Source organism: Dipodomys merriami, unplaced genomic scaffold (assembly GCF_024711535.1).
Source record: "Dipodomys merriami isolate MVZ:Mamm:240054 unplaced genomic scaffold, mDipMer1.0.p SCAF_211, whole genome shotgun sequence".
NCBI classification, from domain to species: Eukaryota; Metazoa; Chordata; class Mammalia; order Rodentia; family Heteromyidae; genus Dipodomys; species Dipodomys merriami.
In genome coordinates, this window is record NW_027203505.1 from 1,757,985 (window position 1) to 1,830,073 (window position 72,089).

Consider the following 72,089-nt stretch of genomic DNA (forward strand, 5'->3'; position numbering starts at 1 on the left):
TCTTAAGGGTAGAGTGCTTTGCATGTATGAAACCCTGTGTTTAAATCCTCAGTACCACATCCTTAGAAAAAAGCATGAAGTTACTCTGTGGCTCAAGTGGTTGTGTGCTGTCCTTGTACAGGAGAAACTCTGGTACATTGCTCAGGTCCTGAGTTCAAGCTCCAGGACTGGTGTATGCACAAGCACACACATACTTACACACACACACACACACACACACACACACACACACACACACACACACACACACACACATACAAAGATATCAGAAATGAAACTGTGACACCAAATGGTAAAACAAAGAGCTTCTCCTCTGAGCTCATGGTCAGGACCCTGGCCCTGTGTTCAACCTGAAATCTACCCACTCAGGGCCCAACGCAGAGAGAGCAAAGGTTTCAATACCTGATGAGCTTCACTAGCCTTAGATGACAGGAAGCATTGTGATTTTGCACAAGTGCTTAGATTTAACAAGCTCCCAGAAACTAGGGAGGCACCTTTGTCAATTAAGAATCATTTCATTAGGTTCAACTCCCTAGTTGTCTGCCAGAAGTACCCTTGAATTAATTGTAGCAGTTTGTTTCAACACTTGAACATAGCCTAACGAAGACAGGATGAGTGCAGGGAACTTGGCCTGCAACGGGAGATGGCACAAATGAAGGCTTCCTGTCAAAACAGAGCACTGGGAGAGAGAGAGCTTGGGGTTCAGAGTCCTTTTTCTCCTGGCCTTCAGAGTCTGCCCACACTCATCTTCACTAATTGCGCCCATGCATTGTTTGTTACACAGCGGTACAGGAGTGAGACTTCTTTTTCTGCCTGTTCCAACAATGAGGCAGACTTCCTCCAGCAGCCTGGGGTGCTCAGAAAGCCTCTGGCTACATTGGAAAGAATGAAGGGAGCCCCGGAACATGCTTGAAAGCACTCTCTGTGCTATGAAATCATTCTATTCAAAGCAAATTTCCTACCTGGGTTCTTTCTTCATAGCGACTCTGGATGTTCACTGATAGAAATACGTGCATATACACAGACACATGGACTTAATGGCTGTTTTTCTTTGTGGCAGGTCCTGAAGCTTCTACTGTGAGCCTAGACATTGTCCCTAAGCTCCTTTTGCTGAAAGAATCACTTTATTGTATCTTAAACCATAATTAATCTAGGCTGGGGTACAGAATTTAGACCAACAGATGATCTAGGGATCCTAGAACCCGAGTTCAACTTCCACCACTGTCAAAAAATCATCAAACCAACAAAAATGGAGGAGGAAAAAACCAGGAAGTTTTACACAAGCATTTTACCTTTGTTTCCTTTGCACTGTGACCATCCTGTGTCTCAATGACTCAGCTTGAAAATTGTACATGACTTTGCTTGCCTGAAGGTTGGGGGCTGTCAGTGAAACCTGAGCCCAACCCAGACATCTAGGCCATGAGTTCCATCCTGGGACTGCCACCGACACATGATTGAAGATCCTAGGAAATTCATTCCTATCTATAGGAAAATATTAGAATGTTTGGCATTTACGAATAGAATTACTAATTAGCTAGTCAATCTAGTATAATATTGTACACAATAAACATAGGTCATTGATTAATTGAATTAATACTTTATTAAGTCTTCTAACATGATTAATTAATGGAGGCATAATTTTAGACCAAATAATTGGTAGTCAGAGAATATATAAAAATAAGATATAGATATCACTATATATGTAGTTATGCACTAGAATCTACATAAATGTCTATCTGTCTCTCTCGTTATACATTTATTTAGAGATACATATGAATATGTAAATACACACACACACACTGCAATCTACAAATGTATCTGTTTATATATTGGTCACTCCTAGGGCTTGACCTCAAGTCCTCAAATTTGCCCGACAACTTCTCTTACATCAGACTGGTGTTTTAACATTGACCCGTTCATGAAGTGGGTCTTGTAGGCCCAAAGTTCAAATCACAGAACTGCCAAAAAACTTAATCCTGGTGGAAGAAACTAATTGTCCCACTTGTTTTCCTTATCAGTGAAAGTCCTGGGTCTCAGGAATGCTAGATAATACATAGGCAAATCTATGTCCTATGTAATAGAATGTAAAAAATATTATTATAAGTGTAATCATACTCACTAAAATACATAACAAATAAGTAAAACGAAATAAAATCAGTAACTACATGAAGTGAAATATGCAGTAAACCTGTGTATGTAAATATAAATCATGTATTTAAAATGTATACGAATATTATTTTTTTCAAGTGCTAGGATTTGAATTCAGACCCTGGGAACAGGCCTGACTTTCTTGTCTTCCAGCACAGTGCGCTTTCCCTTCCCCCACAATGCTGCAGGTTTACCCAGACTCTGAGTTCAAACCTCAGACCCGGCAGGAAAAATGGTGTGAATTCCAAGCCAGGCAGCCTCATATTTTTTAAAATATTTTTAATATATGTATGTATGTATATATGTATATATGTATTTTTATTTCATGAAGCACAGGGCTTGAACTCAGATCATGGCAACTCTGCCTCAGCTTCAATCACTCCAGGCTGGGTTGAAGCCACTGGACCCACAGCCGAATCTGGATTCCTGGGCCCCAAAGACTGACAGGAATAAAAATAAATAAAATGACACAGATAAGGTTTCCTTATTTGCAATAACTAGTATATGTCTGAGTCAAGCAGAAAAGGTCAGATAAGTTGATGTTAGGGAAATGAACCCCAAGATAAGTATTCAAATAATTTTTATTTCATTCAATTGTTTCTAACATATTTATAAGATGCTTTCTATGTTGCTTTGTATGTCCCTCCACCACGGAATAAACCGTGCTTTCACTGTATTTGATGGTGGTATAATTTGTGGAGGGGAAGGGAAAAAATCGTTTAAATTGGGAAACAGGTGGACCCATTGCAACAATGAGATGTACAAGTCATTATGTTGAAAAACGAACTTTACAACTTTGGTGGGGGGGAGGATTGGGCAGGGAGGGTATGGGAAGGGAAACAAAGAAGGAGGCAACAATGCTTGATAAGAAATATACTCGTTATCTTGCCCATGGAATTGTAACCCCCTGTATGTTATTTTTACAAAAACAAAATAAAACAAAACCAAATCGGGCAACTTGCAGATGGCTGTCTGTTTTACATTTGTTTTCTTTGCAAGGTGATCATACTGGGTCTGAATGACATGGCTGAAAAATGATTGTAACCTGGCGTTGCTGAAGGCTGGCAGGCTACCACGGAAGCCATAGGTCAACACAGCCACATAGGCCCTGACCTCTACCAAAGGAAGGAGATCCTAAGAGTCTGGTTCCTATTCATAGGAATACCCATGGAAGGTTATGAATGTCAAGGTTGAATTAGTTGTTCCTGAATGATACTACTATAAAATTAAACAGAGTAGGGCTGGGAAGGGGGCTACATGGTAGAGTGCTTGCCTTGCATGCATGAGGCCCTGGGTTTGATTCCTCAGCACCACATAAGCAAAAAGAGAAAAGCCGGAAGTGGCACTGTGGCTCAAGTGGTAGAGTGCTAGCCTTGAGCTAAAGAGCTGAGGAACAGTGCTCAGGCCTAGAGTTCAGGCCCCATGACCGAACCCCCCCCCCAAAAAAAATTAAACAGAGTGAATTTAGGAGGCCGATGGATTTTAATGAATTTTTTTGACACATTAAAAGAATACTATTAATTACAAGGTCGCAATCGTTTCAGGCAGAACTGTGGTTGATTTAATCAATATTTCATTAAGGATGAAAACAATAATATTAATTACATGGAGGCATAATAAATACCCAAGAATTGCTAGGAGTATAATTTATATAAATGAAGAATATATAGACATCTCTGGCACTCTTTAAAGATCTATATTTATTTGTGTACTACCATCTGCATGTCAATCTGTTCTAATTTTGTCAACCCCTAGGGCTCAATCTCAGGTGCTAGGAACTGCTTGTCAGCTCTACATGCCTGAGGCTGGCGTGTTGACACTCACCCATTCATGAATTAGGCCTTGTAGGTTGTGAGTTCAAATGCCAGAACTCACAAAAATTGAATCGTGGAGTAAGGAGCCCATGGTGTCACATGCTTTCATTTTCTATGAAAGGCATGTGTGTCAGGTCTGAAGTTTCATACATAGGAAAATCTATATCCTATGTAATAAATGAAGTAAATATTGTATGTATAATAACAGTCAATAAAATAAATGGTAAATAAATGTATAAACCAAAAAATTAAATGAATAACTACACTAAGCGCAATATGAAGTCAACATACAGGGCTCGATCTCAGGGCCTCAAAACTGCCTGGCAGCTGCACTGGCTAGCGGCTGCTGTGCTGGCTGTTACCCATTCATGAACTGAGCCTTCTAGGCCCTGAGTTTAGATCCCAGCACTGCCAAAAATGTAATCTTGGAGTGAGAAGCCGAGCGTGACACATTTTCCTTTTTTTGAAAGTTCTTGGTGACAGGTAGAATGTATAAATTGTGTGAAAATCTATATGCTATGTAATAGGATGTCATGAAGGTAATAAATGTCATAGGTGAAATAATTGTCAACACAATAAATGAAAAACAGATTGCATTAGTTGTGAATCATTCTGGGATAAAATTAGACGCAATAATTATAGGACTTGGATTAAGTTGATTAATATTTTATTGAGCATTAACAGAATAAAAATTACATGGAGACATAATTAAATACCTAATAACTGGTAGTAACGCACGATGCATAATTTAATTTGTCTCATTCTATAAAATATATAATTATACGTATGTATGTACATATATGAAAAAAATAACAGGATATTGAGTAATTATTAATTAATGCTTTATTAATTGTTCAGCTGGGACACGTCATTAAATGGAGACATTATTGAATACCTAATAATTGGTAGTAATATTATCTATAATTCAATAATATACAGACATCTCTCATTTTGGTATATAATATTTGTATAAGGAAGCTCTATCTATTTATACTTCGTTTATTCCTGGGGCTCGGTGGTTGAGTGCTTGCCTAGTTAGCACAAAGCATTGGGTTGGATTCCTCAGTGCCACATAAACAGAAAATCGAGAAGTTCTGCTGTTTTTCAATCGAGTGCTAGCCTGGAGCACCAATGCTTAGGGACATTTCTAACTCCTTACTCAAGGCCCAGGACTGCTGCCAAAAACAAGGTAGAATGTTCTAACTGCAATAAGGACAGGATTTCAAGTACATCATCACAGAGCAAACTAGGAGTCTGGTGCTGACAGCTGCCACCTAACCGGACTTAGCCAGATGTAAAGCACTGCAACCCAGCTGCACGGAACCAGACCCTGCTGGCTGGCTTAACCCCATCTTCCTAGCTGTTTGGTGGCTTTAAAACCCAGCCTTGGTAGGAAGTCTGTGAGACTCTTCGATATGTGGCTCCTAGTGGTAGAGCTCTAGCCCTGAGCAAATGTTATTAGAACAGTATGCACATGCTTTGAGTTCAAGCCCCATGGGTAACACCCCTCAAAAAAACACCCTTCTAAACCATTAGATGTGATCTTGTGTGGTTTGTGAATGGTGATACTGATGAAACCATCCTAATTCTATCAACAATTTGTGGAATAGAGCTATGTGCTGAGCCCTTCACAGGGTGTTCTGTTCTGAGTCTTGCACAAGGTGCTATGTGCTGAGTCCTTTACAGGGTGCAGTGCGCTGAGTCCTGCATTTGGTGCTGTGTGCTGAGTCATGCAAAGAGTGTCATGTGCTGTGTCCTTCACAGCACTGGTCTATGTAAGAACTCCAAAACTGAGATGATTTTGCAGACAAAAAATGTGAAAAATGAGTTTGAATCACTGTGCGACGACGGAGTAGGTGTCCGAGGCCTCGCCATGCCTCCGAATACCCTTTTCGCTGCCTTGCTTGCGTGAGCTTCAGCAGAATTCGAGATGGCTGGTGGTAAGGCTGGGAAGGACTCCAGAAAGACCAAGACAAAGGTGGTTTTCTGCTCGCAGAGAGCCGGCTTGCAGTTCCCAGTTGGCCGAATTCATCGACATCTGAATTCTAGGACAACCAGCCACGTAAGTGTGGGAGCGACCGTCGCTATGTACAGCACAGCCATCCTGGAGTACCTCACTGCGGAGGAACTTGAGTTGGTAGGAAATGCATCAAAAGATTTAAAGGTAAAGCTTATTACCTCTTGTCACTTGCAACTTGTTATTCGTGGAGATGAAGAATTGGACTCTCTCATCAAGGCTACCATTGCTGGTAGTGGTGTCATCCCCCACATCCACAAGTCTCTTATTGGGAAGAAAGGACAACAGAAGACTCTCTAAAGGATGCCTGGTTTCCTTGTTATCTCAGGACTCTAAATACTCTTAACAGCTGTCCAGTGTTGGTGAATCCAGTGGACTGTATCTCTGTGAAAAAACACAATTCTGCCTCTTTGTAATTCTATTTGAGCAGGTTGAAAGTTTAATTATCTTTCCAACCAACCAAATTTCTGCATTCGAGTCTTAACCATATTTAAGTGTTACTGTGGCTTCAAAGAAGCTATTGACTCTGAAGTAGTGGGTTTTGATTAACTTTTTAAAAAACTGTTTGGATTTTAATTGTGATGCAGAAGTTATAGTAACAACATTTGGTTTTGAACAGACATTATTTCCACTGCAGTGGATAAGCTCAATAAAGGTCATATCCCAAAAAAATGTGAAAAATGTGAAAAATGTGAAAAATGTGATATATATATATATATATATATATATATATATATATATATATATATATATATAATGGAATTCTATGACATTGCCCATTTGTTAGGATATGGAAAGATTTCGAAAAAATTATATTAAGTGAAGTAAGACAAGCCCAGAGAAACATAGGTCCCATGGTTTCCCTTATTTGCAATAACTAGTATATGCCTGAGACAAGCAGAAAATGTCAGATACGTTGGTGTTAGGTAAAATGAACCCCAACATAAGGATTCACATGTTTTTTTTTAATGGAATTGTTTCTAACATATTTATAAGATGATTTATTTGTTGCTTTGTAGTTTTCTCCTCCACAGTATAACCCCTGTTTTCACTGTTTTTGATGTTGGTATAATTTGTGGAAGGGAAGGGATAAAGCAAATCTTTTAAATAAGGATACAGGTGGACCCATTGCCACAATGAGATGTACAATTCATTATGTCTAAAAACGAACTTTACAACTTTGGTGGGGGGGAGGAAGGAGAAAGGATGGGAAGAGGAAACAAAGGAGGAGGCAACAATGATTGACAAGAAATGTACTCAATACTTTGCCGATGTAAATGTAACGCCTCTGTATGGTATTTTCACAATAAAGAAAAGAAGTTTGATTTAATAAAAAAGAATATTGAGGCTCATATGTGTCCCCATGGCAGGGACAAAAATGTGTATTACTGAAGACTAGTGAGTTCTCTCATGCAGAAAATTTTGTTCTGTTTTTTTCTCAGTTATGAACCTTGAAATCGGGGCCTAGGCACTGACACTTACCTCTGGGTTTATGGATAGCCCTCCACCACGTGGAGACAAGGATCCCCTTCCAGCAGAGTGCCACAGTCTAGGGGTCTATAGCTGAGGTCTGTCATGCTGCCTTTTCAGGAAGCTGAGACCTGAGGATCTGGGTTCCAAAATATCCCAGACACAAGAGGTCCCATGAGACTATTATCTGCAATTGTCCACTAAGAAACGTGAAGTGGAAGCTTGGTGCTTGTGTCTCATGCCTGTCATCCTAGCTACTCAGGAGGATGAGATCTGAGGATCATGGTTCAAAGCAAGTCTGGGCAGGAAAGTCCTTGAGACACTTAACTCCAATGAACCACCAAGAACCAGAAGTGGTGCTGTGGCTAAAGTTGTAGAGCACAAGACTAGAGCTGAAGAGCTCAGGGACAGCACCAAGGTCCAGAATTTAACTGCTACAGCAGACAACAACAACAACAAGAAAAAGACAGAAACAAACTAACAAACCTGAAGTAGAGGGCTGGGAATGTGCCCGAGGGGTAGAGTGCTTTGAATGTATGAAGACCTGGGCTTGATTTCTTAGTGCCACATCAATAGAAAAAAGCCTGAAGTGGCTTTGTGGCTCAAGTGGGTGAGAGAGATCCTTGTACAAGAGAAATTAGTACACTGCTCAGGTCCTGAGTTCAATCTCCAAGACTAGTGTATGCATACACACACACACACACACACACACACACAGAGACACACACAGACACACACACACACACACACACACACACACACACACACACAGAGAGAGACCAGAAGTGAAGCTATGACATCAAATAGTAGAGCACTGGGCTTCTGCACTGAGCTCATGTTCAGCCCCCAGGCCCTGTGTTCAACCCCAAAACCTACCCACCCAGGGTCCAACTAGGAGAGGTCAAATCATTCAAACCCTGATGAGCTTCACCAGGCCTAGACAGGAAGCCTTGTGATATCAGACATGTGTTTGGATTTCCCAAGCTTCCAGAAACCTAGGAGAGGCATCATAGGCCCATCATCGCCAGCAAGGAAACATTTCATTAGGTTCAGTGCCCTAGTTGTCTGCCACAAGGACTCCTGAATTATATTAGCACTCTATCTGAACACCGGAATATAGTTTCACAAAGGCATGATAAGTGCAGGGAACTTGGCCTGCCAAGGGAGGTGGCACAAATGAAGTTTTGCTGTCAAATAGAGCACTGGGGAAAGAGATATCTTGGGGTACAAAGAGGCCTTTTTCTACTGACCTTAAGAACCTGCCCAAATTCATCCTCACTAATTGACCCAGATGGGGTTGCTTGTTACACAGCTGTACAGGAGTGAGGCCTTTAGTCTGCCTGTCCAGACAATGAGAGAGACTTCTTCCAAAAGGCCTGGGATGCAGAGAAAACCTCAGGCTACACTGGGCACAGTGAGGGGAGCCCCAGAACATGCAATGTCTTGAAAGCCCTCTCTGTACTATGAAATCATTGTATTGAAAACAAATTTCCTAGTTCATTGCCATTCATCATAGCTACTCTAGAGATTAACCTATATGAATACATCCATCCATACACAAAGACATGGACCTACACGGTCTTTTTTTGGGGGGTGGGGGCAGGTCCTGGGGTTGGACGTTAACCCAAGCCATTGTCTCTGAGCTCCTTTTGCTTAGATGTAGCCCACTAAAATTGAGTCAGAGCCCCAGTTCTGGGTTTTTCTCTAATCTCATAGATAAAACAGTATCATGAACTTTCCTACACTGGCTGGATTCAAACTAAGATTCTGTACAACTTAGACTCCTAAGGAGCTGGGAATACAGTCAGCAGCCACTGGCACCTGCCTTTCTTCTTCATTTTTCACTCTGGACAACTGACTTCTTAACAGGGTTATTCCAATGGTTTTAAGTTATAAGTAAACTACCCAATGTTCTTTACAGCTGCTTTCTCTGAGAATGATTTTCTCTCCTCATCTTCCCTTCTGGTCACAGGTTTAAAGACAAAAGTGAGAAATAAGTGTCCTAGGATTTGGAAGTAAATGTCTATAGGACATGCCAGTTCTGTCACTTAGTGTTGAGCTGCAGTGAATTTACTGTCTCAGGACGAGAGGACTGAAAGCTGCAGCGATCCTCATACTGTCTGCATTGCTCCTTTTGTCTACATAATGACCTAATAAGTATGACTGTTTTGTGTCTACAACATTAAGTATTTAGAACACATGAGAAGCATCTTCCTGTTTCTGTTTTTCTCTAGTATCTCTCGAGATTTAGACTAAAAGTTTGTGTGAAGCAGTGCCTCAGTGAATCCCTAAGGAAACCCTCTTAAATCCTCCTCAGGAAATCGCCGTTCAAATCCAGCATGAGCAGGAAAGTCTGTGAGCTTCTTATCTCCAATAAACCACCGGAAAACCAGAAGAGGAGCAGTGACCCAGAGGGTAGAGCTCTATCTTTGAGAGAAAGCTGAGCAGGAGATACATGCCTGACCAAGTAGGAAAGCCTGGGAGGCGCTTATGTCCAATTATCCACCAGAAGACTGGAAGTGGAGCTGTGGCAGTGGTAAAGCCTCAGCCTTGAGTAAAACAACAAAGGAAGGCATAGGGCCCAGAGTTTAAGCTCTGGGATGACCACAACAAAAATTCAAAAAGAAAAGGCCAAGTTATGTATCAGTGCCTTACCGTCTTATGTGTGTATTACCTAACTGAGTGCGAACAGACCATATGCAATGCTTCTTTTACTTACTGATTTATTTTTCAGATATGCTCATTGCACTACTGCATCATTCTCTTCATTTCAGGCCCATCGCTTTTCTTTTCCAGGGTTCCACTCCTGCATCCTTACATGATGCACACTTAAGCTCTCATCAGCCTTTATTTATATTTCATTACGAGGCCAATGTAGGAACAGTCACAAATCAGCCAGGGGAAGAGAAGTCAGGGTTCATAATTTTAACAGGTATTCAGAAAAATAAAGTTAGGGATGAAAAATGGGAGCCTACTTATGTAAAAACAACCATTAAAGAAAAGATGAGGGTGCTGGGAATATGGATTAGTGAGAGAGTGTTTGCCTAGCATGCAAGAAGCCCTGGGTTTGATTCTTCAGTAGAACTTACACAGCAAAAGCCAGATTTGGTGCTGTGACTCAAGTAGCAGATTGCTAAAGACAGTGCTCAGGCCTTGTGTTCAGCCCAAGGCAAAGAGATACCAGAAAGGTAGGTAGGTAGGTAGGGAGAGACAGAGACAGAAAGAGAGAGAGAGAGAGAGAGAGAGAGAGAGAGAGAGAGAGAGAGAGAGAGAGAGAGAGAGAGAGAGAGAGAGAGAGAGAGAGAGAGAGAGAGAGAGAGAGAGAGATGAATCTGGTCTTAGATATAAGTAGGAAAGAAGGGAACACTTCCCAATCAGGAGGCCTTTTGCAGTGTGCCAGGACACCAGCATTGCCTTCACATCACCACAGGGCAGGAAAACTGTCTCTCTCCCACTTCTCAGGCAGTGGAGGGCCCCAGAGGCAAGAGGGCAGAGTCAGGTTCTAACTAAGCACTTGGAGGCAGAAGAGAAAGGTCTCTGCCTCTCTTTGGACTGGGGATTTACATTAATGATGTGGAGAATGAAGGAAGTAGAATGGACTGGCAGAGGTAGAAGGGCCTTCACATCTGACAGATGGAGAGTAAAGAACCTACTCCCTAAGACCAAAGAGCAGGGTTTTCTACTCTGTTCCTCCCCTCTCCTCCACTGAACTGGCTCTCTATTGGTAATCTAAAGATAGCCTGAGGCTCCCTTCACCTGAGGGAGGAAGGATAATTAGTCATTGTTTGAAGAGGCTGAGAAAAGCCTGACCATGGTGTAACTCTAACAAATGTTTCAGGTTTTCTCCCCAATGCTGGCTGTGCCTGGAATGAATGAAGTGGTTTTGTAGCTCACTTCCTTGTTGAGTGTTTACATTCTGCCTCCTAATCCTGCAGGCCTAGGTCTCTGCATCTAGCCTGGTTTTTTGAAACTGTTTTCTGTCCTTCAAATACAGAGTTACATTGGAATTCTTCCTGCTAACAGGGCTAGGTCTTGGATCCTGAGAACTTCTTTATACCCAGGGTGGGTCAATGATGTTTCTTTCCTGCTTCTATAGCTTGAGAACTGTAAGAACATTTAGAGTGCAAGTAACTTCTCAACACCAAGCGAAACCCAGGAAGTTCTTGAACATGTGACCTTTCAGAAGCCCACTGGAGGACACAGGATGATTATAATCTTTACATGAGTGGCTAGGCAGATGGATCTGCTACACTTGAATCCTGAACTCAGCCTCCTCTCCTAGTCCATGTCCTTCTTTACTGCTTGTCCTGCTAGATCTTCAGGAGCTTCCAAGATAGAAATAGATTGATCAAACCCAAAGGGAGTTACTGCCTTTTTTCCTTCTTTTTCTGTCCTTTGCTTTAAATGTTTTGCAGGTCTTTGGGCTTGAATTGGGATCTAGGCTCTGTTCCTGGGCTCCTTTGAGTCAAGGCTAGCGCTCTACCACGAGTCCCTTTCTGCTTTGTCCGTGGTGAAGTGGAGCATCATAGACTTTCCTGCCCTGGCTGGCTTCACCCTGTGATCCTCAGACCTCAGCCTCCTAATGTAGGATGACGATTATGAGCTTTCTGGTGCTCTGCTAGGTTCAGAACTGTAATGACATTGAAAATACAAGTCAACTGCTCATCACAAAGGGATTGGGGAGCATATTAAGCCTTTCAACATTGGACCTTTCAGAACCCTGTAGCACACAAGGTTATAATGCTAGAGTCAGGCTGGGCTTATGGATCTTCTATACTTGAACATTGAGCTCTGACTTTAATTCTGGTGTACACCAGTGTTCATTTTCCAGAAAATGTTCTCATAATTAACAAATAGGAAAAGTACTTTGATTAATCCCACTTTTTTCCCGTTGTGTATCTTGAACTCAAGCCTGGGCACTATCCCTAAACCCTTCAGCTCAAGGTGAACACTCTACCACTTGAGCCACAGCGCTATGTGGGGTCTTTTGGTGGTTCATTGGAGATAAGATTATAACAGGCTTTCCTTGCCTAGGCTGTCTTTGAACTGTGGTCTTGAGATCTCAGCCTCCTGAGAAGCTAGGGTTCTCTATGTGAGCCACAGCAACTGGCTTATTGTTTTTGCCAGTTCTGGGGCTTGAATGTAGGGCCTGGGTACTGTTTTGGAGCTTCTTTTTCTCAAGGCCAGCACTCTACCACCTGAGCCATTCCACAGCTTCTGGCTTTTTCGGAGTATGTGGCACTGAGGATTCAAACCCTGCATTCATGCATGCTGAGCAAGCTCTGTACCTCTAAGCCACATTCCCAGCTTCACGCTTAGTATTTTATCCCTCAACTTGCCTATCTTCAAGAAAAGGCCTCTGAGTATAAAACATCTAAATAAATCCCTATAGGAAGTTGTCCAAAGATGAATAAGGCAAAGCTGATACTTGGGATAGAATCTAAACACGTGATGACTGTAACAAATGCCTCCGTTTAATTATGAATCATGTGGTCTGGGAAGGTGGATCAGTGGTAGAGTCCTTGCCTTGCATGCATGAGGCCCTGCGTTCAATTCCCGAGCACCACATAAGCAGAAAAGGTCGGAAGTGGCATTGGGCCCAAGGGGTAGAGCACTGACCTTGAGCTGCAGAGCTGAGGGACAGTGCGCAGGCCCTGAGTTCAAGCCCCATGATGGAAAAAATCAGCATAATTATGTATCATGTTTCCACACTTAATAAATTATTAATGAAAAATGATTCAATGTCCTAAATTTTGTGTATAATTTTATAATAGATGTTCAAAATGTAATAAATATTATGTGTTTAATAATATTAAATACATTAAACAATGTCTAAATGAATTAAATAAAAATAAAATAAAAATCAATGACAATAATCATAAAATGTAATAAACATACATATGTAAGTATGTATCATATATTACACATGTATATAAATAATTTTTCATTGCAGGGCCTTACTGCAGGCCCTGAGAACTCTAGCCTGAATATCTTTTCCTCAAGGATAGTGAACTTTGCCTTTACCCATGGTGCAAAAGAGTTAACTGGAATGTGAGATCAGATCCCAGAATGGCAGAAATACTGGCCACATTTCCAAGACAGTGACATTTTTTTAAATGAAAGCAGTTAGCTTTATTCATTTCCATACTGAACATTTTTACAAAAAGCAGTGTAGAATTTTGTACAACTATTCAGACATCTTTCCCTTACCCCCAAAGTGCTTCTCTGAGCACGGCATTGTTTATTTTTGTATTATGTTTATTGCAAAAATGATGTACAGGGGGTTACAGTTACATGAGCAAGATAATGAGTACATTTCCTATTAAGCATTGTTGCCTCCTCCTTTGTTTCCCCCCTACTATCTCTTCCCTCCCATCTCCACAACTAACTTCCCCTGCCAAGATCAGTGACTTAATTTTTGCTTTGGCTTGGAATGGGGTTTGAATTCAACTACTGGCAACTCTGCACCTTCCCTCACATTGGTATGGTTTTACCAAGACCCTGAGTTCAAATCCCAGGTTAGGAAATATAACTGGCAGAAATTCCAAACCCGGGAGGCTTATTTTTTTTTATTTAGTTAATTAATTAATTAATTAATTTCTTCTTCTTTTTTGCCAACACGGGGCTTGAACTCAGATCATGGCAACACTGCCTAAGCTTTGATATCCCTTGGCTGGGCTGCAGCCTCTGGACCCATAGCCAATCTGGGATCCCAGGCCAAGAGGGCTTGCAGGAAGAAAAAAAAAACTGGGACATCACAAAAAATAGTGAATTGCAGAGGGCTGAGGGGTTTATAATTTTTTTTCTTTGCAGGGTGACTATCCTGGTTCTGAATGACACCTGCAAAGTGGACCTGACCTGCCATTGCTGAAGCCTGGCAGGCTATCAGAGCAACCATAGATCCACCTGTCAAAATAGGCCCCAGGTACAGATGCCAGCACTCCCAAACAATGAATCATGGAATAAAAAGCTGATTTTGACAGGTTTTCCTTTTCTGTGAAAGTCCTGGGTGTCAGCTATGAAGTGGAATACATATGCAGACCTATATCCTATGTAATCAATGTTTTCTGTGTCAAAATAGTCAATAAAATAAATGGTCAACACAAGAAAAAAAAAAGAATAACTATACTGAGTGTAATATAGAGTGAACATATGCATATGAATATAAATTGTATACTTAAAATGTACATGAATAGGATTTTTTTAGTGCTGGGGATCCAATTCAGGCCTAAGGAAGAGACTTGAATTTCTTTACTTCAAGGAGGTGAGCTTCCCCTTCCCACACAGTGCAACAGTTACCCAGACAATGAGTTCAAATCCCAATCCTGGCAGAAAAAATTGCATTTTATGCTATGTGATGTCCAATACTTAGTTATTTTATTCTGCCTCCATTTAATGAATGTGATTGTTTAAATGCTTAATGATGCATTAACTAAAATTGATGAGTGTCCTAGGATATAATTGTGTACAATTTGATCCTAGAATCATTCAAGAACTACTTATTCAATCTTGACATTGATCACATTCTATTGATAATTATATGGATAAGAATGAGTTTCTTAGGTTCTCCTGCCATTTGGAGGTGGCAGGACCAGGATTCCAACTGTGGGCTCCAGCTCCCACCACTTCAACCCGAGGATAGGGAACTCACAGGTCTGTGCCAGAACATCAGCAAGACCAATGATTAGGCAGGCACCAGTGTCTCTCAGCAGACCAACAAACTCTGGAGAGGCACCGCTTTGAATCTGTGTGTGTGTCTGTGTGTCTGTGTGTGTTCATGAGAGAGAGAGAGAGAGAGAGAGAGAGAGAGGGGGGGGGGGGAGGGAGAGAGAGGAGAGAGAGAGATATCATCTTCCTCCTTGTACAGCCTGACTCTGCTCAGGTGAGTGATCATTTAGAAAATTGCAGGTGCTGCATGGACTAGTGTTCTGTCACTGGTCTGGATTTGTGGTGTGTGTGTGTGTGTGTGTGTGTGTGTGTGTGTGTGTGTGTGTGTGTGTGTGTGTTTGCATGTGTGTGTGTTTGCATGTGTGTGTGTGTGTGTGTGTCTCTGTGTGTCTGTGTAGAAGTGGGTTGTAATAAGGAGGTTGGGTCATTTGGTAACTTCTGCCTGCTATATTTGGGGGATGCATGGGTTTTGTGGCTGAGGTCTGGGGGCCTGGATGTGTGAGGCACTTGAAGGGGACTCAGCACTGTTAAATTACAAGATCAAGGGACATGTGTGCCCTGGAGCTGTCTACTCCTTTGGGCCTGATTGGTGGTAGTGGGAGCTTGGGAGGATCTCGGAGTGGGACACTCAGGGGTTGGCTTCCCAGGGGGCCAGAGAGCATTGACAGCACTTAGTAAGGATGTGAGCCCTTCTAGTATGGAGTGCACCAGCATAGGCCTGACTCCAGGTTTTCTCATCATGACGTCTGATGGGTGAGTCCAAACCTATTTTAAATCTTGTGCTGTGATCTTCAGATCTCAGCCTTCTGAGTAGCTAGGATTATACGCATGAGCCTCTGGCACCAGGACTCTGGTTCTTTTTGGTGTATTAGAGTTTAAATTCAAGGCCTTCAGCTTGCCAGTCAGGTCTTCTACCATGCAGACCAAGCCCTTCTGTCTTGGGCATTTCCAAGATAGAGACTCAATACGTGCTCAGGCTGGGCTGGATCATGGCCCTCATATCTGTGACAAGCATGAGCCACCAGTTTGGATGGTAGACATATAGCACCATGCTCAGTCATCGGTTTAGATGATTGCCCCAAACTCTTAGTCTACAGCAGCTGTAGAAATCTGGGTGGGCCTCCACCATTGTACCACAGTCTTCTCCCAGGAGAGTTGTGAGGAAACAAGGGATCAATACAGGGGGATCTATAAAGCAGGTCCAGGCACAGAGGGAGTGGCTGTCAGATAAGGTTCTTGGCAATTCTGTGAGCATATGTCAAGAAGATAACCTGGAAAGGGCTCAGATGGGGCCTGTTATTAGTCGTGTGACATGTATGGGATTATGAAACAAACATGGTTCTCTTTCTTCCTTACCCTATTCCCACAAGGAAGGGGATCCTTCAATGTGTTCAGTTTTGTAGCTGGGGAAAGTGAGGCACGGAGAAGCCAGATGACCAACTCATGACCTCCAGTTGAGAGGAAGCTCAGCCTGACTTCTCTGCCATGGTCCCTAGGAGAATGTGTGGTATTCAGTCCACTTCTTGTGGTGGGAAGTCCACTTCTTGTCAGTCATGGGGCCTGAACTCTGGGCCTGGATGCTGTCCTGGAGCTCCTCAGCTCAAGACTAGTGCTCTACCACTTAAGCCACAGTGCCACTTCCAGTTTTCTTGTGGTTCTTTGGAGATAAGAGTCTCATGGACGTTCCTGCCGGTGCTGGCTATGAACCATATTCATCATATCTCTGCCTCTTGTTTAGTTAGGATTATAATCCTGAGCCACCGGCACCCTGCTTAATTGTAATTTTGACTCTCTCTCTCTCTCTCTCTCTCTCTCTCTCTCTCTCTCTCTCTCTCTCTCTCTCTCTCTCTCTCTCTCTCTCTCTCTCCCTCTCTCTGTCTCTCTCTCTCTCTGTCTCTCTGTCTCTCTGTCTCTCTGTCTCTCTCTCTCTCTCTCAGGAACTCGTTGAATGGCTGCTGGAAGAGGTGACCCGGTGTCCCCATGTGGTTGGAACCCAAGGTGGCCCTCTCATTCTTGAGGTGTGCTGTGGGTTCGGAAATGTCTTGCTCAGCCTGTTGAAACAGCCCCATGAGGTAAACCCCTCTGTGCTCTGCCTAGACCATGACAGTTATTCATTGTCCATTCAGCCTTATTGGACTTAGTATTGTTTTCTATGTTCTTTTCTAGCAACTGGCCAAAATTATGATACATAGTTATGGAATGAAACTGGAATGCTGTCTTACGAAAGTCATTTAGAGCTCTGGGAATGTGGCTTCATGGTACAGGGATTGTCTACCATGCATGAAAACCTGGGTTCAATTCCTCAGTACCACATAAACAGAAAAAGAAACACTGGAAGTGGCGTTGTGCCTCAAGTGGTAGAGTGCTAGCCATGAGAGAAAAAAAAAAAAAAAAAGCTCAGGAAAAATTCCCTAGCCCTGAGTTTAAGCCCCAGGACTTTAAGACTGGCAAAAAAAAACAAAACAAAGAAACCCAAAAAAACAAAAAAACATTGTTAGTAAACGCAAAATAAATAATCCATACTTGGAATATGTAATTGCTCCTTCCATACTAATACCTGACAATACTCCCTAATTCATGTACTTTACCTATATTAGAATACTGTGTAAAAAAAAAGTTTGGTCATTAGGTCACAGCAATTAATGCCAGGAATATGCTTAGATGTCAGGTGAAGATTAATTCTGGAAATTCAAAGATTCCAGGCTTTTGAATGGTCACTGCTAATCACAATGAGAAGGGTAGGCTGAGATTTTGAAATCTATTTGATCAGTCATGGCACCAAAAAGGCAGAGGCAAATTATCAGTTGGGACAAGAAAAGGAATAATTCCAGATGGAAGGAACAAATGATAGTAACTAACGTACCAGAAACCACTCTAGGGAACCATTTTTGGTTATTGAGGAACTAGTTATCAACTAGGCTTATTCCTCATCGGCTTTAGCATTCTAAATCTCTTAGGCAAGTTCTTAATCTCTGTGAGATAAATGTATCTCCTCCTATCCTGTTCTTTCGTACTTGATCTCTTTTGCTTTCTAAAATTCTCAGTCTTTCCTGATACTAAATATACCTACACAGATGGCAGAGGATGCTAATGTAGGGGTCCCATAGCTTATTAGTCATTAATGTAACAAAATGGATTAGGAGGACTTATTGCTACCTCAATTTTTCTGAACAGCTACAATGTCATCATTTGATTCAAATTTCCATTTTTTGTCTACATAGTCTCATTAAGTGCACAAAATGGAAATAGGAGCTGGCTGCTGGTGGCTCATGCCTGTAATCATAGCTACTCAGGAGGTTGAGACCACAGGATTGCTGTTCAAAGCCAGCCTGCTCAGGAAAGTCCATGAGACTCTTATATTCAATTAACCAGCAGAATCCTAGAAGTGGTACTGTAGCTATAGTGGTAGACGACTCAACTTGAGCTGAAGAGCTGAGCTACAGTGCCCAGGATCAGAGTTCAAGCCCCACTACCAACAAAAAAGTGCAAATATGACTTTAAGTTTCCCCCAAAGGAAGGACAAGGTCAACAGTAATCTTCCAAAGCAGAAAAAATAATGGCAAAATGATTTTGCTGAGTTGTTTAAGTTATGGCTTCTTGGCTGGACATATTCTTTTCTTTTAAAAATTGTATTTCTTGGTTCAAAACAGACGTCTTGGTACAGTTGATGTCACTTACCTTTTTTTGCCAGTCATGGTGCCTGAACACTGGGCCTGGGCACTGTCCTTAAGGTCTTCAGCTCAAGGCTTGTGCCCTACCACTTGAACAACAGCACCACTTCCAGCTTTTTCTGCTTATGTGGTGCTGCGGAATCGAACCCAGGGCCTCATGCATGCATGGCAAGCACTCTACTACTGAGCCACCTACCCAGTCCATCACTTGGCTTTCTCATTATCACAGTTCAAAGCAAACCCATATAGGAGAGTCTGTCAACCCCTTATGCCTAATTAACCACCAAAAAGGCCAGAAGTGGGGTTTTGGCTGAAGCAGAAGAGTACTAACTTTGGGGGCACGTGGGCAGGAAGACATCTATTCAGGGACATAGTCCAGCCTCTGGAATCAAACCCCAGAACCAGCACAAACTGAACAAACAAGCAAACAAAAAAACCCCAGGTATTTCTTTGGGACCCTTCTTAAAGGAGTACTGGTCTGAGAAGAGCCTGCTTTTGTTGATTATACTCACTGGATCCTGCTTTTTTTGGAATACTTACTGCTATAGAGAACTCAGGACCAGATTAAAGGAATGGATAACTGAATCCTGCAACAAGAGAATCATCTCAGAAGTGAAATATCCATCCTTAAAGCACTTTAAAATTTCCATGTCTTTGTTTCTTTGCAGTAGAGCACTTTTAAAACAACTCTATTTCCTTTTGTTTTATGCTGGCCCTCAAATGACACATTATTTCCTTTTGTAATACTCTCAATCAGAACTTTACAGACAAGTTTTATATGAATTAAAAACACACTCTAAAAGTCAGGGACAGAGTTTCCTTCAAGCCATGGATCCTTTTCTTGTACAGTAAAAAGGAAAGCACAAGTTAACTTGAACTTTGTCATACCTCTAGGTGCAATTAGTCTCCTGGGATCAGTCTCCACATCCAGTAATCATTACTTCCAGTAACATCTATGGTGCTGCTTGAGGTATAATGAATGTTTGCTGGCTTCACTGAAATAGAACAAGGATACCTTTGGACATCATGTAGCAGTGTTTCAGAGACAACTTAGTAAAGAAAAAATATGAAATTTAAATTGCTTATAAATTATCCATGAGTACATTGTGTTCAAACTTCATAAGTGCTCTGTAAATTAAGGTGAATTTTAAATGTGAAGAGGGTTCTCAGATCTTTTTTTTTGTGAGTGTATGTGCTGTGCATTATTTTCCAATTGTATAAGAGTTAACAGTAAGAGAAACAATAACAATAATAGGAGAAGGAGAAGTTCTGTGTTTAAGTGTTCAATACAATATAGAAGACACTACAAATAAGACAACATTGAAACAATAAAGTACAGTATGTAGATTTATAGAAGTGATATAGTGAAAGCATTTCTTCTAAGTGGATCATGAAGTATGAGGCCACTCCTTTGCTAAATCACACTTGCTAACCATGCAAATTTGTAAAAAGTAGAATAGAAGAATGATTCTGGTTCCATGCCAGGCACATATAAGAGAATGGACTTAAATGGAAAAAAGTCCATCTTGAGAGAAAAGGTATTATACTAGCAATGATCCTGGTGGCAAAGATCATATTTCTTTTTATTTCCTTTTCATATATATATATATATATATATATATATATATATATATATATATATATATATATATATATATATATATATATATATTTGTTGTTGGTCGTGGCACTTGAACCCTGGGCGCTGTCCCTCTGCTATTCAGCTCCAGGCTAGTGCTCTACCACTTGAGCCACAGTGCTACTTCCAGTTTTCTTGTAGTTAATTGGAGAAAAGAGTCTCCAGGACTTTCCTACCTGTCTGGCTTTGAACCTCAATCCTCAGATCTCACCACCAACCAGCTTAAGATCATATTTCTAACAGTGTACACTCAGCACATGTAATGTGTATGTTCATCTATCTTTATATGAATTCTTGAGTTAAAAATCTGGGCTACAGATTAGACTTCATACTCACAAAAATGTATGTAGTTTAAAAGTTGATACTCCTGGAAAAATAAAACCTAAGGATGTAAAGAAGTCTGGGAAGTTCAGTTTGTATCCAGCCTGGGCAGAAGAGTTTTTGAGACACTATCTATAATTAACCAGGAAAACCTGCATTGGAAGAATGGTTCACATGATGGAATACCAGTTATGAGCAAGATTGTTGAATAAGAATTGACGTGTTTGCATACATACATACAAACATACACATACACACAGAGGCACTTACATGTGCACACACAAGTACACAAATGAAACAACTCTCAGAAAATGTATAAAAGTTAGAAAACAATAGAAAATATGTCCTGAGTAAGACTAGAATCAAGAAATAAATTTTAATATTAAAAAGTCCTCAAGTGAACTTTCTTCAAAAAAGTTTGAGACTATTACATAGGTAGGGACCAGAGATAGTAAGAAAGTCAAGTAATCATTATTAATGGGATCGGATGATGGAGGAATGATTCAGAGACCCCTGCAAGTGCATCTGAAAATGTTCATATCCTGTGTCATATGTTAGAACATCTTTGAAAATAGTACATAAACAGTCTGAGTAGTCAATGGATAAGATCGTCGGAGAAGTTCAGAATTGCTAGTGTGTTTCTAGATTAAATAAACCAACAAACTATGGCAGAGTAATGTGATACAAGCTTGGAATTCTAGAACTCATACTAAGACAGGAGATTAGAGAGTAGAATTACATAGCGATACCTTCCCTGGACCAGGTAGTATAATTTTGTCTCAATAAAACAAACCAAATTACAAGAAAGGAATACAAAGTTGGAAGTTTGGGCTAATTTTGTCATTATGTTTTGAGAAGCCAAATTTCCTATTGAAATGCAACTCATATATATAATCCTCGGTTGTGTTTTAATTGTTCTCTTCATTACAGAACATTACTACATGCAAAAGAGCTCATGATTGCCATCCAAAATTTGAAAAAGCGTCATTCTGTTGGATGCCAAAGAAATGATGAAGGTTTACAAAAGTTAAGCCTGGAGAAATAGCAAAGTTTGTCTAATATAGGACTTTGTGGACCTTGCTAAATTAGAATTTAGATTCAAAATAAATGGTTTGGTTTTGTTTGTAATTCCATATTCTATAGGATACTACAAAATTCTTTTTTTTTTTTCGGTCGTGGGGCTTGAACTCTGGTCCTGGGCACTGTCCCTCATCTCTTCAGCTCCAGGTGAGCGCTCTACCACTTGAGCTACAGCGCCACTTCCGGTTTTCTGGTGGTTTATTGGAGATAAGTGTCTCAAGGTCTCTCCTGCCCGGGCTGGCTTTGAACCGGGATCCTCAAATCTCAGCCTCCTGAGTAGCTAGGATTACAGGCGTGAGCCACCAGCGCCCTGCTACAAAATTATTTTTAAGTAGAGGTTTTAATTGACCAATTCACAAATGATTCTGGCATTCAATTTGCCTAGATTATTCTTTCAAGAGAGTTACAATTAGAACTTAGTTAATAGATAATCCCAACAGTTCATGTATAAAATGATAATGTGAATAATCTAGACAGAGTTGCCAACAAATGTATGACATTAATTTATAAATTTAGAAAAAGAGCATTTTTGAGGGTTTGGTATAGCATGGTATGAAGAGAATAATTGTGTGACATCTTTTTTTCTATCTATATGTAACACAGGAAGCAATTTCCTTAGTTATGTTCCTCTGTATACAATGAGAAAAATGCTAGGTTTGGGTTCATTTTTATTTTTGTTTTATTGGTTTGTCCTAGGGCTGGAACTCTGGGCCTGGACACTGTCTCTGAGCTCAGGGCATCTGCCCTAACACTTCAACCTCAGTGCCACTAGTGTCTGGCTTTTTCTGAGAAGTTTATTGGAGACAAGATTCTAAGGAACCTTCCAGCCTGGATGGGCTTTGAACCATAATCTTCTGATCTTAGTATCCTGAATATCAATGAAAGTTAAAAAGTATAAATATAAATAATATTTGCAAGTGTTCTGATCTCAAGAATACCACTGGGGGAAAACTGATGCAAGCAAGTTTATTGTGGTGTTCTTTGCAGAACAAGGAGGGAATCACAATACCAGAGGTGTAGTACTTTTTCACAGTAGAAATAAGCTATTCATGAAGTGAATTAAGGGAATTTTAAGGTGCACCTTACAGTTTGGAAACTGTTGGGCTAGGATTACTTTATGGCATAAAGCTTGGGATTGCTTACTCTTGAAGTATTATTACAGATGCTTCATAGTTTTATCATCTACCAGAATGTGGCTATTTTCCTGTTGACTTCTAAATCTGTAACACCCTATTGGAAACTGCATCTATTGAAGAATTACATAACATGAAAACAAGTACTGTTTTGAATCTCTCAGGTATGGAATGTTCAGAATTTGAAAAGGAGTAGTTATTAGTCACAAGAATTTTGAAGAACACATATATTCTGTCCTAACAACTTATTTAACTTTAAAAGTTATGGGTTTCCATAGAATTAAACTGTTTTTTGTTTTATGTGTGTGAAAGTGCTAAATTTATTTGTTTTCAAAATACGCAAGTATATTGTGAAAATATTGTCTAGTTGGATAACATTCAACTTGATGACCTTCTGATAAAGAAGGGGTAATTAAATCAAATTAGATGCCAAATAGTATTGATTTTTAAAATTTTACTATATAGATAATAATATAACTAGACCAGTACAGTAAAATTTTATATTATGCAGCTTATTTTTTAATTTTATTGTCAAAGTGATGTACAGTGCGGTTACAGTAATTGTAAGGTATTGAATACATAACTTTTCAAGCTTACCCCTTCCTTCATTTTTCTGACAGTTTTCCTTCTCTTCAGTACCTCTCACAAGTTGTAGTGTATATTTCCAACATATTGTCTTGGGAGTATTGCTATTGCATTGGTTTGCCCTTTGTCATTTGTGTCACCATTATGATGTTGCTCTTCCGGTCCTTAATTTAGATAAATGTATACACAATACACAGGGTACCAAAATCAAATACAGCAAGGGATAAACCATAGGGGAAAAATCTAAAGAAACTAGAAATCACATAATATATTAAAAAAAACAACTGCAAATAAAAATCTCTGATTCCATATCTTGGAGTTCATTTTGTTCAGCATCATCTTATATGGTCATATACGCATAACAAAGACATTGGAGATTAATAGTTACATGGACACTAAATCGTGAAAACATGTTAACTGTTTTTGATGGTAAAGGGGGAATTAGGGTTGGTGAAATACCAGTTCTGATAAAGGAATTTCAAAAGAGTTTTAAAATTATGACAGGTGAATTTTAATTGTTGAAACTTTTAAAGAAAATTTAAAATTAAATTTTAAGAAAATTTAAAATTACCTGGGAAATTAGGCTTTCATGAAAAGAAATCCATGGAGACTTTGTGGAGAGGGAGCAATGTGAGTGAATATCGTTCATTTTCACACTAAACAAACAAAACTCAGAAACCTTGCTGTAAGTCCTCTAGGTTTCCTTGAGAATTGTCCTTACCCAGGAAATATACTTTCATGGTTTGAAAAAAGGTTATAGTGCAATTTAATTCAAATTTCTTTTTAAAAATACATAAAAATTTGTGAATTAACCTTTAATTACGAAACAGTAATTCTCTGAAAAAGATAATTTGGGTCAAAATATTTAGGGCGAGAGTGCCCTCCACAATGAAAGAAGGTATTGGGTATACACTCTTCTGTTTGTAATACTTTCCACAATGTTTTTTCACTTGAAGCACTGAAACACAGAAAAAAATCTGATTGGATACTTCAAACCAGTTATTTCACATTTCTAAGTGGCTCACAAAAAAATAATATCCTTGTTAACATGAGATAGTGAAGACTTCTCTTATTACATAAGCCAAACAATTTTGGGTTCAGAAAAGAATAGAACAAATTGAAAAGGTGAAAAAACAGTGTTCTGGGCTGAGAAGGTGGCTCAATGGTAGAGCACTTGCCTTGCATGAGGCCCTGGGTTTGATTCCTCAGCACCACATAGGCAAAAAGAAAAAAGCCGGAAGTGACGCTGTGGCTCAATTGGTAGAGCGCTAACCTTGAGCTGAAGAGCTGAGGGACAGCACCCAGGCCCAGACTTCTGGCCCCACGACCATACCTCCCCCCCCACAAAAAAAAAAGAAAGAGAAGAAAACAGTGTTCTTAGAAACCCTAGCTAAGCAAATTGTCTTCAGCAGTGGAGGGAGGCCAAAACTTTTTGATATAGATTGTCTTAATATTTTTGCTACCTAAAGTGAATTTACAGAGCCTATTTGGCTCACTATAATGCAGAATAGATTGAATGAAGACATGAAAATAAATTCCACATCAAAATGAGGCAACTTAAAAGAATTTTAATGGAGAAACCATGAAGATGTAGCAGTGGGGGAGGCCTTATAGTCCTTCAGCTTCACTAGACTTGAAGGCAAGGAGCTGTGATTAATTGGAAATCAGACAAGAGCTAAAAGGAGGACATAGAAGTAGGACATGGAATCATTGTCCTTTTGTAACGGACACTTTCTTCCAAGGTATGGGTAATTTAACTCTATTCTCCTCCATACATCTTGTTGAGCAAATGCAAGACGAAGAGAAAATAATAATCTATTGAAATAATTTTGCAAAGAATAACTTCACTGTTCCTGATATGGAATCTAAGGAGAGTCTTAAGAGAGAAGATAAAAGTGGAGTATTCTTCGGTTTCCTCTAATCATCTTGTTCGCAAAATATATCTTTGGGGTTAGAAGTGATTGAATCAAAAATTAGTGGAGTACTTATTTCTGTGGGCACTTTAGACACAAGACTTCCAAGGTAAAAGAAAAAAGAAAAAAAGGATATCAAAATATTTGTGATCACAGTTTCTTGGACTGGGTTTTTTGGAGACAAAGTTTTACATTAGAGCTTGTCCTGATTAACATCAATGTTGGGTTTTCACCTTTGCAACCAAATGCAGAGGTGAAGTTTACTGTACTCCCTTGAACAAGTAAACAGCACAATAAAAAAATGACAAATAATGTTTAGTGAATTACTTTCATCAATTACTTTTCCAGAACAAAGATGGAAATATATAACTCAAAATCAATTGACTTAAAAGTATGAAGAAAGAGTAGTGAAGTGAGATATGAAAATATAGAGGATTGTTTTCTCTCCAATGGAGTAATGGGTTCTTGATCTTGTTTCTTCCATTCTGTCTTCACAAGCTATCAAGTGTGGCTCAGGACTGGAGTATCCAGTTCAGACAGAGAACTCACAGAACAAAGATAATATTTGCAGCAAATATAGGTGATTTATAACCTTAGACAAGCTATTTAAATCTGTTCAAATTTCTCCTCTACCCCAAATTGCCCTCTTTGAATAGTTTTGTTTGCTTTTCCCAAGACTGCCCTTCATTAACTGCTTAAAATTTTGAGAGATCATATTCATACTCTCTAGAGATTGCTGTTTGGTTGTAATTTCTGTGTGTGTTTTCACTGAATTTCCAAAGGTTGTGCAAGTGTGTTACAATTAAATATGTCCATCTGATTGTCCAATGGATTAGATTGTCCTGGATTTGATTCATTCATTCTATCATCCTCAGCCAACCCCTTCTCCAAGATTTATTTCAAACTTACCACTTCCTTTATCACATGTGAACATTGAGTATTCTAGCTGTTCTTGCCCCTTGTCCATTTTTCATTCAATGTCTTTACTATTATTCCTCTCTGGTTTCAACTTCCTGATAGTCTTTCTGTTAAACTGTCCATTAGTTCTTTGAAAAGTTTATATACATTCCATGGAGTTTCAATCCTGCATATACTTGAACTGATGTCAGCTTATATTTCCATAATTCATTCATCTGTAATAATTTGCAAGACTGGAGATGTGAACCACATAGATATGATTTTATTCTCATCTATTTGGAAAATTAATCTTTAGTTAACAAGAAAGTTTAAAATGATTTAGACTGTATTCCTAAGTACCATTTTTATAAATGGTTTTGTAAAATTGTGTGTGATTATTTTATTTTACATGGGATAATATTTTCTACCACCTATAAGTTTTGGAAAAAAGAAAATTAAAATTTAGTATTATCGGGCTGGAAAGGTGGCTCAGTGGTAGAGCGCTTGCCTTGCATGCCTGGGGCCCTGGGTTCGATTCCTCAGCACCACATAAGCAAAAAGAAAAAAGCCGGAAGTGGCGCTGTGGCTCAAGTGGTAGAGCGCTAGCCTTGAGCTGAAGAGCTGAGGGACAGCGCCCAGGCCCAGAGTTCAGGACCCATGACCGGACCCAAAAAAAAAAATTTAGTATTATCGAAGAATATGATAGAAATAGAAGTCAGATTTTATGTTTGTCACACAACATATAACGCAACTATTTGTGACTTCTTAAAATGTACCTTGTTAAGTGATGAAATTAACTTTATTAGTTTACATTTGGGTTTGAAATATGAGAGGATGATATATTTAACAAATTTTGGAAAGCACCAAATGAACAACACAAATGGTAGGTGGTACTATTTCTACACTTTAATAAATGGTTGTACCTGATTGGCATTAGTGCAGTGTAAATAAATCAACTTTACTGTAACTCTATTGTGACTAAGTATCATCTATTTGTCAAATGGTATTTTCGCGAATATGATTTTTTTTGGTAGGTCATGGGGCTTGAACTCTGGGCTTGGGCACTGTCCCTGTGCTCTTCAGCTCATGGCGAGCACTCTACCGCTTGAGCCACACACCACTTCCGATATTCGAGATAAGAGTCTCACAGACTTTCTTGCCTGGGCTGGTTTTGAACCTTGATCCTAGATTTCAGCCTCCTGTGTATCTAGGATTACATGCATCAGCCACTAGCGCCTGGCTTGTGAATGTGATTTTTCAAAGATTATTTGAAAAGAATACACTTGCAGGAGATTAAATGTTATGAGAATGACAACATTTTTATACCACAGTACCAAGTTCTACTGACATACCATTGTTTTGAAGCACTAAGGATCTTCTCAATTAATGATATTTTCTGAAGTACATTTGACCTCTAAGTCAAGTTTTCCTGGCTTTGGTAGACCAATTGTATCTTTCCAGGAGCTATTTTTCTATCCTACTTATGCTGGACTGTAATCTTTCATTAGTCACTAGGGGAGGGATATTAACAATAATCTTTTGACACTTTGTGATCTTGTTCACAGATATGGGCTGGTCATCTGTAAATTGAAAGTTGGAATTACAGTTCTTTCTCTCAGATTTTGTGATCTCATCCTTCATTTTATGTTGCCTTGCATTTCACTATTGTTTACTGCTAATTCCTGCTTCTCAAGGAATTGGGGCCTGAAATATTATAGGAAATGAGAAATTGGCATGGCTCTTCAATTACTTTCTGTTGGAATGTTGCATGGGTCTAGGTAAGAAGTCTTGACCCTGTTATCTGATGATGTGGGTAACTGGGACCTGGGATCCAAAGACCCATGTGTCTTGCAAAAGAATAATATCTTTTAGACATCATATCAACAAAATTTGGGTATAACCAATAGGAATGCTTCAGAAATGTGGAGAAAAACAGTTTGGAACACGTGAGTTTAAAACCAAACAGAGCAACAGAGTAAAATCCCATATAAATTAGAGGAAAACATTTTTTTTTACCATGTGAATTCAGAAGAACAAGAACACTTAGAAGGTAACACAAGATTATACTGAAGACATTACATTGATACTTTTTATATTCTAGTATGTATTATAAACCTAATTATTTATATTCCAATTCTATTTATTGGAATATATAAGTATCAATGTATTTGTCATATTATCAACTAATTCTAATAAGTTTCACTGTGTGAAATATAAAATCGCCACATATAAATATAAGTTATATAACTATATATAATACAAAAGGGCACATGTTTTGCATTGTTCTGTTGCAGTTAGGGTATCAAAGACAACTCTTAAAGTATTATTTCATTATCTCTACCTCAGTGTTTGGTAGAGATAGACCTAAAGTTTACCATTTGTAGATTTACAGCCTGGAGGCAAGAGGAAACACTGTGATTAAAACATTACCAATGTAAGGCCTAATAAAGTGGGGAAACATATGGACTTCTCCTGCAACTATGAAAATATTTGGTGATAGAAAGTCAGTAGTGTAAGTTTCTGCCTGGTTGGAAGGTAGACAGGCCAGACATTAGGTAATCATGCATATGAACAATTTTTTCAGCTTCTTGGCTTTTGCTACTTTTGGAATGTTAAGTATAATAAACAATTAAATTTTGATAAAATTCCTTCTAGTCCGAACAGTTCTGTCTTAACTGTTCATCTCTCTATGATCACTTGTAACTAAGATTAGTTTGGTTCCAGTAAGACAAACTATGCTGTAAAGATAGGATATTCTGTTGGTCTGTTCCTACATGGAAGAAGGATAAAGGGTCAGGTAGACATTTGTGCCGGTAAGACCTCATTTGGGAAAATGTCAGCTGCAGAAGTTTAGAAGTAGCTCTTAAGCAAGGCTTACTTTGAATCTATTAGCTCCACAAAGCTAACTCAGTTGCATAAATAAGTACTGGAAAAAGCCATTACCTTAGGATCTAGCTATAAGTGCTTCAAAGTATGATCAAATCTAAAATGAAAAAGAATTAAAATTGTCATTCACAAAAAATACAAATGTGAGCAATCGACTGAACAATATAAATTTTTTTCACTATACATATTATTTTAGGGAAATAAGATCAATATTATTGTTAGGGACAATAAGGCTTCCTTGTTACAAAAAGGCACCCAAGGATATAAGCCTGTAAAAAGATTGCATCATTAACTACTTAAATTTAGAAGATACTACATGATTCAGCAGCCCATATACCCAAATTACAACAATACAGAGATTAACATGGTGCTTGCACAAGGATAATATGAAAATTTGTGAAGTATTCCATAGTTTTCATTCTTCAGATGCAAGAAATGAAAAACAGTTATTAAAAAGTTGATTACAAAATTACACGTGTGACAATACATGCAAGTGTTAGAATTAAATGTGAGTTTGATATCAGTGGATTAAACATTCACCTTAGAAAGGCCTTTATATACAATAACCTTTACAAAACTTTTGAAATTAGTTAACATGGTCATTTTATCCTTAAGAAATATACTAGTATAAGTGAAGGGTTAAAAATTAAAAACATCACTTTAACATTGCCATTACTAACTTGCTAACTGCTGATTTTGCTTCTGTAAATATGCTTGTATTCAGACCCCCTTCCCTGGCAGATAAAACTGGGCAGTGACTCCGGGATATTGGCCGGCCCAGATGTCCGGATATCAGCCCACCCCAGAACAAGGACAGCGGTTATAGATAGTACATGTTTTTCAGTTCCAGTTTAGTTCAGCAATCCCTGGGACGGATCTTGACAACGACCACTTGGCCAGACCATAAACTGGGCCAAATGTCAACCAATCATAGGCCTGTAACCATGTAAACCCTCCATTAAACCAACCATGAGCCAATTGTTTTACAAAGAGTGTTACAAAATTTCCCGCGTGGCAAAGTGATTGTTGGCATATATGATGATCTTTAAATGGACCAATCATGGGATGCTTTGTGTTATGCGTTAATCTTGTGATTTTTGCCTTTAAAAAGGCTTGTAACCGCTGCTCGGGGCTCTCTGACTGACCGGGGCAGAGAGTCCGTTTGCGCAAACGTCAAATAAATTCCTCTTGCTTATTGCATCTCCCAGCCTGGAGTCTGAGTTTCTGGGGCGCCCTCCCGTTGACGAAAGTCTCCTAGGAGTCTGGGGTCTTTCATAAGGACCTAGAAAAAAAGGAATCTTAAATTTTCTATATGGAATGTAATTTGAAAGGACTATTTATTAATGGATATATATATATATTTATATATTATAAAACAATGTTCAATTCAAAGTATATCCAGGAGAGAGTGAAATAGATTATGGATATTATTCAAACACAGAATATAGAATATTTTAAAAAATATTTTTTCAGACAATAAACAAATATCTTTAGTTTCTGTACTACTCCTTTCAACAGATGAGTTCAAATTATTTCTGATTAAAAAATCACAAAATCTGCAGAAATAATTATAGATGTATACAAACAACTAAAATACATTTTTACATCAAAGTCAGGCAATTCATTTGGAAAAATTCCACAGAATTTTTACAGTAAGATATTGCTGTTATTTGGGTTGTGAAAGTATTTTGTATGGACACAAAGAATGGATTGGCATTTTGAAGTTTAAGGAACTTAACTAATAGCTATGCTAAATAATGCTGCAATAAACATATTTGTTCTGGTAGCTTTAGTATGGTCTTGTTTGATGCCCATCAGTAGATGAATGGATTGAGAAAATAGAATTCTATGGAATGGAATTCTATACTTCCATGAGAAAGAATGACATTGTCCCATTTGTTAGGAAATGGAAAGACTTGGAAAAAAAATATTAAGTGAAGTAAGCCAGGCCCAAAAAAACATTGGTCCCATGGTTTCCCTTATTTGCAATAACTAGTACATGTCTGAGACAAGTCAAAATGATCAGATAAGTTGATGTTTGGCGAAATGAACCCTAAGATAAGGATTCAAATGTTTTTCTTCTTTCTTGCGATTGTTTCTAACATATTTATAAGATGATTTCTTTGTTGCTTTTTATGTCCCTCTCCCATGGTATAATCCCTGCTTTCATTGTATTTGATGTTGGTATGATTTGTGAAAGGGAAGGGGAAAAACAAATTGTTTAAATAGGGACACAGATTGACCCATTGCAACAATGAGATGTACAAGACATGTCGAAAAACGAACTTTACAACTTTGGTGGGGGGAGGGGTAGAGAGGGGAGGAGATGGGAAGGGATGGGAAGGGGAAATAAAGGAGGAGGCAACATGTTTGACAAGAAATGTACTCATTCCCTTACCTATGTAATTGTAACTCCTCTGTATGGTATTTTCACAATAAAAAAAAAAAAAAACTCAACCAAAAAAAAAAAAAAAAAAAAAAAGGAAAAAAAAAGATACTTAACTGAACCATTATGACTTAAGAGAACAATTTCTTTCGACAGCCTTCCACAACTTCAAAGAGGTAGTGATACATACTTATCCTTTTGGTAATATCAAAGGCAGTTTCTTCAAACTTGTTCTTCAGTCCTGGTTTGATATAACGGTTGAACAGAAGGAGGTCCAGCGTACCTTCGCTATCTCTATACCCAGCAGCACAACGCAAGGGAGTTAAGAGGCCTTTAGTTTGGGCATTGCTATCTGCATAATGATGAAGTAAGAAAGAAGCCACTCTGGTATTATTCCAAGAATAAGCACTGTGCAGGGGTTTCCAACCATTCACATTTATTGCATGAATATCTGCTGCTTGAGGCAACAACTCACGAACAATATCTAACTGTCCACTGTAGGCTTCTAGATGAAGAGGGGTATATTCATCGTCATCTCTAGTATTCACATGAGTGGCCTTTATGGAAAGTAGTCTCCACACTCTACTAAGCCGATTATTTTCAGCAGCCCAAAGAAGAAATTTGCTTGGATCCGACTCCATTTTTTTTCTTGCAATTGATACCATTCATCACTTTTTCATTTTGTTCCTCATCTTCATCAGAATTGCTTAACTAGAGACTTTCAGTGCCAGTGGGAATAAGGTGTCTATGTATTTCCCCAATAGTTTACATTGGTTGAACTGGTGAGAAAAACACAGTGAATTTTCTGCATGTTTTTTTTCATTATTTATTTAATCTTTTTTCATTTTTATTATTCTAAATCATTCTAACTGGAAAGTAGGGAATTGATGGAGAACAGAGGAAAGACGTTCCTCCATATGCAAATGTACAGACTGAAAATGAGAATCAGTGTTGTCTTCTTGTGCAGCTTTTTCTAGGAATGAGAAAACAGAAGGTGGCTCAGTGGTAGAGTGCTTGCCTTGCACGTATAAGGCCCTGGGTTCGATTCCTCAGCCCACATAAGCATAAAAATACAGAAGTGTGGCTGACACTTAAGTGGTAGAGTGCTAGCCTTCAGCTGAAGAGCTGAGGGACAGTGCCCAGGCCCATAGTTCAGGCCCCACGACTGACAAAAAAAAAGAAAAAAGAAATAATGCTTTCTATATAAATAATTTGGGAAATGGCAGAGCAGAAAGTGAAATGATTCAACCAAAAATATAAAAGCAAAATAAATTAGGATAATTGTGGAGCAGTCATATTATCTATGAGAACCATGAGAGGTGAAATGAGAGACAGAGAGATGTGCAATGCTCTAGCTAGCCACAAAATCCATGCCTCTGATCAATTTATAGAGCAAACAGAATTTTATTTTTTAAAAAAGATGGAAATAGAATTTATGTATTTACTTGAAATTAGTAAATACATTTTTAGTAGCCTACATAAAGAGACATAGCTTTGACCAAATTACAGACAAGAATCTAAATCCTTGATAATTCTAATAACAGATCTGAGTGAAATCAATTGAATCACACTTTTCCTGTACAATGAAAGAATAGGTCCGAGCAAGGAAAGCAGCTAGAGAAGGCAGGCCGCTTATATCTCTGACAAAGCTTTGTGGAAAATGGTGTCAAGGATTACTTACTGGTGATCCCCTTGCACTGGAAGCATGATTCTGAACTATTGCTTGCTGATTCTCAACTATTGCTTTGATCATTATATTCTCCAAGAAGAAAAAGTAAGATTTAATTGATAGCAAAGCACTACTAATACATATTGACTTCTCATTAAGCACCTTCAGTCATCAAAATCACTTGAAGACGATAGACAGGTCTGCTTTTTTAGATGAAAACAAAGTGTCTTTAAAAAAACAAGGAATTTAAATAGTCATGCAAAGGACTTCTATTTTACTACTGCATTATACATTATTTGTAATGTTGGGTGACAATAAATAATGGATCTATTAGAAATCTCTTAAAGCTCATATGTTCAATCGTGAGTTCTCTTATACTATATCATGTCATTTTTGTATGGACTCAAGAAGAAATTTAAATTACTAACTTGAATTTCTGATAGGACAATATCATCACTGTACATCTTGGTTCTATACTCAGTTTAAAATTACTATGTAAGTATGTGCATTAGATAAATATAGAGGCAAAAGTAGAGGCCACATTGGTGGCTCATATTATTAACCCTAGCTTATTAGAAAGATGAAATCTGAGGATTGTGATTTGAAACCAGACCAAGTAAAAAAAATTCCATTAGATTCTGTTTTGAAAGTAACCAGCCAAAGCTAGAAATGGAGCTGTGGTACAAGCAGTAAAATGCTAGCCTTGAGAAAACTAAAGAAAAACTAAATTCTGAGACAGAGCCAGGCTCTGAGGTCAAGCCCTATTATTACTACCAAACAAACAAATTAATTAATTAATTAAAATAAATTAAGTGGTCACATGTGGAGAGGCAGGTAAAATGTAACAACTGTGGTGACTGGATTGTATATCATTCTGTAATAAGGCAAATTATCATTTGTACTAATCACTAATATTTTATTTGAACTTTTTTGTATAATAAACCCTGAATTTAGCATGCATGTACATGTGTGTATATGTGTGCACATGTGTGTATGTGTATAGGTTTGCATGTGCTGTTGCAATGTTGCTTACCAATGTGGACAGGGTGAGTTTTCAGAGTTAACTGTGTTGCAATGATTTTTATTTATCAATGTTCTGTCATGTCATTTCAGTGGAACCATCCTTTTGTACATTTTATTTGCCAAATAACATCTTCATAACCAAAGCATTTACAGCATTAAGTTAGATGAAAGAGACTGCTTTCAGCTCTTATTATATGTTAGGTAAGAAGATAAAGACATAGTTAGGTAGTAAGTTATTGCTGTAAGATGACTGTCAGTACAAAATATGTATTTGACCTCTTAAATTGGTTATACTTTTAAGATATAAAATTGGAGTGAGTTTGAACAACAAACATACAGGTATTACTCTTTGGTTATTCCTGTGAAACATAAGGTGGATAAACTCTTTCCAGATTTCTGTTGAAAAAAAATCTTTCTTTGTAAGATCATATCTATTCTCACTAAGAGATAACTCCATATTTATTACATTTGAATATCCCATCATATTGACTGAAAATCAGTATTGTGGATATGCTTATTAGATATTCCTTTCAAAAACAAACAAACAAAAAAACATGTGTCATCTCCAGATTGTGGATGTATTTGAATTTGTTTTGTACATGCAAAAGAATCTTCACTAATGGCTCTTTTGTGGGAGTAACTGTGGCAACTTTAACAAATAAGGCTTTTCGAATATCTTTTCCAATATAAATAACATCCCAGAATGAGTCTTGCAATTTCTGAAAAGACTTTGGATAGTTTATTATTATTTCACTTCATTAACTATAGAGCTAAAGACATTTCTGAAATAAATATTGTTAAGATATGAAAACGTAAGTGGACATATAGGCTTTTAAACATCATTTTATGAAAAGCCAGTTTTTATGAAACTAAATGAAATAGAATAAAAGAATGTAAGTGAATTGGGTAAGCTAATTATTTACATAACTATTTTCTATTAACACAGTCCTTTGAATGTAGATGATGCAGTTAAATTTTTCCTTTGTGTCTCTGTACTTCAGTTGTTTTTAGAATCTTCGTAGTTATAAGATTGGATTTTTAGTATAAATAAAAGTCTTTTAATAAGATTAGGATTAATCTTGTGTTTTGTGTCCTAATACCAAAAAATGACTTATTTTCAAGTGTTAATAGTTTATAATTGAAACTTCAGTATCATAAGAATTTTTTTAAACGCAGTAGTATTTATGTCTTTTTAAACTATTTATATTCACAAGTTGGAGATTCTTTAATTTATGATTAGGTCTTGGTGTCTGTGATTTTTAACCTCTTGTTCCTAACAATGATAGATCAGATTGCATTTTTGGGTATATGAAAGGTAAAATATTTATCTGGGGTCAAAGATGATTTTTATCAGTCTTGCTTTAATAGCATTTTAAAGTAGTACATTTCTCTCAAAATGTTGGTATAAAAAGCAATCAAAATACTTTTAATGGTAAACAACTTAGGTGAGCTACAATGTGGAAATCACTTGTCCATAAGACCTTCAATCTGTTTCCATCAGGAATTGGGCAGGTCATTTTTTCAGTAAGACTGTGTTAAACAGAGATAGGGTTCCCAGGCAGTACATGTTGAGCCATGGGATAGAATATGGTTTCTACTATTTTGAGCTAGAAATCAAGAATGTTATAATTTAGCAGTTCCTTTCACCAGGGAGGTATAAATTGATTATGAACTTGGAATTTTCATGTTACAGTTATCTATTTTCTAACAAAGATAAAGCGAGATATTATTAGAGTGTACACAATAATTCTGGGAAATTTTCCTAGAATTAGTAGAGTAAGTGCTGGTGTTTTAGTCATAAAAGAGAATGAGGTAATTTGATATAGTGGGAGATGGGCATCAGGCTAACACTTACCATGTGTGCAATGTTGTACTAGTAATTCCAACTCTGAAAACTTCAATATCATCTGATAATTAAAAATGGAAGTAGTTCCACTTTATGGGATTATTGTGAGGATTAAATTAGATACCATAGGTAAAGTACTTGGAAAAACAATCAATCAGCATTTGATACATTCTACCTGTTATTTTATCATGTGATGAATTCTAACATTATTGTGATTTTTATATTTTGTACCATTATGATGTGCAGTTTGGTGTATTGATATTGTGTTGGTCAGTTTCCTATCATTATAAGGAGAAGACCTGCAAAGAAAGTTTCTGAGAAGGAAACTGTTATATTGACTCATGGTTTGAGAGAATGCAGTTTAAGATCAGATGTCTCTTTTGTTTTTAATTATATTTTTATTAACTTAAATAGTTGCACAAAGGAATTTCCATTCAACAGATTAGTTTATAAGTACAGTGGATCTTTACTTAACTTTCCCAGACCCTTCCAAACCTCATCCCACTTTAATTTTTTCTAGTTTCCTACTGTCTGCATTGTACATTATGCCTTCACTCTCTTCCTCCATAACTCTCTTTATTCCTTCCCTTTGACTTCCCCTCACATATTCCAAGTGATAGTTTCTTGTTGTTCATTTTGTTGGATTAAAAGTTCAATTTTATAAGAAATTACACCTTTAAATACTCCTCTGCAAATATCATGTTTTGGTTAATACTGTTGTGTAAACTTGTATAAAGTTCTAACTTCCAAATATGCAACAGACCATGGGTCCTTTGTGTGTCTTGCTCTGACTTCCTTTACTTAACATATTATTAGATCTATCCATTTCTTTGCAAATAATGTAACGATCTTCATAAGGGATGAGGGCAATCCAATTGTGTATATATGCCACACTTTCTCCAACCATCCCTTCTCCAATGGGCATCTGGACTGTTTTCATAACTTGGCTAGGGTGAATAATGCTGCAGTGAACATGGTTGTGAAAGTGATTTTACTGTAACCTTTTGGAAGAATTCATGACTATCTTTCTGGGAGCAATCTTCTGGTCAATTTTTCAGAATAAGCACATGCCTTCCTTCATCTCCATCACAACATTTTTCAAGTCCTCAAAAACACATTACCCGCTACAGGTCTCAATAAGCTAAACTCACACCGTGCCCTCATTCTTTCAATATATTTTTTCATGATTCTACATATAAGTTATTGAGAACCTTCTATGTACTTTCTTAATGTGAGAAGGAGGGATATGACAATAGAGTAAAAGTAAGAAAAATGCAATTTAATTAGCTATTATCATATTTAAAATCATTTTCAGCTCTAACTCATAGCCTCACTTACTATTATTTTAATCTTTATTGGATTACTTCATCTATCCTAAATTATTACAGGTGAGTTAAATACAAAAGCAAAAAGTGTGGTTTAATTTTGAAACTCATATGTGAGGATGCACAATATGGGCAAATAGATGGATTGGAATTAATAGCCATCATCTATATTTTTAAAGTAAAGATGGTTTTCCCAAACTGATTATCTCAATTCATATTACATTCAAAAAGAAACATGTGACAATTCCTTTGTTTTGTTCCTTAATAACTTTGATTTCCATTTTATTTTACAATGAAGAATCATTTTTCATATATCTACTGTAGATTCAAAAATATGTTAAAATATTTCTATGTGTATGCATTGATATATACATACACACATATATTACACAGGTTATAATGATAATTTATAACTTCTGTAACTGTAAAATTTACTAAATTATTAAAAAACATCAACAGCATATGCCTATAATCCTGGTTACTTGGTAGGCTTAGATCTGATGACCATGGGTTGAAGCCATCTTGGACAAGAAAGCCAATGAGCTTTTTATCTCCAAACAACCAACAGGAAATCAGAATTGGAACTGTGACTCAAAGTAGTAGAGTGGTAGCCTTGAGAGAAAATGCTCAGGGACATCACCCAGACTCTTATTCAAGAACTACAATCTACCCCCAAAAATCTAATTTACACATGTGTAAGTAGAATATTTCCATCACCCAAATGCACATCCATACTCATTTGCAAGTTAACTCTGTTATGTCTGGAGTACCACATATTTGGGAGCTGACATTAAAGCTCAAAAAGTCATCTTGACCTCTGTGGTTGCTTGAAGGCATGTACAAGGAACTGGCTTACTTGAAAAACACCAGGTGCCAGGGATTGTTTTGCTTCCTGCCACTTTGAGGCACCACCTGGTCCCCCCAGTTGGTCGGGCCCTGCACTTGCTTCAGTTGCTCCAGAAGCTGGGTCTGCCTCTGCAGGTGCTGCTGCAGGGCCTCCTTCTCAGAGCTCAGCCACTTATTGGAGACTATGTGCTGCTCACAGGTGGCTCTGAGCTCCTGCAGCTGGGCCAGGGACTGCTTCTGCTGCTCCAGCGGCTCCCAAGACACTTAGCTCTCTCTCTCTCTCAGCTACCTCTTTCCATTCCTTTATCTTCTCCTCTGAGCAGTCCAGCTGTTCCCACAGATGTCTCTTCACCTGCTGCTTTGAGACCAGGATGCTGGGTCTTGGTCATCTCCTGCCAATGCTTGGCCTTCTCCTCCAGTCTCGGCAATTGCTCCTGCTGCTCCGCATTCTGGAAATGGAGCTTCTGGTTTTCCTGGATCTGGATGTGAAGTTGTTCCTCCAGGTTTTTCAACTCCATTTGTGTCTGGTAGGACTGGGTCTGCTTCTGCAGCTCCGTCTGTGATGGTCCCACGGGGGACCGTGGCTCTGCAACCTTCCTTCTCAGTTCCTCTAGCTCATTCTCTAGGTCCAGAACCTGCCTTGCCCCTCATTCCTTCTCCTCTGTTCGTTGGTTCACCTGCTCAGTCAGCCACCGGGACTCATCCTTCCACACTCAATGCTCAAATCCTCTGTGTAGGTGTCTCTTTCCAGATTCGCTGTGGTCACCTGACAAAACAGGTTGTCCAGTCGTCTCTTCAGTACCTCACGCCCCACCAGCACTTATTAGAACTTACAGATTCTCTTCTTCATGTTGCTCCTCTTTGTCCAGAGCGCTTCCAGCTTCTCCTGCAAGTCTGTGTTCACTTCCTCCAGGTCCTCGAAACTTCTGGTCTTTTCTTTGAGCTGAAGGGTAACATCATACAGCTGTTCACAGAACATTTCAGTCTCTTTCTGCGCAGCAGTGACCGCAGAAGCCACCATCTCCAGCTCTGACACGTGCCTGTGGCCTGTAGGCAGCTGCTGAGAGGTTCATGCTCCATTTCTCTGTCATTGGCCTCCTGTCGCACGTAGGCTGGTGCAGACTGTATGTCACTTTCTGCCAAAGCCGACCACTGTATGGGTGGCTTGTGGATCTCTAGCTCTGTTTTTGGTGCTTCATGCACCTGGGCTATCTTCTCCCTGTCTTTCTCCAATGGATCCTGCAAGTCTGTCTTTTCCTGCTTCAGTGGTTGGATCTTGGCACAGAGCATCTGGATTGTTTTTTACTGTAGTCCGGGGTGGGTACCACGTGTCACTAGCACCTCTGCAGATCCTTGGTGGTATGGGGACCCTTGACACTCTGTACCCTGGTGGCTATGACTGTGTCCAAAGGCAGGGGAGGCCCGTGGTCAGCATCACATTTGGCCAGACCCTCCATTGAATCACGCTCCCCAGTGGTGTTTGTCTTAGAGATCCCTCCCTTTTTCATGTTCTTTGTTTTCTTAAATGTCGCAGGTCTTTTGGGAGGATTCTTCTGATGGTTTTCTGGCAGTAGATTCTTGCCTGCAGCTCTCTCAAGGAGTCATGCTGTTTCAGTCATCTGAGCACTGGGATGGGAAAGATGGGCTGGCCATGTTCCCAAGCTCTGGGAAATCCTCTGTTCTCCCCCTCACTGACTAGGACATCAATTCCCCTATTCTACTGCAAAGTCTCCTCAGACTCTTGCTCACCACTCATCCACCTCTAACTTCCTCAACTGCTGGTAGTGGTGTAAACCAACAGAGCAAATCCCGGTGCTACCAGGCAGCATAGAATGTGGGTGTGTCCAACATTCTTGTATCCCATTGGTCAGAAAGAACCAGAAAGAATGGAGGTGTGGCCAGAATACTGTGATGCAGGCAGCATGGGTGCAGGCAAATGACAGCAGCTCCCCCAGCCGCTTTCCCAGGTAATTCTGTCCAATTCAGTTGGGGACAAGAGGGTGACCTGCTTTAGCCAGATGGCTGCACAGATTGTTGTGTATTTCTGTTTGTTGTCAGTCCCGGACCTTAAACTCAGGATCTGGCTAGCTTAAGGCTAGCCCTCTACCACTGGAGCCACACTGCTCTACTTCTGACTTTGTTGGCACTGAAGTTGGACAGGGGTCTTAATACTTTCATGCCTAAAGTGTCTTTGATCATGATCCTCTTTCACAGCCTTGGAAGTATCATGGAAGACTGCTGAGAACCACTGGTGCCTGCCTAATCATTGATCTTGCTGATATTCTGGCACAGACCCGTGAGTTCTCTATCCTCAGGTTGAAGTGGTGGGAGCTGTAGCCTGCAGTTCGAATTCTTGGCCTGCCACCTCCAAATGGCAGGAGATCCTAAGAAACTCCTTCCTATCCATATGAAATCTTATCCATATGAATACCAATGGAATGTGATGTATGTCGTGATTGAAGTGGAAGTTCTTGAATGATTCTAGGATAAAATTATACACAATTTTATTATAGGACACAATGATTTTATTCAATACTTTTTGAAGCATTTAAATAATCACATTCATTAAATGGAGGCATAATGAAATACCTAAAATTGGAGTCACATAGTATAGAGATGCCATTTTTTTTCTGCCAGGACTGGGATTAGATCTCATGATCTGGGTAACTCTGTTGCATTGTGTGGGAAGCTCACCCCCTTGAAATCAAGAAATTCAAGTCTTTTCTTTAGGCTTGATATCGATCCTCAGCACTAGAAAACATCCTATTCATGTACATTTTAAATATATGATTTATATTTACATCCATAGGTTGACTCCATATCACATTCAGTGAAGTTATTCATTTTATTTTTGTTTTATCCATGTATTGACCGTTTATTTTATGGCACATAGAACATTGATTACATAAGATATAGATCTGCATGTGTGTTCCATTTTATACCTGACACCCAGGACTTTCACAGAAAAGGAAAAAAATGTGTCAGCTTCTTACTCCATGATTCATTGTTTGGGAGTGCTGGCATCTGAACTCATGGCCTGCAGAGACAAATTCATGAATGGGTGAGTATCAGCATGCCATCCTGGGGCAGTTCTCAGGACCTGAGATAGAGCCCCAAGGGTTGACAAAACAAGAAGAGATTGAAACGCAGATGGTGGCACGCTAATATATGTATATATATTTATAGAGTGCCAGAGATGTCTATCCATTATTTAGTTTTATAGACTATATTCCTACAAATTCTGGGGTATTTATTATGCCTCCATGTCATTAATGTTATCATTTTCATCCTTAATAAATCTTTAATTAAATCAGTGTCCTGAAATTATTGTGTCCCTGTAAGATATAGTATTCTTTTAATGTCTCATAAGATATTAAATAAAACCAATCAGCCTACTGAAATCATGATGCCTAATTTTATAAAAGTATCATTCATGAGTAACTCATTGAACTCTGACATTGATAACATTCCATCATTATTCCTATGGATGGGAACTAGTCTCTTTGGATCTCTCTCCTTCTAGAAGTGGAATGTCTGAGATTCGAAATCTAGGCCTCTGTTGCCATGTAGGGCTATGGCTTCCCCAATAGCCCGCAATTAAAAAAAATATTTAGCTCCCTAGTTTGCCATTCATGCGATTTTTTTCTGCCAGACCTGGGATTTGAACTCAAAGTCTGAGTAATTATGCAGCATTGTGGGGAAGGGGACTCTGACCATGCTTGAAGACAAGAAACTCAGGCCTGTTCCCTAGGTCTGAATTCAAGCCTCAGTCCTGGAAACATACTCCTTATATATATTTTAAAGATAGGATTTATACTTCCATACAGATATTCAGTCCATATCGTGTTTGGTGAGGTTATTCATTTTATTTCTTGTTTTATTCATTTATTTACCATTTACTTTATTGACTCTGTTGACACGTCTACCATTTATTACATTGTTTACATCATATCACACAGCATCCAGATTTGTAGATATGTTCTCTCTCCATCATGCCTGACACCCAGGAATTTCCCAGAAAAGGAATACATGTGTCACACTTGGTTTCTTACACCAAGATTAAATTTTTGGCAGTGCTGGGATCTGAACTCAGGGCCTAGCAGGAACAATTCATGCATGGATAAGTCTGAGCACAGCAGCCTCTAGCCAATGAAGCTGTCAGGAGGTTCCCAGGTGCTGAGATCCAGTCCCAGGTTTGGCCAAAATAGTGATACATGGATAGGCAGATGGTGGTATACAAATAAATATATATTGGTAAAGAGTGCTAGAGCCATCTATCTATAATTGAATGACACCTACTACATTCCTATCAACTCTTAGGCATTTATTATACCGCCATTGAAGGAATATTATTCTTTTCATGCATATACTATTCATTATAATCAATCAGCACCCTAGACTTATTGCATCCAATTTCAGACTAGATCAATGCACAAACTGCTCTTTCAATTGGTATTCATATGCATAGGGATGAGTGATCTGCTGCCAATGGTAGGTGTCAGGACCGGGATTTGAAACCCGGGCTTATGTTGACAGGTTGGCTAATGGTTCCCTGATAGCCCACCAACCTTCAGCAATGGCAAGTCATGTCCATTTTGCGCCTTGTCATTCAGACCCACGGTGCAAAGAAAAAAACGTAAAACCCCCAGCCCTCTGAAGCTCGCCACTTTTTGTGGTATCCTACTTTTTTTTTCTTCCTGCAAGCCCTCAGGGCCTAGGATTGCAGGATCGGCTATGTGTCCTGAGGCTGCACCCAGCCTAGGGTGATGGAAGCTGAATCAGAGTTGCCACGACCTGAATTCAAGCCCCGTGGTTGGAAAAATAAAGAATAAATAAAAAATTAACTAATTATTTAACTAATTTAAAAAGAAATAAAACTCTCTGGTTTGGAATTTCTGCCAGTTTTCTTCACTAGCTTGGGAAGGGTCTTGGTATATTTGTAGCCATGTGAGGGAAGGTGCAGAGTTGCCACTACTTGAGTTCAAACCCCGTGCCAAGCCCAAAATAAAAAAAAAAGTCACTGAGTTTGGCAGGGGGAGTAGTTGTGGAGATGGGAGTGAAGGGATGATAGTGGGAAAACAAAGGAGGAGGCAACAATACTCAATAGGAAATGTACTCATTACCTTGCTCATCTAACTGTGATCCCTCTGAACAACATTTTTACAATTAAAAACGCACAAAAAGAAACAATGTAGTGCTCAGAGAAGAACTTTGAGGTAAGGGAAGGAAGTCTGTATAGCTGTACAAAATTCTACACTGCCTTTTCTTAATGTTCTGTATGGTACTGAATGAACATAACTGCATTCATTAAAAAAATTAAGGCACTCTCTTGGATATGGGGCTAGTATTTCTGCCATTGCGGTGATTTGATTTCATCGTCCAAGTAACTCATTTGCACCATGGGTGAAGTCGAAGCTCACTCTCCTTGAGGAAAAGAAATTCAGGCTAGTGTTCCCAGGGCCCAAATGAAGCCCCTACAATGGAAAAAACAATTCTATACATGTGTAATAGATTATATATACTTACATATGTATGTTTATTACATATTGTTTTTATTATTGATTTTGTATTTTCTTTTTTATTTGATTCATTTATTATATTTAGTATTATTATACACATAATATTTAGTGCATGTTTTACATCTATTATAAAATTATTCACAATAATTTAGGACATTGTCTCATTTTCATTAATACTTAATTAACTGTTGAAACATGATACTGTGATATACATATCACAGTCTTCACATGTTTAGAGTTTCTCCCACAGATGAGCTTTTTCTTCTTTATCTTTGGACACCTTCCTATGGGGATTTCTTTAGATGATTTTTAATCAGAGGCCTTTTCTTGAGGTTAGGCAAGTTGAGGGATAAAATTGTAAGTGTGGGGCTAGAAATGTGACTTAGTGGTAAGGAGCTCTCTCAGCATGCATGAATGCCATGGTTTGAATCCTCAGTGCCAAAAACTCAGAAAAACCCAGAAGCTGTGGAGTGGCTCGAGTGGTAGAGCTCTAGTCTTGAGAAAAAGAAGCTCAGAGACAGTACCCAGGCCCTAAGATCAAGCCCCAGGACTTTCTTTCAAAAACAATAGGCTAGATGGTGATGGCTCACACCTTGAAACCTAGCTTCTCAGGAGAGTGAGAGCTGAAGACCACAGTTCAAAGACAGGCTTATCAAGGAAAGCCTGTTAGACTCTTTTCTCCAATGAACCACCAAAAGACCCCACGTGGCACTGTGGCTCAAGTAGTACTATTTGCCTTGAGCTGAAGGGCTCAGGGACAGTGCCAGGCTTCAGTTTGAGACATACACCTGGAAAAAATTGAGGGTTAATCAAAATAATTTTCCTATTTGCTAATTATGAGAATATTCTCTGGAAAATGAATGCTGATGTACACCAGAATTGTGGTCAGAGCTCAAGGTTCAAGTTTAGCAGATCTATATGCCCAGCCTCTCAGACTCTAGCATTTAAACCTTGTGTGCAACAAGGTTCTGAAAGGTCCAATGTTGAAAGGGTTAATATGCTCCCCAAGCCCTTTGTGATAAGTAGTTGACTAGTATTGACAGTGTCATTACAGTTCTGAACCTAGCAGAGCACCAGTAGCTCACACCCATCAACCTAGCTTAGGAGTCTGCGGTCTCAGGATTACAGCGTGAAGCCATCTGGAGTAGGAAATTCTGACACTCTGACTTCCACTTCTGAAAGGTTAGATGTTCAAGATATTCCTGGGCTTTCCTTGGTGATGAGAAGTTACTTGCACTCTAAATATTCTTAGAGTTCTTGAGCTATAGAAGCAGGAAAGGAACAATATTGACCCATCCTGGGTTCAAACGCAGTTCTAAGGATCCAAGCCCTAGCCCTGTTAGTACTGTATTTAAAGGACAGAAAACAATTGTAAAAACCAGGCTATTTGAAGAGACCCAGACCTGCAGGATTAGGAGGCAGAATGTACACACTCATCAGGGAAATAAACTGCAAAACCACTTCATTAATTCCAGGCACAGCCAGCAATGGTGGGGGAGGGGGGGCTGAGGAGAGGGGAAAATTGAAACTTGAAACATTTGTTAGAGTTACACCAGGGTCAGGCTTTTCTCAGCCTCTTCAAATAATGACAAATTAACCTTCCTACCTCAGGTGAAGGGAGCCTCAAGCTATCTTTAGGTTACCAATAGAGAGCCAGTTTAGTGTGTGTATGTGTGGGGGAGGAACAGAGTTGAAAACCCTGATCTCTGGTCTTAAGGAGTGGGTTTTTCACTCACTCTCCATCTGTCAGATTTGAAGGCCTTTCTTCTACCTCGGTGAGTCCATTCTCCTCCCTTCATTCTGCACATCATTAATGCCAATCCCCGGTCCAATGAGAGGCAGGGCTGTTTCTCTTCTGCCTCCAAGCACCTTAGTTAGAACATGGGTCTGCCCTCTTGGCTCTGGGGCCCTCAGCTGCCTGAGAAGTGGGACATAGACAGTCTTAGTGCTCTGTGCTTTTGTGAAGGCAATGCTCGTATCCTGGCACACTGCAGAAGGCCTGATGACTGCTAATTGTTCCCTTGTTCCCTCCTGAAATCCAAGACCAGTTTCATCTATCATCTTTGTATCTGTCTGCCTATCTATCTATCTATCTATCTATCTATCTATCTATCTATCTATCTATCTATCTATCTATCTATCTATCTGTCTGTCTGTCTGTCTGTCTGTCTGTCTGTCTGTCTGTCTGTCTGTCTGTCTGTCTGTCTGTCTGTCTGTCTGTCTGTCTATCTATCTATCTATCTATCTATCTATCTATCTATCTATCTATCTATCTATCTATCTATCTATCTACCTACCTACCTACCTACCTACCTACCTACCTACCTGCCTACCTACCTATCTCTTTGCCAGTTCTTTGGTTGAACTCAAGGCCTGGGTACTGTTTCTAGCACTCTAACACTTGAGACATAGCATAGCATACTACTGAGGAATCAAACCTAGGGCTTCTTGCATGCTAGGCAAACACTCTCTCACTAATTCATATTCCCAGCCCCCTCATCTTTTTTTTAATGGTAGTTTTCACATAAGTATAATTCCATTTTAAGTCCCCAAGTTAATTTTTCTGAATACCTGTTATAACTACGAATCTTGATCTCCTCTTCACCTGCCTGATTTGTGATTGTAGGTAAGGCACTGATGCAACACTTGGCCTTCTCTCTTTGAACTTTTTTTGTGGTCATCCCAGAGCCTAAACTCTGGGCCCTTTGTCTTCCTTTGTTGTTTTACTCAAGGCTGAGGCTCTACCACTGCCATAGCTCCACTTCCAGCAATCTGGTGGATAATTGGACATAAGTGACTCCCAGGCTTTCCCGCTTGGCATGTATTTCCTGCTCGGCTTTCTCTCTCAAAGCTGGAGTTCTACCATCTGGGCCACTGCTCCACTATTGGTATTCTGGTGGTTTATTGGCGAAAAGAGGCTCACAGACTTCCTGTTCAGGCTGGCTTTGGGCAGCAACCACCTGACGAGGATTCAAGAGGCTTTCCTCAGGCATTCGCCTAGGAATCACTCCACACAAACATTTGGTCTAAATCTTGAGAGGTACTAGAGAAATACAGAAACAGGAAGATGCTTCTAGTGAGTTCTAGAACTTAAGGTTGTACACAAAACACTCATAATTATTAGGTCATTTTGTAGGCAAAAGTAGCTATGCAGACTGTATGAGGATTGCTCCAGCTTTCGATTCACTCATCCTGAGACAGTAAATTCACTGCAGCTCAATGTTAAGTGACAGTACAGGCATGTCCTGTGGACATTTGCTCCAAATCCTGGGACACTCATTTCTCACTTTTTGCTGCAAACCTGTTACCAGTGGAGAAGATGAGGAGAGAAAATCGTTCTCAGAGAAAGCAGCTATAAAGAACATTGGGTAGTTAACTTATAAATTCAAAGCATTGGAGTGAACCAGTTAAGAAGTCAGATTGTCCAGAGTGAAAAATGAAGAAGGAAAGAAAGGGAGGTGCCAGTGCCTGCTGACTGTAATCCCAGCTCCTGAGGAGGCTGAGATGTAGAGAACCTTAGTTTTAATCCAGCCAGCATTGGAAAGTCCATGACACTGTTATTTCTAAAAGATCGCAGAAAAGCCCAGATCTGGGGCTGTGACTGAAGTTTAATGCAATACCGTTGAGCAAAAGCAGCTCTGGGACAATACCTAGGCTCATAATCCAACCCCAGGACCTGCCCCACTAAAAGGACCTGTACCTCCATATCTTTGTTTATGTATGGATGTTTTCCTTTAGGTGAAGGTCCAGAGTAGTTATGATGAATTGCACCAAACTAGGAAATTTTTTTAATACAATGATTTCATAGCATAGAGAGTGCTTTCAAAACAGTGCATGTTCAGGGGCTCCCCTCACTGTTCCCAGTGTAGCCTGAGGGTTTCTCCCCACCCCGTGCTGCAGGAAGAAGTCTCACCCATTGTCTGAACAGGCAAAAAAGGCCTCACTCCTGTACAGCTCTGTAGCAAACAACTCCATCCGGGCCAATTACTGAGGAAGAGTGTGTGTGGGCTCTGAAGGCCAGGAGAAAAAGGTCTCTTTGTACTCCAAGCTATCTCTCTCCCCAGTTCTCTGTTTTGAGAGGATGCCATCATTTGTGCTACCTCCCTTGGCAGGCCAAGTTCCCTGCACTTATCCTGTTTTTGTGCGACTATATTCCGGTGTTCAGATACAGTATTCAATATAATTCAGGCGTCCTTCTGGCAGAAAACTAGGGCATTGAACCTAATGAAATGTTTCATTGCTGGTGATGATGGGCCTGTGATGCCTCTCCTAGGTTTCCGGAAGCTTGGGAAATCCAAGCACATGTCTGATATCACAAAGCTTCCTGTCATCTAGGGCTGGTGAAGCTCATCAGGGTTTGAAACCTTTGACCTCTCCTAGTTGGGCCCTAGGTGGCTAGGTTTTGGGGTTGAACACAGGGCCTGGGGGCTTAAATGTGCTCAGTGCAGAAGCCCAGTGCTTTACCATTCTGTGTCACAGCTTCACTTCTGGTGTGTGTGTGTGTGTGTGTGTGTGTGTGTGTGTGTGTGTGTGTGTGTGTGTGTTTGTCCCTCTGTGTGTGTGTGTCCCTGTGTGTGTCCCTGTGTGTGTGTCTGTGTGTGTGTGTGTCCCTGCGTGTGAGTGCATACACCAGTCCAGGAGATTGAACTCAGAATTTTACCTAGTTTTTCTTGTACAAGTATAGCCCTCTCCAACTTGACCCACAGAGCCACTTCAGGCTATTTTCTAGCGAGGTGGTCCTGAGAAATCAATCCTGGGGTTTCATATATGCAAAGCGCTCTATCCATAAGGCACATTCCCAGCCCTCTACTTCAGGTTTGTTAATTTGTATCTGTCTTTTTGTTGTTGTTGTTGGTTGTAGGAGTTGAAATCTGGGCCTTGGTGTTTTCCCTGAGCTCTTCAGCTCAAGTCTGGTGCTCTAACACTTGAGCCTCAGAGCCACTTTAAGTTTTCTGGTGATCGATTGGAGTTAAGTGTCTCAAGGCTTTCCTACTCAGGCTAGCTTTGAACCATGCTCCTCAGATCTCATCCTCCTGAGTACCTAGGATGACAGACATGAGCCAAAAATACCAAGGTTCCACTTCAGGTTTCCTAGTGGTCAATTGGAGATAATAGTTTAATGGGAGCTTTTGTGTTTGGGATAGTTTGAAACCTAGGTCCTCAGATCTCAGCTTCCTGAGAAGGCAGGATGACAGATGTCAGCTATAGACCCCTAGGTCATGGCACTCTTCTGCAAGTGGGTCCGTGGCTCCACGTGGTGGAATGCTATCCATGTGCCCAGAAGTAAGAGTGAGTGACTAGGCCCTGACTGACACAAAGCAGAACAAAACAATTGTCTGCAGGAGACAACTCATTGGTCTTCAGAAATACATAATTTTGTCCCTGCCATGGAGACGTATCTGAGCCTCAAAGTTCTTGTCTGTATAATCATCTCAGTGTGTAGCTCTTACAAGGACCCAATGAAAGAATACATTGTGAGAAGGACACAGCACATCGCACTCTTCGCATGACTCAGCACACAGCATCCTGTGAAAGACTCAGCATATAGCTCCTTGTGAAAGACTCAGCAGAGAGCACCCTATGAAGGACTCAGCACATAGCTCTATTCCACATGCTGTCATTATAATTAGATTGCCTTCATCAGTATTACCATTCTTTGAGGAACATTTCACAAACCACACAAATTCACATCTATGGTTTAGTGGGGTGTTTTTATTTGGGGGGCTTACCCATGGCGCTTGAACTGAAAGCATGGGGATACTGTTCTATTAACATTTGCTCAAGGCTAGAGTTCTACCACTTGGAGCCATATTTCGAAGAGTATCACAGACTTCCTGCCAGGACTTGGTTTTAAAGCCCCAGCAGCTAGGTTGATGGGGGGTAAGCCAGCAGCATCTGGTTCCGTGCAGCCGGGTTGTTGCAGTTTACATCTGGTTAAGTCAGGTTAGGTGGCAGCTGTTAGCACTAGACTCCTAATTTGCTCTGTTATGAGGTATTTGAAGTCCTGTCCTTCGATCATTGCAGTTAAAACATTCTATCTTTTTTGGCAGCAGTCCTGGGGCTTGAGTAAGGGCTTAGACACTGTCCCTAAGCGTTTGTGCTCCAGGCTAGCACTCAATTGATTGAAAGCTAGCAGACCTTCTGGATTTTATGTTTATGTGGCACGGAGTAATTCAACCCAGGGCTTCGTGCTTACTAGGCGAGCACTCAACCACTGAGCACCAGGAGTGAATGAGGTATAAATAAATAGAGATGTCTGTATATAAATATTATATACACCAAAAGAGAGATGTCTGTATATTATCAAATTATAGATGATATTACAAGCAATTATTAGGTATTCAATTATGTCTCCATTTAATGATGTGTCCCAGTTGAACAATTAATAAAGCATTAATGAATAATTACTCAATATCCTGTTGTTGTTTATCATATATATACATACATACATATTATTACATATTTTATAGAATGAGACAGATGTTTGTATATAATTAAATTATATATACATCATGTGTTACTACCAATTATTAGGTATTTTATTATGTCTCCATGCAATTTTTATTCTGTTATTGCTTAGTAAAATATTAAACTTAATCCTCATCCTATAATTATTGCATCTAATTTTATCCTAGAATGATTACCTAATTCAATCTGTTTATCATTAATTTTTGTGACAATTATTCCACATATGACATTTATTACCTTTATGACATCCTATTACATACCATATAGATTCACATACGAATTATACATCCTACCTATCACCGATTATTTTCAAAGAAAAGAAAACATGTGTCATACTCGGCTTCTCACTCCACAATTACATTTTTGGCAGTTCTGGGATCTAAACTCAGGGCCAAGAACGCTCAATTCTTGAATGGGTGACTGCCAGCACAGCAGCCTCTAGCCAATTCAGCTGCCAGGCAGTTGCCAGACCCTGAGATCGAGTCCTGTATGTTGACCCCATATTGCGCTTAGAATAGTTATTCATTTTATTTTTTGTTTCATTCATTTATTAACCATTTATTTTATTGACCATTATTACAAATAGAATATTTATTACATTTATTACATAGCATATAGATTTGCCTATGTATGAAACTTCACACCTGACACCCAGGACATTCTCAGAGAAAGAAAGCATGTGTCACCATCGGCTTCTTACTCCATGATTCAATTTTTGTGAGTGCTAGCATATGAACTCACAGCCTACAAGGCCCAAATCATGAATGGGTCAGTGTCAGAACGCGAGCCTGGGGCATATGGAGCTGACAAACAGATCCCAGCACCTGAGATTGAGCCCCAGGGGTTGACAAAACAAGAACAGATTGAAATGCAGATGGTAGTACACAAAAAATATAGATCTTTAAAGAGTGCCAGAGATTTCTATACATTCTTCATTTATATAAAGTACATTCCTACCAATTGTTGGGTATTTATTATGCCTCCATGTAATTAATAGTATTGTTTTCATCTTTAATAAAATATTAATTAAATCAACTACACTCCTGAAACTATTGTGACCATGTAATTAATAGTATTCTTTTAATGTGTCAAAAACTATTCATTAAAATCCAACGGCCTCCTAAAATCACTCTGTTTAATTTTATAGTAGTGTCATTCAGGAACAACCAATTCAACCTTGATATCCATAACCTTCCATCGGTATTCTTATGAATAGGAACGAGACTCTTAGGATTTCCCTCCATTGGTAGGGGTCAGGACTGAGCTTCAAACACAGGGCTTATGTTGCTGTGTTGGCCTATGGCTTCCCTGGTTGCCCTCCAGCCTTCAGCAATGCCAAATTACAAACACTTTTCAGCCATGTTATTCAGACCCAGTATGGTCACCTTGAAAAGAAAACAAATGTAAAACTTGCAGCCATCTTCAAGTTGCTGGGGTTTTTGCTGTGTCGTTTTATTTATTTATTTTTTCCTGTCAGCATTTGACGCCCAGAAACCCAGATTTGGCTACGGTTCCAATGGCTTCAACCGAGCCTAGAGTGATAAAAGCTGAGGGAGAATTGCCACACCTTAAGTTCAAGCCCTGTGCTTGACAAAATAAAAATATATACATATATACACACATACATATATGCATGTATGTATACATGCATACATATGTACATACATTAAAAATACTTAAAAATTATGAGGCGCCTTGGCTTGGAATTCACATCATTTTTTCTGAGGGGCCTGGGGTTTGAACTCAGGGCTGGGTAAATCTGCAGCACTGTTGGGGAAGGGAATGCTCATGATGCTAGAAGACAAGAAATTCAGGCCTGTTCCCAGGGGCTGAATTCAAGGCCCAGAACTTGAAAAAAAATAATATTTGTACACATTTTAAATACATTATTTATATATACATACACATGTTTACTGCATATTTTGCAGTTAGTGTAATTATTCATTTTGTGTTTTATTTCTTTCTTATGTATTTTAGAGAGTATGATTACATGTAAAATATTTTTTACATCCTATTACATAGGTATGCCTATGTATTATACATTATTCCTGAGACCCAGGACTTTCTCTGATAAGAAAAATAAGTGGGACAATGGGCTTCTTCCACCAGAATTAAGTTTTTGATAGTTCTGTGATTGGAACTCTGGGCCTAGAAGGCTCACTTCATGAATGGATCAATGTTAGAAGACAAGTGAAGTTGTTGAGCAAATTTGAGGACCTGAGGTCAAGCCCTAGAAGTGGTCAATGTGTAAACAGTTAGATGTGTAGCTTACAGTGTATGTGTGTATTTACATATTTATATGCATCTATAAATAAATTTATAGAGAAATACAGATAGACATTTATGTAGATTCTAGTGTATAACACTATATAAAGAGTGATGTACATACCTTATTTTTATATATTATATTACTACCATTTATTTGGTCTAAAATTATGTCTTTATTAATTAATCACAGAAGGAGACTTAATAAAGTACAAATTAAATTAATCAATGACCTATATTTATTGCACGCAAGCTTATACTAGAATGACCAGCTAAATAATAATTTAATTAGTACATGCCACACATTCTATTATTGTTCCTATAGAGAGGAACAATTTCTCTAGAATCTTCAGCCGTATTTAGGTGGCAGTCCTAGGATCAACTCAGGGCCTAGGTGTCTGGGTTGAGCTCAGGCTTCACTGACAGCCCACCAGCCTTCAGCCATGCAAGGTCATGTACAATTTTCAAGCCGAGTCATTGAGACTCAGGATGGTTACAGTGCAAAGGAAACAAAGGTAAAACTGTTGTGTAAAACTTCCTGGTTTTTCCTCCCCATCTTGGTTTGTTTGTTTGTTTGTTTGTTTTTTTGCCAGAGCTGGGAGTTGAACTCGGGTCCTAGGATCCCTGAATCATCTGTGGGTATAAAAGCTGCACCCCAGCCTAGGGTAATCAAGGCTGAGGCAGAGTTGTGACGACCTGTGTTAAGTCCCATGCCTTCCCCTCACAAAAGTTAAGTTCCTGTCTAGGAATTTGCACCATTTTATCTGCCATACCTGGGATTTGAACTCAGGAACTGGGTAACTCTATTGTGCTCTGGATGAAGTGGAAGCTAACCTCCTGGAAGAAAAAAAATCAGGAGCATTTCCCAGGTTGTGAATTCCATCCCCAGAACTGGCAAAAATAATATTTATATACACGTATAGTATATATCATATATATGTATTTGCATAGATATTACATATTTTACCTTGGACATAATATTTCCACAGAAAGGAAAACAGGTCAACATTGGCTTCATACTCCACCTATTGCCTTCAGCACGGCTGGGATTTGAACTCATTGCCTGGAATGCCCAATTAATCAAGGGGACAATGTAAGCACAGCAGCCTCAAACACATTCACTGCCAGGAAGTTCTCAGGACCTGAGTTCTAGCCCCAGTAGTGGCCAATATGTAAATAGATATATAAATTGCTGCAAATACATATATATATATATGTATCTATGTATATATATACATATATATACATATATATATAGAGAGAGAGATGTATATGTATATTTAAATATATAAATATACTTATAGAATGTGAGATGTCTTTATATAATTAAATTACATGTAATATATTAGTAATAATTATTAGCTATTAAATTAAGCCTCCATTTAGTGATGTATCATAAATCAAGGTACAATAAATTGCTTCCTTGTGTAAAAGGAGCTCAGGGACAATGTCTAAGCTCATAGTTGAAGCCTCAGGACCTGCACCAAAAAAAAAAAGAGCCATTAACTCCATTTGTGTTTGTATGCATATATTTCTATCATTGAACATTCAGGTCGGTATGAAGAAAGGCACCCAGCCAAGAAATTTGCTTTGAATAGGATGATGCCATAGCATAGAGAGTGCTTTCAAGACAGTGCATGTTCCTAGTAAAAATAAATTAAGACCCTGGATTGGAATTTGCATCATTTTTCTGGCAGGCCTGGGATTTGAACTCAGGGACTGGGTAACTCTGTGGCACTGTGGGGGAGGGAAAGCTCACCATCTTTGAAGACAAGAATTTCAGACCAGTTTCCAGGACCTGAATTCAAACCCCAGCACTGGAAAAAATAATATTCATACATTAGATCTGTTTACACACATGGGTTTACTCCATATGACATTTATTACCCTTATTTATTTTTTATTTATTTTATTTAGTATTAATAAATATATAACATTTATTTCATTTATTACATCTTATCACATGGATTTATTTGCATATGGATTATACATCATAATGAGATACCGACTTTCACAGAGAAGAAAAAATGGGTCAAAATTGGTTTCTGACTCTAGAAATAAAATTTGGGGCATGCTGGGATTTGAACTCACAGCCCACAATACCCAATTCATGAATGGATCAGGTGTAGAACAAAAGCCTTTGGCAAACTGAACTGTCAGCCAGTTCTGAGGACCTGTGATCAAGCAATTGTAATGGCGGATAAATAGATCGATTTATCAATAGATAGATGGATGGATGTGTAGTTTGCTATATATATGAGACAATGTGAGGATATTAATTTATATATATTATGAATTATTGGTTATTAAATAATGCCCCATTTAATGAATTATCATGGTTGAATACTTATTAAAGCATTAATGTAAAAGTAGTGAGTATTTCTTAATTGGGAGAATCATACCATGGTGCTAGAATGGAAGACATTATTCAATATTTTTGTGTGGCATTCTATAAGAGAATCATGAAATAACTGCAAATTTAATTGTTACTTTTATAACATTCCATTAAGCATTCCCATGGATAGGAATGATTTTCTCAAGATCTCCCACAATTTGTAGGTGGCAGTCCTGGTATTTGAACTCCAGTTCCGGGTAGTTTACTTCGAAATACAAACCATTAGAATGACATATTGTCACGATGAAAGAAAAGAATGAGAAGAAAAAAGCCCAGGTGTCAGTGGATCCTGCCTGAAATCCTAGCTCTTCAGGAGGCTAAGAAGTAGAGAATGGCAGTTTGAATTCAGCCAGGAGAGGAATGTCCACAGCACTCTTATTTCTGAGGGATCACAGGAATAAAAAATCACCATGAATGGGGCTATGGCTCAAGGGCAGACCGCTACCCTTCAGCAACAGAACTCACGGACAGTGCTTAGGCTCATTATGCAACCCCTGGACCTGCCCCCCCAAAGCCAGTAACAACATGTCTCCCCATGTATGTATGCATGTATTTCTATGGGTGTATGTCCAGAGTCCATATGATGAAAGGCATCCAGCTAGGAAATTTGCTTTGAATAGAATGATTTCATAGCACAGACAGTGCTTCAAGATAGTGCATGTTCCGGGGCTCCCCTCACTGTTCCCATTGTAGCCTGAGGTTTTCTCCGCACCCGGGACTGCTGGAGGAAGTCTGCCTCATTGTTGGAACAGGCAGACAAAAGGCCTCACTCCTGTACAGCTGTGTAACAAAAAACTCATTCTAGGCCAATTAGTGAGGAGAAGTGTGGGTGAGCTCTGAAGGCCAGGAGAAAAAGGTCTCTTTGTACCTCAAGCTATCTCTCTCCCCAGTGCTCTGTTTTGACAGGAAGCCTTCATTTGTGCCACCTCCTGTGGCCGACCAAGTTCCCTGCACTTATCCTTTCTTTGTTAGACTATGTTCCAGTGTTGAAATAACCTGCTACAATTAATTCAAGGGTCCTTCTGGCAGAAAACTAGGGAGCTGAACCTAATAAAATGATTCATTATTGGCAATGGCGCCTCCCTAGGTTTCTGGAAGCTTGCTAAATCTAAGCACATGGATAATATCACAAGGCTTCCTGTCATCTAGGGCTGGTGAAGCTCATCAGGTTTTGAAACATTTGACCAATCCAAGTTGAGCCCTGGGTGTCTAGGTTTCAGAGTTGAACACAGGACTTGGGTGCTGACCATGAGCTCAGAGCAGAAGCTCAGGGCTTTACCATTTGATGTCACAGTTTCACTTCTGGTATCTGTGTGTGTGTGTGTGTGTGTGTGTGTGTGTGTGTGTGTGTGTGTGTGTGTGTGTTTGTGTGTGTGTCTGTGTGTCTGTGTGTCTGTGTCTGTGTCTGTGTCTGTGTATGCATGCACGCACATGTGCACACACATGTATGTGTGTTCATAAACTTGTCCTGGAGCTTGAACTCAGGACCTGAGCACTGTACCTGAGTTTCTCCTATACAAGGATAGCACTCTACCACTTTAGCCACACAGCCTCTTCAGGTTTTTTTCTAGTGATGTGATACTAAGTAATCAAACCCAGGGATTCAGACATGTAAAGTACTCTGCTCTTAAGACACATTCCCAGCACTCCAATTAATGGTTCTTTCTTTCTGTTCTTGTTAGTTGGAGGAATTGAAGTCTAAGCCTGGGTGCTGTCCTTGAGCCCTTCAGCTAAGGCCAATTGCTCTACCACTTGAGCTACAGCACCCCTTGAGGTTTTTGGTGGGTCACTGGAGAGAAGTGTCTCAAGGAATTTCCTGCCAAGGCTGGCTTTGGACCGTGATCCTCAGCTCTCAGCCTCCTGAGTACCTAGGATGTCAGGCGCGAGTCAGCAATGCCAATCTTCCACTTCAAATTTCTACGTGGTGAATAGGAGATAAAAGTCTCACAGGACCTTTTGGGTCTGAGATAGTTTTGAACCCAGATTGTCAGATCTCAGCTTTCTGAGTAGGCACGTTGAGAGACCTCAGCTACTTCATGCCTAGACAATAAAACTGTGTTTCAAGGGGGTCCTTGGATCCATGTGGGAGGGTGATATCCATGATCCCAACGGGTAAATGTCAGTGGCTAGGCCCTGAGTTCAAGGTTTATGACCGAGAAACATAAAACAAAACAATTATCTGCAGGAGACAACTCACTGGATTTCAGTACATACAAAATTTTGGTCCTGACATGGGGACATATCTGAGCCACAAGTTTCTCATCTGCACAACCATCTTACTTGTGGAGCTCTTACAAGAACCAGATGAAAAAATGCAACGCGTTAAATAATCAGCACACAACAACTCATGAAGTACTCTGCACATCGCTGTATCTCACACACTGTCATTAGAAGTAGGGTGCTTTCATCAGCATCACCATTCTTTCAGAAACACATCACAAACAGTCCAAATTTAGATTTTAGAGGGGTGAGATTTTTTTAGGGGGGGAGTCAGCCACGGGGATTGCAGTGAAAGATTGGGGGTACTGTCCTATGATCATTTGCTCAAGGCTAGAACTCTACCACTTTGAGCCACAGCTCAGAGTTTCACACTTTCTGCCAGGGCTGGGTTTTAAACCCACCAGTGTCAGATCTCAGCCCCAGAGTATCTTGGATGACATGGGTGAGTGAGCCAGCAGCATCTGGTTGCGTGGAATTGGGTTGCAGCGGTTTACCTCTGGCTAAGTCATGTTAGATGGCAGCTGTCAGCACTAGACTCCCAGCTTGATCTGTGATGACGTATTTGCAGTGCTATCATTATATTGTTGCAGTCAGAACATTCTATCTTTTCTGTTTTTGGTGCCAGTCCTGGGACTTGAGTAAGGGTGTAGACACAGTCCCTAAGCTTTTATGCTCAAAGCTAGTGATCGGCTTCTTGAGTGACAGCAGGACTTCTGGATTTTTCTATGCACATGGTAGTGAAGAATTGAACCCAGGACTTTGTATGTACTAGGCAAGCACTCTACCACTGAGCCCCAGTAGTGACAAGTGTATAAACAGATAAATGTGTAGATTGGTAGGTAGGTAGGTAGGTAGATAGATAGATAGATAGATAGATAGATAGATAGATAGATAGATAGATAGATAGATAGATAGATAGATAGATAGATAGATAGATAGATAGAGACCGAGAGAGATGTAGATGAATATAACGAGAGATGTCTGTATATTACGAAATTGCATACACGATACTACTACCAATTATTGGCAATTAAATTATTCTTTCCTTTTTTATCATGATTGAATACATAATGAAGTATTAATTGAGAATTTGTCAGTGTAGTATAATTGTTGTGTATAATTTTATAATATAATCCTACACTAACTACTAATTTAATTGTTACTTTTACAACATTCCATTTGTACAGATGTATATTGGAAAGCATTTCTTAGAATCTCCCACCATTCATTTGTGGCAGTCGTGAGATTCGACCTCCAGGCCTAAGTTGCGGGTTTTGGCTTGGCTTCCCTAATAGCCCACCAAACATCAGCAATGTAAGGTCATGTACACTTTCTGGGCATTGTCATTTAGACCCAGTATGGTCACAATACAAAGGAAAAAAAAGTAAAGTAAAACCACCTGCTTGAACTTCTTAGTTTTATCCTTCTCTTTTCTATTTTTTTTGCCAGCCCCGAGATTTGTTCTCAGGTCCTAGGATCCCAGGTTCGGCTGAAAGAGACTCCAAGACCTGAGTTCAAGCATGGTGCATAGCACAAAACAAAATAATAATAATAATGATCTGGCTTGGAATTTTCACCATTTTCTGGCAGGTCAGGGATTTGAACTCAGAGTCTGGGTAACTCTGTGGCACTATGGGTGAAGGGGAAGGTCACCGTCCTTGAAGACAAGAAATTCAGACAATTTCTCAGGGCCTGAATTGAAGCCCCAGCACTGGAAAAAATAATACTCATATATGAGATGTATTTACATACATGGGTTTACTCCATATGACATTTATTACCCTTAGTTATTTAGTATTATTACACATATAACATTTATTTTATTACATTATATCACATATACTGAGACCCAGGACTTTCACAGAGAAGGGAAATAAAGCTGTCAAAACTGGCTTCTTACTCCACGAATAAATTTTTGGCCATGCTGGGATTTCAACTCACGGCCTACAATGCCCAATCCATAAATAGGTTCAGAGTCTTAGCACATCAGCTTCCGGCAAACTGAGCTACCAGGAAGTTCTGAGGACCTGTGATCAAGCCACAGTAGTGCCATATATATGTGTGTGTGTGTGTGTGTGTGTGTGTGTGTGTGTGTGTGTGTGTGTATATACACACATATATATATGCAGACAGAGGGAATATGAGGATATTATTATATCATATATATTATTACCAATTATTGGTTATTAAGTTATGCTTCCATTTAATGAAGTATCATCATTAAATACTTATAAAAGCATTAATAAAAAACAATCAATATCCGTAATCATACTAGATATGATACTAGAATGGAAAATATAAATTCAATAATTTTTGTGTGGCATTCTAAAATAGAATCATGAATTAATTGCAAATTTAATTATTACTTTTATAACATTCCATTAGCATTCACATGAATAGGAATGAGTTTGTCGGGATCTCCCTCCATTTGTGGGTGGCAGTTCTAGCATTCGAATTCCAAGCCTGGGAAGTTTACTTCGATGTAAACCATCGGAATGACATTGTGAAGATTCAGATTGTCAAGAAAAAAAGAACAAAAAGAAGAAAAGAAAGTCAGGTTATCAGTGGCTCCTGCCTCTAATCCTAGCTCCTCAGGAGGCTGAGACGCCAATTTGAATTCAGCCTGTGTAGGAAAGTCCACGACACTTGTATTTCTTAAGAGATCACAGGAAAACAATACAAAACAACAACAACCACAAAAAACCCTGAGTGGCCAAGCACTACCTTGGAACAAAAGGAGCTCTGGGACAGGGCTTGATGATGGGCATTCAGCAGGTTGCCCATGCCCAATCCCCCAACCTGTGCAAGCTGGAACAAGCCCTCAGAGAATACTAAGTCTGAACAAGCAGATTGAACAAAGCATCCTTCCCTGCCATTTAAGAACTGAAGCCACGATGGCTTTGCCTGGTCTGGTGTGTGCAACTGGTGTGTACAACAGGTGTATTATGTTCTGGCTCAGGTGTCCCATCAGGACACTTAGCAGCCAGGTACTTCTTCAGGGAAACCACAGTTCCTAGGCTGTAGGAATTGTCAAAGTTTGTGGCTCCATATCCTCTATATCTCTGTAGGATGTGAGCCTAGACCTCTGGGACCTGGTGGCCATCACTCATTCATCATTCCTCATTGCTGAGTCTCAGACTGGTACCAAATCCTGGAAAAGATAGGAAATAGCCAGCGATTTCTGTGCCAAAAATGGTAATCCAATAAATTCCACCCTTATTGCTTCTGTTAGAAGTGATCTTTGGGCTGTGAATGTGGCTTTACTGGTAGAGTGCTTAATTAGCAAGCACAAAGCCCTAGGTTCGATTCGTCAATACCACAGAAAAAGAAAAGCCAAATGTGCCACTGTGGCTTAAGTGATAAAATTGCTAGCCTTGAGCAAAAGAAGCTCAGATACATGCCCAGATCTTGAGTTCTAGCCCCAAGACTGGCAAAAAAATGAGCATGGTGAGACATAGTCTTCTGGGACTCAGGAGGGCCGAGGTAATGGGTAAGAGGTAGAGGGCAGGTGCTGATGGCTCACCCCTGTAATCTTAGCTACTCAGAAGGCTGAGATCTGATGATCCTAATTGCAAGCAGGAAAGTCTATATGAGATTCTTTTCTCCGATTAAACACCCAAAAAGCCAGAAGTAGAGCTGTGGTTCAAGTAATGGAGTGATAGTCTTGAGCACAAAACCTCAGGGATAGCATCCAGGCCATGAATTCAAACCTAAGGACTGGCACACGCACACATGCACACACACACACACACACACACACACACACACACACACACACACACACACACACACAAACACACACACACACACACACCGAGATAAAGCATTTTCCAGTCAGCCTGCACAAGTTCCATCTCTAGACACTCAATATTAAAAAAAAAAAAAGAGTAAGAAGGGAAGGAAAAACGTGCTCCAGGAGGTGATATAACCAGTACCAAAATTCCACAGTAGTTTAAGATGTGGAACAGGACAGAGAGCCTCAGGCAGAAGGTACAGCATGGGCAAAGGCCCTGAGGTATGGTTTAGAGCAAGTGGTTTGGGTGGAATGAAGGTTCTGTGGCTTCAGACAAGTTTGGCATAACACTCAAGGCTGGGACAAGGTTTGCACTTGAGTCACAGGTAGGGCAGAGGGTGGGGTCCCAGAATGGGGCACAGGGGAAAATTAGCTTGTCTTTTCACCAAGGACTCCAGCCATTTCCTGTAACGGGGAGCCTATTGTTCACAGCTCCTGACCCTCAGACCTCCTTTGCATGGAGGAGTCAGGGCAAATTCAGGGAAGATCGCTTGCTTAAGAAAAGCTTCTAGCCCAGTGCCACCAGTGGCTCAACACCTGTAAATCCTAGCTACTCAGGAGACTGAGATCAGAGATCAAGGGTGAAATCCAGCTCAGGGGAGGAAAGTTAGTGAGACTCTTCTTGATGATGAACTACCAAAAGCCAGAAATGGAGCTGTGGCTCAAGTGGCAGTTTGCCAATATTGAGGGAATAGTTAAGTGACCACAGGCCTGACTCTGAGTTCAAGCCCCAGTACTGGCACAGAAAAAATAAAGAAAAGCTTTCAAGAGCTCCTAGTCCACTGTGGTGAAAGGCCAGATCAGCCAGGCATGGGTGGCTCATACCGGCCTTCCTAGCTCCTCAGGAGGCTGAGATCTGAGGATTGCCATTCAAAGCCAGCCTGGGCAGGAGAATCTGGGAGACTCTCATTTCCAAGGAACCACCAGAAAAACTGGAAGTGGCAGTGTGGCTGAAGAGGTAAGCTAAAGAGCTGAGAGATACCACCCAGGCCCAGAGTTCAAGCCCCATGACTAATACCTGGCCTGCTTTGACCTCATGCTCGGGCTCTAGTCAGAGTTCTTTGCAGTGGGCTTCTGAGGGTCTCCCAATATCTAGGTGTCCTACAAGTCTTGAGAGCAGCCTCCTTGGAGGCCTTTGCCTACAGAGCTGGCCACAGTACCAGAGAAGGATCGAGCCTTGTGGCACGGAGGTCATCAGCCGGGTCATGAGAATGGCCTCTGTCCTGAGTGCAGTGTGGATCTGAGTAGTAAATCGACATCTCAGACCATGGTTCTGGGCCAGGAGGGGTAGACCAGTTAACGCCCGCTCACAAGGGAATCACAAGAATGCAAATTTCTCAGGCACACTTTGGGAGGTGTTGATTTGGGCTCATGAAAGACTTGAAGGCTCAGGAATCCAAAGTCGGCTGGCTGCTGCTTGTAGCAATCGCTATATCCCAGGAGTCCCGGGGCTCAGAGCCTTGCTTTCCTCACCAGTGCTCAGGGGCAGATGAAGGTCTGCAATCATGGGCCGACTACTAAGGAGCATCCCTAGTGTCCTTCCCTTGGTCCTCTGGCCCTGTGCACAGATGGAGGCGCAGGTTCCATGGAACTTACTGCCATGGCCCAGACCCCTCATCCCATGAAGGACTTAGGGAGAAACAACTGATATGGCTTGAGAGTTTACTATGATTATGCCTCAGGACTGCCCCCAGTTTTAGCTCAGCTTATCATTATCACCTTCCTCTGTGTGTGTGTGTGTGTGTGTGTGTGTGTGTGTGTGTGTGTGTGTGTGCATGTCTCTTGGTAGTAGGGCTTGAAGTCAGGGCCAGGGCTCTGTCCCTCAGTTTTTTCATTCAAAGATAACACTTTACCACTTAAGCCACAGCTTTTCTTCCAGCTTTTGGGTGGTTCTTGGGAGAGGAGGGTTTCACAGACATTTCTTGCTGGGCTGCCTCTGAATGTCAATCTTCAGATCTCAGCCACCCAAGGGAACTGGGAATATGAGAGCATCACCCATTAGCATCTGGCCACACTTTCCTTCTTGGATAAAACAGAAAACCTCTCTCCTAGTCAAGCACCCATCTACAGCTATCCCTCCTAACCCTACCTCTACCACTCTAGGCTTCAGAGGAGTCATTCCCTACCCTGAGGACAAAGAAATGGTATGCATTGACAGGTTTGAGCTTTATGTTCTCCACATAGTCAGGGGATGCTGGGAGCTGATTTAGAGGTCAGAGTTCTAGGCCAGGGCAAGTAGCAGCTGTTAAAAAAGAAAGTGTAATTAAATAGGTATACATATGGACCCATTGGAACAATGAGATGTACAAGTATTATGTCGAAAACGAACTTTACAACTTTGGGGGGATGCGGAGCATTGGGTCGGGGGGCAAGGAAAGATGGGAAGGGATGGGAATGAGAAACAAAGGAGGAGGCTACAATGCTTGGTAAGAAATATATTCATTATCTTGCCCATGTTATTGTAACCCCTCTGTACAGTATTTTCACAATAAAAAAATAAAAAAAGAAAGTATGAAAAGACATCCATGCAGCTGGATGCCAGTGGCTCATGTCTATAATCCTAGCTACTCAAGGCTGACACCAGAGGATCAATCAAGATCAAAGCTAGCCTGGGCAGACTCTTATCTCCAATAAATCAGCAAAAAGCTGGGAAGCACAGCTACTATAGTTCAAGTGGTAGAGTACCAACCTTTTGAAAACAAGCTAAAGGTTACCCCCTAGGCTCTGAGTTCAAACCCTGGTAAACACACACACATACACACACACACAACCCATAAGCATGCAAAATCAGAGATTTCTACACTGCAATCTTTGGTTATTCTTTACCTTTTCCCCACTAAGCCTGGTGGCTGTTGACCTAGGAGTTCGATGCATCCAACACCATCTGACATCTATAATTTTGGGGCACAGAATGGCTAGAACGTCAGCCTTCCCTCATCCCAGCTCCTTGATTGGGTCATGGTCTATCCAGGCCCTTTGGGGATCCTTTTACAGACTCACCAAGATGATTTTAAAAGGCATCACATGCTGGGCAATTGTGGCTCACACCTGTCATCCTAGATACTCAGGAAGCTGAGATTTGGCTTCCAAGCCAGCCTGGGCTGGAAAGTGTATGAGACTCTTATCCTCAATGAACCATCAGAAAACAAGAAGTGGCCCTGAAAAAGAGCTCAGGGACAGCACCCCTGGCCAACAACAACAAGGAGAGGCATTACATGTTGTCTTTGGGATTGGCATGGGCCAAATATAATTTGAATTTTCAAGTGCACCAAGATAAAGCAGTACCTCCTTTAGTCCCATGCTCCTCCATCTTGTCACACACCGTGGCCTTGGCCATGCTTTGGGACAGGATTTCTCTGGCTGGACAGGAGGCCTCTAAGGAGGAAGATCCCAGAGCAATCACCCCACATCCTTCCACCCTGCTCATCCTGCTGCTTCTGCTCTTTGCAATAGACCTTCTTCCTGGAATCCATCTGTGAGGTCATCACCTGATGAGTGATGGGTCCAGCCTAACTCTGGGCAGTCAGAAGTGGAAGTTGGTCTGGGACTAGGAGCTTCCACCCTGGGTGTGGGCTGAAGCCAGGGCTGACATTTATTTCATCCTGAGCCTTGCAGGTGTGGGGAGACAATGTAGACTCCACAATGAGTCAGGTAAGATCAGAATCTGGAGGATCACATGTGTGGGGGAGGCTGTGGGGCTCAGGAAGCTATTGTTCTTGGTACTCCACTCTCGGGACTCCCTTCTCCCTCTCTCATCCCTCAATGGTAAAAGAGAAACTTTAAATAAGGGTGTCAAAGAGGGGGCAGGGAAGTATTTCTATGTGAACCAGACCTGTGCTTCATATTCATCCTAGCCCCTACTTCATATTTATCTGAAGAATGGCTATATGGGTTTTGGGGCAGGGGATTATCCTAGCTGAGAATGTAGCTCAGTGATAGAGTGGTCGCCTAGCATGCCTGAATCCCTGGGTTTGATTCCACACAGAAAAATCTGGAAGGGGAGGTGGGGCTCAACTGTTAGAGCACCACCCTTGATCAAAAAGAGCTCAGGAACAGTGGCCAGACTCTGAGTTTAAGCCCTATGACTGGAAGAACAAATCTTTGTGGAGGCTTTTTTCCCCCTTTGATCACAATTTATTCCTTGTGATGAGCATAATATGGGACTCTTCCCTGGCCACCAATGTGCCATTAGATATCCCTTGAATTTGGGCCTCCTTCCAGTAGCCTCTGCTCTACCCTTCCCTCACCAGGCAGATGGAGGTCTAGAGAAGGCCATCTGTCCACCTAGTTATGGTGACCCCTGCATGCCAGCAGTGGGCAGCTCTGGATGTGGGGCATCTGTGGCAGGACATGCTTTGAGGGGGTGTCTTCTATGGGATATGGAACCCTGACCTCTCTTCTTGCAGTTTCCAAACGATCTTGAAGTTGCAATTTTCCCAAACCTTTCTGCTCCTCCCTCATTGTTCCCACCCAGGAGCCTGAGGCCTCTGAAGCAGCAGCAGTAGTGGGGGGCTCACCCTGTATCAGCACCTGGAGCCCCCTGCGAGGAGCGGCAGCAGCTCCTGCAGCTCTCTCCTCTTCTCCATTATCTCTTGGGACAGCCAGAACATGAACTCAGCTTTCTCCCAACACAGCTGATCCAGGATGAACATTTGTCCTTTACACACCAGGGGAGACTCCTGGATGGTGCGGATATGTGCTGACAGCTGGTTGCATCAATGGTGGAGCTCATCTGCTGGACTCTGGAAGTCCACCTCATCAGACAGGTCGTGGATGAAGCAGATTTTCTTCTTGTGTCCCACTTCCCATCCTCACACACACTTTGGTGGCAGGCAGCTCATGGGCAGGGGACCTATGGCTCCAGCTCTTTCTGGCACAGAGGTGCTGGGGGGGGCAAGTGTCTGCAGCAGGCCTGATGTTCCTGTTGTAGGAATTTCCCCCTGTGGATCTCAGCCTCCAAGAGTGCTTGCAGAGCCATGTCCATCTCAGTTTGGGGGATGTCTCCATCCTCTGCAATGGACACATCAGGGAGAGTCGCTTCCTCAACCTTTGCTTCTCCAGGGCTCATACCTTCCCCTTCTCCAGGGAAAGCCAGCAAACTAAGCTAGGCCTGTATGTGCTCCTCCTGTGGTCTGGTCACTTCCAGGCACTTGAGGTTGTCCTGCCACTTTGGGGGCCTGGTCCCCCCAGTTGGTTGGGCCCTGCACTTGCTTCAGCTGCTCCAGCAGCTGGGTCTGCCTCTGCAGGTGTTGCTGCAGGGCCTACTTCTCAGAGATCAGGCACACATTGGAGGCAATGTGCTGCTCACAGGTGGCTCTGAGCACCTACAGCTGGGCCAGAGACTGCTCCTGCTGCTCCTGCAGCTCCAGCAACATTTGGCTTTCTCTCTCTAAGCCACCTGTTTCCATTCCTCTATCTTCTCCTCTGAATAGTCCAGCTCTTCCCACAGATGTTTCTTCATCTGCTTCTCTGAGTCCAGGATGCTGGTGAGCTCCTCCTTCTCACTGCTCACCCTGAGGAGAGCATCCCACAGCAGGGCCAGCTGTTCTTCCGGTTGTGGGTCACACACACATGGGCATCTGGGGTCTCAGGGATCTCCTACCAATCCTCAACTTTCTTCTCCAATCTCTACAGTTGCTCCCGCTGCTCCGCGTTCTGGAGATGGATCCTCTGCTTTTCCTGGACCTGTTGTGAATTTGTTCCTCAAGGTTTTTCAACTCCATCTGCATTCAGTAGGCCTGGCCCTGAAGCTGCTGCATGGCTTGAGATGGTCCTGTGGGGGGGCATGATTCTGCGAGCTTCCTTCTCAGTTCCCCCAGCTCATTCTCTAGGTGCAGAACTTGCCTCGCCCCTCAATCCTCCTCTGTCAGTGATGTATGTCATGATTGAATGGGCAGTTCTTGAATGATTCTAGGATAAAATTATACACAATTATATTATAGGATACTGATCAATTTTAATCAATACTTTATGAAGCGTTTAAACATTCACATTCATTAAATGGAGGCAGAATGCAATAATTAAGAATAGTATAGAGATGCCATTTTATCTGCCAGGACTGGGATTGGAACTCATGGTTTGGGTAACTCTGTTACACTGTGTGGGAAGGGGAAGGTCGCCTTCTTGAAGTCAAGAAATTCAAGTCTGTTCCTTAGGCCTGATATGGATCCTCAGCACTAGAACACATCCTATTCATGTACATATTAGATATATGATTTATATTTACATACATATGTTGACTCCATATTGTATTCAGCATAGTTATTCATTTTATTTTTTGTGTTATTCATGTATTGACTGTTTATTTTACTGACTATTATTGCATATAGAACAGTGATTACATTGATTACATAGGATCTAGGTCTGCATATGTATTCCACTTCATACCTGACATCCAGGATTTTCACAGAAAAGGAAAACATGTCACCATCACCTTCTTTCTCTATGATTCATTATTGGGAGTGCTGGCATCTGAACTCACAGCCTACAGGGCCAAATTCATGAATGATTGAGTGTCAGCATACCATCTTGGGGCACATTGAGCTGACACTCAGGACCTGAGATCGAGCTCCAGGGGTTGACAAAAGAAGAACAGATTGACACTCAGATGGCGGTATGCTAGTAAATATATATCTTTATATTCTGCCAGAGATGTCTATCCATTATTCAGTTATATAGTCCACATTTGTACCAATTCTTGGGTATATATTATGCCTCCATAGTCTGATTCTGTATTTGTTGATATAAAAATGTTTTAAATGGTTAGATTGTAAAATAAATTTTTAATAAAGTGCCAAAAAAAGAAATTAAATCCAGTTAGAAGGAAAATTTGTTTGGAGAGAGTAGTTTATTCTGTAGCAAGTCTCACTTCAGCAATAAATTCAAAAGCTAGACCTCAAGTAAGTGAAATAAACTAAGAAAAGGAGTTGAAAAAAGAAAAAAAGAAACTCCACCCACTCTTTCTTCCCTGGACAGCTGGTGTGGGTAAAAATGCCTCATGGTCCTGAATTGGAACTTTAGTGGCAAGGACCTTACTGGGTGGTGCAAACTTCACTGTTGCCTATTAAATTAGCATGAAAACAGCATTGGCTCCATCAGTTTCAAGTGAAATAGGCATTGGACCAATATACAGAGAATGCTACAAGATGGACTGTTCATAGACACTCAGAGGATCGCTTAAGGATAAGACTTAGTGTTAATTAATAATAACTAGTGTGTTTCTATGATTTACTTGTTTTTGATTAAATTTACGTTTAAAGCCTGTTCATTGTGTGGAGAGAATGAAATTTTTAGGATTTGGTAAGAAGGAATCAAGGATTTGATTGGACATGAAAACCAGTGGGGGATGTATAAAGCAGCAGAGCCCTAATAATCAGCACGACCCACTAATCAATGTGGCCCCATGTCCTGGCCCACTGGAGTGCATGGGTCATGCCACCAAAGGGGGCAGGGCATGCTGCTGGAGGGAGTAGGATGTCATCCTCACATGAGCTTTGAAGAAGTGATTGAGGAATGTGTAGTTTGTGAAGTGATGGTTGAAAAGTGTTAAGCAGGAGATCAATTGGAGTGATGGAGGGGTTCACGCTATATATAGGCTGCCTGGTCACAGCAAAGGAATTGGAGGAAATCAAGGGAAGACCTGGAAGGAAGGAAGTGGTGAGACAGCAGGAGGGGAAAGACCTGGGAGAAGAGGAATTTGAGGGAGAGCAGGAGTGGAAGGATGTCAATTGGCCACCAAGCCAGAGAAGTGTAGGCCTGTGGAGAGTGGAGAGGCCTAAAGAGAAGAAGGAAGTGATGGAAGGGAAAAAGGGAAATGAAGGAAAGGTCTATAAAGAAGGAGGGAGTAAGAGTATAGGAAAAAGCCTTACCCATTGAAGTTTGGAGCTTTGGAGATGATAATTTGGGGGGTTGGTGGTTTGCACACTAATTAACTATGTGCAGGGCTGCCCATTGGAGGTCTGCGATTTGGTGGTTGGGCCTGGCTTGTCACTGAGTGTACAGCCCAGGACAAGGTAAATACAGGCCCATTTCTAGTGTAAATAAAATTATCGTCAATATGCCTCATTGGATTGTCTTTTTTTTGGGGGGGGTCCGGTTGTGGGGCCTGAACTCTGGGCATGGGCGCTGTTCCTCAGCTCTTCAGCTCAAGGCTAGCGCTCTACCACTTGAGCCACAGCGCCACTTCCGGCTTTTTTCTTTTTGCTTATGTGGTGCTGAGGAATCGAACCCAGGGCCTCAGGCATGCAAGGCACTCACTCTACCACTGAGCCATCTTCCCAGCCCTGGATTGTCTTGTTTTATGCATCATAAGTATATGAGTTCACAACTTAATAGTGTCAAAGTCTATGAATTTTGTAAAATGTTATGAGGTCATAATAGGTTTGCAAAACCCAATGGGACAGTGGTATCACAATGGCAATATGATGTCACAATATCAAGTCATAATAATAATATTTATATGCTATAATTAGTTGGTGATGCCATAATGATGATGAGGTCACAATAGGTAAATGATGTCACAATGGATTGATGATGTCACAATGGCAGGCTGGACTTCAATTTTTTCTTTTTTCATTGTGAAAATACTGTACAGAGGGGTTACAATTACATGGGCAAGATGATGAGTACATTTGTTATCAAGCATTATAGCCTCCTCCTTTATTTCCCCTTCCCATCCTTCCATCCTCCCCCTGCCCTCCCACCCAATCCTCCCCAATTCCCCCTCCCCCCCACCAAAGTTGTAAAATTTGTTTCCGACATAATGACTTGTACATAACTCCAAATGAGAATATAAATTCAGAATGGGATTGTGAGATCTACAAAGTAATACATTAGCCCAAATGTTATGAACTCCCAACAGGTATGTGATGTCACAATGTAACACAATGTTCATGAAATCTGACAGAGTGATGACATAATGTTCATGATATCAGAGTAGATTTCTAATATCACTTGTCATTCCTGAAATATGAAGTCAAAAACAGATTATGAGATCACAATGTTCCTATGTATCACAAGGGCATCATGTCAAAGTTATGAGGGGAGGACTGGTTAATGATGTCACACTGGTGATCCTGCCTCCAAGGGTTTGTAGTATTGCAATGGTATAACTGATCTCAATCACTGACCACAGTGATTATATGGCTAACCAACTGAATTTTTTGTCACAAAGGCCATATGCTTTTTCAAAGTTGCTAAGAGGTCATAACCGATTAAAATGTCACAATGTGATTGTGATGTCACAATGGCAATGTGATGATGCAATAGGTTTGTGATATCAAGGTAGTAATGAAGTCACGGATGCATGTGGTGTGTGTGTGTGTGTGTGTGTGTGTGTGTGTGTGTGTGTGTGTGTGTGTTTGTGTGAACTGAGAGCTTAGGCTCTATCCCTGTTTTCTTGCTCGAGCCTAGTGCTCTGCCACTTGAGCCACAGTGCTCTTGCTTTTCAATGGTTAATTGTAGGTAAGAGTCTCGAAGACTTTTCTGCCCAGGGTTGCTTTGAAGCATGATGGGACTCTAGGGAAGCAAGAATAAATACAACTCACAGGTACAATCCCTATGGTGGGAGACTCCTGCTCCCTGGTGGCCAGATGCGGAACGTGTGGGGCCTTGCCATCATCCTCTAGAGTTCAATTGGGGGAAGTGACCAGGGCCAAGCTGATTTTTGCTCACCCTGAGTGGTGATGCCAGAGCAGGTTTGTTCCACCCTGAGCCAAGAGAGCTCCAGGAGGCCTGGCTTCCAGGGCCACAAGGAAGGAATAAGTCAGCTCCAGGCCCAGCTAAGAGCCTTTGCCCATGGACACCCCTACTTGACCTTCCTGATCACCATAAGACCTGTCAAAAGCAATCAGCAAAAAAAAAAATGGAACTGTGGGTCAACGTGCTAGATCTTTAGCGTTGAACCAAAGAGATCAGGGACAGGGCCCCAAAACTTTTAGTTCAAGACCCCAAGCTGACCTTCCCCAATAAAACACAGGTTGTTTAAAGTAAACAAGTAGGATTTATGAATTGTTTCTGAAGAATGGTGATTCTGAAGAAAGTACCTTAATTCTAATGACAGCTGAACTTGTGAGCTATGTGCTGAGTCCTTCACAGGGTGCTGTTTGCTGGGGCCTTCCCACATGGTGTTTTGTGCTGAGTCCTCAAAAATTGCTGTTTGCTGTGTCATCCCAAAGGATGCTACGTGCTGAGTCCCTGAGAAAAGTGGGCCGTGCTGGGTTTTTCAAAGGGTGCGGTGTGCTGAGTCCATTACACAACATACTGTATGCTGAGTCGTTCAAAAGGTGTGGTGTGCTAATTCATCCCAAAGGGTGCTGCTATGTGCTGAGCCATTGACAAGAGAGGGAGGAGGTGAATTTTTCAAATGCTGTGTGCCGAGACCCTAACACAGGATGCTCTGTACTGTCCTTCAAATGGTGCTCTCGGCTGAGTCCTTTGACAGTGTGGTATGTGTTGAGTCCTTCCACAGCCTGGTATGTGCTTTCAAAATTGTGCTATGGGCTAAGTTTTTCGAAGGGTGCTGTGCACTGAGTGTTTTACACAGGGTGCTATGTACTAAGTCCTTCAAAGGGGGCTGTGTGCTGAGTCCTTTACACAGGGTGCTTTCTGCTGTTTTTTTGGAAGTGTGCTGTGTGCTGAGTCATCTCAAAGGGTGCTATGTTCTGAGTCCTTGAGAAGCAGTTATCCCCAACAATCACACACATACAAACACACACACATATGCAAACACACACACACACACACACACACACACACACACACACACACACACACACACACAGGTCACTGTATACCTGCTTGGTGTGTGGAGTGGAGGGGGATGGAGTAGAGTCTCCTCTAGTGGTGGGGCTGAGGGGAAATTTGATCCCCTGGGCTGGTACTGGGTTTGGGGGAAATGATGAGCTGAGGTAAGGCTACAATTGCCATGGTCTAGAAGCCTTAGGGCCAAGTCAGGGCTGGGCTTGCAGCAGGGGTGGAAGGTGGGGCTGTGGGGAAGGGGGAATGGCCAAGGGAAGGTTGGGTGGGACCCAGGGCACACTTCATTGGCAGCGGGGGTGGGTGCATCCCGTGGGAGCAAGGCAGCCCAGGAGAG

The 72,089-nt window shown here is 40.6% G+C and overlaps 3 pseudogenes; 2 read left to right on the plus strand and 1 right to left on the minus strand.

Annotated features, from left to right (window-relative positions):
* Positions 1-5,876: 5,876 nt before the first annotated feature.
* LOC138834315 (histone H2A.Z pseudogene) lies at positions 5,877-6,279 on the plus strand (annotated as a pseudogene).
* Positions 6,280-29,558: 23,279 nt separating this feature from the next.
* On the plus strand, positions 29,559-29,658 carry LOC138834323 (U6 spliceosomal RNA; annotated as a pseudogene).
* Positions 29,659-31,759: 2,101 nt separating this feature from the next.
* Positions 31,760-38,855, minus strand: LOC138834310 (ankyrin repeat domain-containing protein 49-like; annotated as a pseudogene).
* Between the last annotated feature and the right edge of the window lie 33,234 nt (positions 38,856-72,089).